Raw genomic sequence first — 71182 nt, 5'->3', positions numbered from 1 at the left:
GCCAATGGCCAAGGTGGCCTGCACCACAATTGCATTCTAGCATTTTGAGCACCTACAATGGATTCTGGGTTTAGTTTATGATCATTTCTACCTGGTTTTTAAATAGGGGTCAATAATCTTATTACCAGGAAAATTGTCTGACTTCACCCCTCACCACCCGGTTCAAATGTATGTGAACACAATATTTTAGCCAAATTAACACAATATTCTAAACTATAATTGAGCCATTCCAGTTGTAATTAGATGTATATATATGTTTCAGAAACATTACATAAATAAGGCTCCACTTACAATTAAATGATTTAAATGTGGGGATTTGACAAGTAACTTCATTACCATCCATAACTCATCACCAAGATAGACTGTATTTTTTGTTCAAAAGATAAAATATGAGGCTCATACCCTAATATCTTCACATTTGGATATGATTTAAGCAAGTGCATAGCTGAGTTTAGACATCAAATTCAAGCCAGGCAAACACTTCTTTTTCTGGACTGAGGACCATATGGCAAAAAGCTGGACTCTAACATATACTGGTATCCAATACCTTAAACATTTGCATAGCCAAAAGAATTGGTTGGTTAGGATCAATGTATTACTATTGCATGTCATAGCTGTTTCTCAAGCCCACACCTCCTTCTAACTTGTCAGTGAGATCCTCTACTCTGTTCTTGGGGATTTCAGGAGTTAAGTTTTTCACAGTACCTACAGTGTAGCTGAAAATCACCTAATTGAGGAGGTTTCCAGGACTGGGAGGGGGAATTCTCAAGCAAATCCACTCACGCCTTCAAACGTTTTGTTTTTGAAAACGTAATTTTAGCCTAGAATAACTCCACTAAAATAACACAAATTCCAGATTTAATTAGGTAAAAATAATTCCCTTTTCTAACACATATTATAAAGTTCCTTAAGAAGCATCAGTTTACTCCCTTAAAAGGAACTTGAAGTATCAGACACACTACAAATGTTATAGGAGATGAGATTATATTGGTCATTTCAGGATACAAAAGGAAGGTCACCTCCTGGAGCACTTCTTGTTCCCTCGCCTTGCCTGTTTCTGGAAAGTCAGGGGGTTTGTAGCAGAACTGGCTCCAGATCAGAAGAGACTCCAGTCCCTCTTGGATAGAAAAGTCCCACAAGTTTATACATAAATTATGAGGTCTTTGTGACACATGAAAGACAAAAGGACAATGAAGGGGCACTGAACATCCAGCTCCTCCAGGCTATACAAACATCATCTGCATACTTGGAAGATTGGATTTGTTATGAAAATAGCCATCATACCAACTCTACATAAATTACCCCAAACCCACAGATACAACATGGGAAACCTTTTTAAAAATAAATTACAGCTTGTTCTCATTATAGAATTAATTGTATTTTAGATTAGCACTTTATTGCTTTAACAATGTTTAACTGTAGTGATATTGAATGTTGTAAAGGATGTTCTTTCCAAAACAGAAACTTGCTATATAAATAAACATGCCATGTAGTTATTGGGATAATTAGTAGGGCAAATATACTTAAGACAAAATACTGGCCAAAAATGATGTCTAAAAAGTTTCAAGTAATCTCAAAGAAAAAGCATTTAAAGGAGGTCAGTTTACATATTCTTTCATTTAAGTTAGGAATCCTTGAACAGTTTAAAAAAACCCAGAGTTGTCTGTTAACAATACCTATTTTCTCCAATTTTCTTGTATGGGCTGTGTGTGCGTAGATTTTTTAATTTAATTTTATCTTATTTTAATGCTTATTGCAGAATGTAAGTCCATACTAAAGGTCAACCTTAGTCTGAGATGAAAGCAACAGAGAGGATGAAACAAATGCATTTTAGCAAGATTACTAAATCCTAACCTCAAATAGGCTTAAATCATGACTATTCACATATTTATATCTACACAAATTACACCCGTTTAAGCCTTAGGAATTGTATACTATAAACATACCTGAAAGAGGCCCTATCCTTTTACTTGGCAAAATTTCATGCATCAAAAAATCCTTTTAAAAAATCCATATATGATTTTGAGTGGTGAAAGGCAGTAAGTATTAATAAAACCATCTATTCCATGCCAAATAGAGGCATTATGATTCATTCTTATAATTACCATATATTTCTCTGGGCAGCTCCTGACTACAGTAAGTGATAATGGTTTTTCTAAAATGCAGTCAGGCCATAGAAAAGTTCATCTAAGACAAACAGAGTAGTTTCAACACTCTGCATTTCTTTAGGACATACGCTAATTTTATAATAAAAGCAAGGACTTTTGGCTCAGTTTGCATTCACTATAGCCAGTAAAACGTCCTCTTGCCTCAGTGAGAGCACAATTGGACCCTTTCTATAGCTAAGATGATAAATTATCATTCTGCTAAGCAGCATTCAAAACAGTAACTGTGGTCTCGCAAAGCTTGACAGATACTATAAGCAGCTCAAAGAAAACAGTAACAGCTGTATTAATATATTAACCACTGGTTTGCAAGGGTAAATGGAAGCCTTAATTTCATCATTGCGTGTACTACATACATGGTATAGTGGAGAACTTTTTGCTAAATTTGTACTCATTATGCGTTCGTGGCTGTAAATTAATTCAAATTAGTATGTTATGATTATCCAACAGATCACTTGTTCTGGCACTTCAGCATTAGCAAAACTGACTTACAAAAACGTGATGTATTTCATCACAGCTGAACCTTCTACATCTCACGCTAAAAATTGCAGTGTCTGAAGCTAGAACAATGTAAAGCAGCTAAGGCAGCAATAAAAACTGCCGTGCACATATAGGACTTCCCCTCAGAAATATCAAATACACAGTCTACACCTGACAAATATCATGTGACAAATAAAAAGCTCTCCTCTGGAAATGTTAATGGATATAGCATCTGATCCTTCAAGAAACTGGCTTTTCCATTGCTTTCAGTGGGATTACTCATGTAACAGGTGTTCAGCCCAGGAGTTCAAGTACTGATGATGGTACTCAAGTATGATTTCTGGCTGATTAAGGGCATAGTTTGATTTTCCTTATACCAAATATGATGTGAAGATGTAGATACTTACACAATAAAATGATAGATAAAACACTTCCATCCACTGGGCCTCTCCAGGAAGTTGTAGACATCTCCCTGCGTACTAGTTTTAGTTAAGTAACGGCTACAGAAACACTTTGTCGTACAGGCCCTGCGGACTTCACCTTCTGCCAAGGCTGCAGCTTTTGTGCTTTCCTCAGGGTTGCAGGGAATCCCAGCTCCATTATTCCCTGGAGTCTCTGGATCCAGCGCCACAGAAGAATACTGCATATTGCTTAAGCTCCCCCTGGCTCCCAGCAATGCTGCAGGTTCCCTATTTCCATTCAGACTGCTCAGTTGGGAAGTGGAGCCTTGAACCTGTTCACAGCGGTTATACATGGGGTGCCCAACGGTTTCTCCGCTATCACAGGACATTCTGTAACAACACACAGGTATTACTAATGCTGATCAATATTTAAAATCACAATGAAGGTACTGTATGTCCTCCCTGCTGAGGGTGTTCTCCAGCAGCTGATGAGTTTCTGCTGTTATCACGGAGCTTCTCTGTGACACAAGTGTGAGCTGTCAGCCTGTCACCTGCTGTCACTCACAGTCTCTGAAATTAAATCAGAGAAACATATTACACAACAGCACATGCTAGATGCCAGAAGTAACAGAAGGCTGGGAAAGGAAAGAGGTTGAGTTCTGGAGGAAGAAAGAAAATTAAGATTCACAGTTACATTTGTTAAGAAGGAAGCTTAAAACTATTTGAATAGTGCAACACAAGTATAGCAGCAAAATTACCTTGGGAGTTGACCTTATGGCATTATTTTAAGCTGAGCAGTTCTTGAAGTGTCCTGAGTAGAAGTGGACCTGTGAAAATTTCCTAGAATTTATAAACTGGCTGTTACCTGAAACACACCTGATAGAAGTTTTGAACTTAACACCTACACTTCAAGAGATCTTATCTAGAGCATCAGCATTACAGAAAGTTTTTAGGACTTGAATAAATTCTTTCAGTCACCTCACAGGATCTGATCTTGCAGCCCATGGTACTCATGAACAATTCTTCTCAAGTGTAGAAATGATGATGCCGTTAACAATAACTGCAACTGAGAGGTTAATATTGTTATAAGGGAAAAGATCAAAGACTCCTGGCCTGATTCTTGATTTTCTTCAAACCATTTAATGTTTGCTGCTAACTTTAGTACTCTCAAGCAAGTACCTACAGAACACAGAATAGAAAATAAGGCTCTTATAGATCAATATGTATTTCATGGGCCAGACTTACATTGCTGCTATACACAAATACTTAGCAGCAATGTTAATCATTTTGTGAGACTGAGAGCAGCGGTCTTCCTGAAGTGTAATTGTTTTCTACTGCCTCATTTCTTTCACACCACCATGAAAAGGTTCCTTATTTAAAATGCTTAGCTAAAATAGAAATATGAAAAAATTGCGAAAATATAAGAATATTAAAAGTACCATGAGATGTACTTTAACTTCAAAGCACTGCTGATGTCAATGTTAAAATTATGTCTCTAATGTCATATCGTAATGTACTGTGTTATCTGCAGTATAAATCCCACGTGCTTAGGAGTTGCAGCTGACTGCTCTTCAGAAGAGGGGGAGAGATTCACACCCACATTTTGAGTTACTTTAGCCTCAGCAGAATCAAGTAATTTAGAGAGAGAACGTCAGTTACAGCGTGCTCATTTCTGAACACTGGTCATGGTAAGGTGAACTGATGCATTTCTACATTAGTCCTATAGCATATAGAGAAATACTTGTTTTCCCTCATCCTTTCTCTGAACAACAAAAAGCTGGAGGGACCGAACATTAAAGTTAAAACACAAAGCCCTTCATCTAGGTCTAACTTTAACAAGAACATAAGAAACACCTATGAGAAGTACACTCCCTCCACACCATTCATTTTACGGTGCTGAGGCTATCTAGACAAGTGCTTGTAGCAAAGGCTGGTTACCCAGCAGCTGCAAACAAAGCCACCCGAAACACATTTGCTAGCCCGCTTGATCAAAACAGGGCATCCCACACAGTCAGACACAAAACACAGAAAACCCTGAACCTACTTTCTCTTGTTGCATGTCCTTCTATTCCTTCTCCTTGTTGCTCCCTCAGCTCCATGCAACAGACTCCCTGGGTAGGTGCGGGGAGAGAAGCTGGTGCCTGACTGCCCCAGCTTATCAAGTCCCACCCTGCGGAAGGCAGGAGCCCTCCCTTCTATCTGCCTTATATGGCTGCCCTTGCAAAGGCAGAGAAAGAACTAGGAACAGTTTTGACAACTTCAGAGAGAAATTGCTTCTGCTTCTTCCTGTTCTCAAACCAGCAATCACAAGCAACAGCTTAATTTTGCTGGATCATCCTCCTTCCCCTCCCAGCTCTTTTCTTATCTGCATACACTTAATTGCAACGGGTTAAAAGTGGCATTTCCTTACTGCACATCTTTAAAGAAACTGAATTAGGTGTTGCTTGTAGCTAGCTGGATGCTCTGCAGCAGGCTTTCATATTGAGGAAGCCTAAAGAGGCAGCTTCAATTGTTTGGTTTTTCCCATCAAAGTTTTGGCAAAACCAAAAGCAGCACTTCATTATGTTACATTAAGTAATGGAGTTCTCTACTGTTGTTGCCTTTCTGAACTACAGCTCTTTTGGGTTTTTTTGTTTTATTAATTTGGGAGGAAAAGAATCCCAAACAGAACCATTCCAGCATCAAACTCCTAATTTTATTGCTGAACTTTCTAATCAGGAAGGAGAAAGTGAATACTGCTATTTCTCTCTTTTTCTCCCTTCCGTAATAGATATCAGACTGTTGTCCAGAACGCCAGCATTCTGAACATGAGTTGCTTTTCCACAGTCATGTGGTCAAGAGTGAAACAGAGGTAACCATTTCATCTTCTGTTCCGGCTCTGGGGGAATGTTGCCATTGTACATGGTCTTCAACTTTTATCAAAATTGCTCATGGGGCTAAGACGTCTCATTCCTTGGAAAGATTATCCCAGAAAGTTACTTTCCTGGTTTCCCAGTTATGATTCTGTATCACTGAAAAAAAAAAAATGTTTTTAGTTCCTTTATTTTTCTGATAAACATAGTTTGATCAGTCTTAAGTTTATTCTTCTTTAAAAATCAACCCCTCCAGAACACTGTCCTTGGAAGCTGTGTGAACCAGTTTACACTGTGCCCAGAACTGAATACAGTATTCCAGAAGGTACAGTAGGTGGTCCACGGAGAAGCACTAATACCTGACTGGAGCCACAGAAATCCTTCTCTGGGTTTTTGCTCAAGCTTCTTCCCTGAAATGTTTTCTGAATTAAGTAATACTTTTACGCTTTCTGCTGTATTAACCTTCCCAGACAGTAATTTCCTAAATGCAAAAACTGCTGTCTGTTCTCACCTCTGACCTCCCCTGAATATAATTGTTCAAGCTGTAAATAACTATCCAAAGTATGTCAGGGAAAAAAAATAAATCCAAACAAACAAACAATAATTATCTTGGATATTTTAAGGTTTAAAATAAGTTTCCCTTGAGTGAAAAGCAGTATGCAGATTCACTGCAAATGCAGAAATTCACATAATAGCAGCACTTCTGAAATCACTGCATAGAACCCAGACCATCTGACTCCTATTTCTTGATCAACAGAAAGATGATTAAGATTTGATTAGACCAAACTGTGGAAGACATGAACTCATTCCTTCACACACACCCCAAATGTAGTATATCACTTCTTTGGGCCAAACTCTCAAATTCAACTAGTCAACTAATTAATTTATTACTTCTGTGAAATGCAAATGCATGATTTCAGGAATATTTAACTGCTTAAGTTTTCACTGGTAATATTATATAAGCATATAATGCCCCTCAAAAAAATGTGGCCAAACAAAATTGTGGCTTATATGGCTGGGGTCACTTCTCATCTCATGTTTAATGTTGATGTGCCTGATGCAGTCCACATGCTTACAGAGCATATCTACCCCACACTGTATTTAGCACTTGGCACAGCAAGTGTGTGATAACTCAAAACCAAAAGGCCAGCATGGGGAGGCACAGGGAAATGTCTGGTTTTGAGATGCAGATTTGAACCCCTTCTTGACAAGGAGATACTTCTCAGGAAACCACCCTAAGCACAGGACCAACTCCATTTTCTATTGATATCATCATCACTGTGTCCTCATGAGGCAGTATTTTAGAAGAAAAGTGTTAATCAGTCATGCAAGAAGAATAAAGAAATAATATGAAACCCAAATACTAGAAAAGACTTTGAAAGGTAAATAATAGCCAAGGCTTGTGAAACATTCCCATACTCCTCTGTTCATTTCAAATTTCATTCTCAGGACCTCAGCTTTCTGCACGTGGTGCTCTTGAACATCTGCTTTTTGGGTTTGGGAAGTGAATTCCACTGCCAGAACTGGATACCTAAAAGTTAGACACTGATGAGTGCCATGTACCATTCTGGCTTAGCTACATAATCTTTTCTTAGCAATGATTATGTCAGGGCACAAATTCAGCATGTTGTGTGGCTTGAACTGGTTGTGACCCGGCTGCATGTCAGAGGCAAAATGCCAACCCTTGCTTTCTGCTTGAACTTCCCAGTCTCGTGAGCCAATGGTCTTACAAAGGACTGTACACCAAAGCTTACTGTGGGGAATTAGGGATCTTGGAAAGGGGTATAGACTTGAGCTCCAAATTCATGTAACAGTACTTCCCGTACTGCTCATTTTTGAACTGCAGTTTGAAAATGGGGTAATACCTGTCTTGCAAATACGTTAGATAGTTCAGTTGTCTGTAGAGCACTTTGCAATCCATGTAATGTGCACCATGAATACAAATATTCTTCTTTGCAAGGACATGCTGAACATAAATTATCATGACTTGGGTATATGACTTGGGTATCTGGGTATATATATATTTTTATGTACCATTGGAAGGATGGTACATAAAAAATCAGCAGATTGTGACACTGGGCTTCCATTCACTCCCTAAAGCTTGTCCAGGAAAACATATTGCAGCATTTTACTAAATGGGGAAAGATCTGAAATGCTGAATTGCCTTTTATGCATGTTGGCACTGCTACATTATTTTAGTATTAATATAGATAGTCTCCAAGGCTGACTGCTTGACCCAGAGTAGTATCTAACAATTCTATAAATCTCTCATTTCCAGAATGGAATTGCTATAAGAAATGAAGATGACTCTTTCAGTTAGGCAGTTTTTTCTCTCTGTTCAAACTGAAAATAAAATGTTTTACTGGAAAAATGAAACTGAATATGCAAGTTCTTCAAGTAATCAGTAACAGCTGTGATGTGAATAAAAGGTCAGCCTCTTAGCATGATATATATCAATCATATATGTGTAGATCTTATACTATGAAATACGGTTGTTATGCTGACTGTAATTAAACAAACTCTATGCCTGGTGGAAATATTAATTAATTAATTCATATGATCAGTATAGGGGGAACTACTAGCAACTTCCAGATCAGTTTGGCTGTCTATTCCTACCACACGTGTCCATTTCATTTTTTGAAATTTCATCAACGTTGCAAGCATACGGGCTGAAAGTTTCTCTTTAAAGTCTCTAATTCTGGTTTTGGTTAAAAAGCTACTCAACAAACTTCGACTATAAAGACAGAGAAAAATAGCTAGCTCTCTTAAAGTAAAAATCACTGACAACAGACATATAGCAATCCCCAAGTAAAGCCAACTATATGTTATTCCTCCATTTGCTTATTTGGTTTCATTAATCTTTTGTGTTACCCAACCATCCACTCTATCCAGGCAAACTCTGCCATTTTGTGCAATAAAAATGGAAGAAGTGCTGGTTGCATTGACAGGTACAATAATGCTATTACATGTCCCATACTAAAGCACTGGGAAACATGGTGAAGATGCAGCCCAAACGGAAGGGCAAGAAGGCTACCAGTGTAAAATATTGATTGACAAGAAGAGTTCCTTCATTTGAAGGATGCAGTTTTCAGTCTGGAAACAATAAGAACGCTGTATACACCCGGTGGTATTGCCCACAGACACAGGTCCTCTGCCCATAGGAATGACAAGAGGGGGAAAGCACAACAGCGTGTATATTGAAAACACATTTTGATTAATTCCCTTCCGGAGCACGCTCAAGGGGATTCAGCACCCTGGAGAGTGCCCGGAGATCCCACCCAGCAAGCCTCCCCCTCCCCTCCTAGCCCTCCCCGCTCTGGACATGGCATACGACCACCAGCAGTCACATGAGAGCGAACCTTCACCCTCTTGAACTCCCACAGAAATGTGCAAAGCATCTGATGTGCAGAAGAGCTCCCAGATCACGCCCTTCACAAGCGAGCAAGGTGCATGTATAACATTTCCCCAGTTTGTCCTAGTAAAAGAAAAGAATCCCTGTTTTCAAAACGGTTCTTCAGATTAGGCTGCTTGGGAACTGTGAAAAGTATTCAGTTCCATGACTCTTGAAACATAGTTCAGCTAAGTTTAAAGTGCACTAATTTCTATCAGACTGATGGTTTACCAATAGCCACTGTGGGCTGTGCGCACTATGGAAGTGCATGTTGCTCTCATTTGCACACAGCACTGACCTGTTTGGTTAATAGTTTTATGGTAAAGACAAAGTTGGGCCCAACAAAATTAGATATGATATTCAATGGTTTGGGAGATCCATAGCAGAAAGTAAATAACTGAGATGTCATGGCTTCAGGCATCATTGTTCTCAACCTTACTGGTTAGACAATAATCATACACTGTGATGAAACAATTGTGACAAAGTACAAAACCTTGCTAATTACACTGCCATTTCAGTAGGCTTTTGGAAAGATGGGAATTGTTAAATTGAAATATTGAGAATAAGGAGAAGTTTGTATCTTAGAAAATGCGGGTGCATTTTCTAACTTGGCATTATATGCTGATTGAGAACATTTTGTTTATTGAAAGCAGCATCATAAGGTCCTGAACATGTTTGCCATTTTAGGCACTATGGTAAATCAAACAATTATAATGCATTCCATGAGAGTTATTTTTTACAATGGTGAAGCCAAATTCTGCTGATCTCACGTTATTCTGCCGAGGCAATAGAGAATAGCTTGGTCTGAAGTTTAAGGTGTGCTTAGTCTTTTAAGTTTAGTGCTGTTTACTTAGGTCAGCAGAATTCTTAAGGTAATTACAATAATAGTACATCTTCGTAGAAAGCCATAGTATTTTTAATACCAGGATAAAAAGAATAAGAACACTAAATAAATTTTATAAACTAAAATAAATTGCTACCACATAGGGCAAAGTATCTCTTGATGTGCTTATGTTGCATAAAAGGAAGACAAAATTACTGATTGAAATATTGTACCTATTCTAATTAATGAAGAGGTATCAGATAGCAGTCATGGTGAGACTTCAAATAATAAGAGACAATTTAAATTCTTGTAGAGTGAACCTCAACTGTTACTTGATTCCTATCTTCAATTATATTAAGTGTCCTAGCATTGTTTTATTGGGTTTGTTTAAATCATTAGCAATGCACTGGAGGAGAAGGATACTTATATTGGTATTGAGGTTGTAACAGAATATCATTAAAAGTGGATACTTATAACAGGTATATTTGAAAAGATTGATAAAAATGTAACTGTTTCTTCCAGAGAGACTTTCTACATAAGAGATGTATGTTATAACTGGAGAGTTTGGAAAGATGACGAAGATCGTGATTGCAGGATAAGTGCAGCTGCACATTTTCCATTTACCTGTATGAGTTTAAAAAGTCAGATATTCTGTTAAAAAGATCCCACAAAGCTTTTTTTCTGTAGGCCTTTTTATACAACCTTTAATTGACTACCAAGCTGATATTAAAGAGAAGTAAACAAAACCTGAAACTCTTAATGTTACAGGTCTGCATTACCTTCTCTTTCTGTACCAATCTGGAGTCTGAGGCAGTAACTCTTCTGTAATTATACACCTCATTCCCAAGAAATCTTCTATTTCATCCATCTCTTGTAATTTAAAACAACTGTCTACTACTTTCTCTGGTAGTTCTAAACTCTTTACTTATCCTAGAGTATGTGCAACATGATCAGAAAGACAGGCTTCAGTATTCATAATCTATTCTGCATAGATTTAAAGAGCTCAATCACAGAGACACTGGCCAAGTGTCTTCCCATTGTGTTCCAGGCAATCACATTAACCCAGGCTGACTTAGCTTTAGTACAGGCAGAAAGGTATATAGCTACCTGGTAATATTACCGTGCCACTGCTCCATGAACTCAGAACGTTAACCAGAAGTGGGATTCGATCATAGAAGGAAATTCCTTCTTTCACCAGTAAATTTTTACTTATTGAATGGTCAAAGTGGAATTGAACCTGAGTGGAAAAATTAAAGAGGAACCATAATCTCTTACTGAGAGAGATGACAGAGCCTTTGTAAATGCTGGCTTTTCCACTAAGAAGATGGAAAAGAAATCACAAAAATTGAAAAAGGAGAAGAGTAGTAACATAATCTATGATTTAATTACATAAACACACACTTATCTAACATCACCAATATCTTTCTGCCTATCTGAGTTTCTAAATAACGTCTGTTCTTCTTCCCCTTACACTTTTTTTTTTTTTTTTTTTTTTTGAGATTTCTGGTAAAGCTTACTAGGATGGCAAAACATTAAATAAAAAAAAACCAGCCACAAACATTTATTAATTGAACAGTAACATCTACCAAAAAATAGTGTTTGGCAGGTTTTTCCCTGCTTTTCTTTTATAAGAAATCCACTTGCTCTGTGTGAACTGGATTTTTTTTAGGTACACATCTGTTGGAGAAGCCAAACAAGATGGAATGGAGAAAGAGTCCTGATGGAAGATTTTGATCAAACCTTGGTGGCTGTGGAGATCTTTCTCATCCTAGTGCATTTCCTAGCCTATTCATATAAGTCTGTATTCCTGTAACATCACCAGTTTACAAACATGGTGATGAATCTGCTGAATATGATGAGTTCAACAAAGACACTCTGGATCTGGGGCACTTCAATTTTGTCCACCTTTAAGAAATGTGGGCCTGTGTTTAGCTTGGCTGAGTCAAAGAAATCTAAACAAAGAAATCTGTGATAAGACATAATTTGGTCTGTTTAAACACAGCTGTAGAAAAGAGGCTGCTTTGACAATAAGGATTCTGAAGGAAGCTGTGATTCCTGAGAGCTCTTTATTCTATCAACTAGAACATCCCTTAAATGTTTTTTAAGAAAAAAAACACCACCCTTCTGAAGTAGACAATTTGATATTCACTTTCTCTAGTAAAAGTTAACATAAACAGCAGCGTGTCTGGACAGAGCCTTGGGCAACACGGTCTAGTGCGAGGCGTCCCTGCCCATGGCAGGGAGGCTGGGACTAGATGGTCTTAAGGTCCTTTCCAACCCAAACCGTTCTATGATTCTATGCTATATTAATAATGTAAGCATAAAATACATTACGGGTATGTTGTAACCTGAAGCAAACAGATTAAAAGCCAAGAACTCTTTGAGCATGGCCAGGGGTACAAATGTATGGCTATAAAGAACACTTACTCTTGCATGCAACAGGTTCTAGGAAGCAGAAAAAAGCTGTCACTGAAGAAAACCAGCATTCTCTAGTACAGGTTCACACAGGGCTGAACCTGTTTGCGTTTTGCTAAAGAAATGCAGGGAGATTTGCTTCAGGGGTCGGTGGAGGAGCTAGTCCCTATTTCGGTAGTAGAAAAAGCACTCGGACCGAGAACTTGTATTTTTATTTGTGAGAGGAAGAAACCAACTTCGGCGAAACAGCCAACGCAAAAACCCCGACCCCACCCCTGGGGCCACAGCCCGGGACCGGCCGCGCCCCCTCAGCGCGGGTGCGAACTACAGGCAGTAAGATGGCGGAGGCACGACACAAAGCACGACCGTACAGCACTTTCCGCTCCTCCTCTGCCTTCCGCCCCGCTCTGTGGGGCCATAAGCTCACTGCTGCGGTTTCGTCACGCCCCTGAAGCCTCACTGAGCTCGGGCCCTCCCCTTCCCTCGCCGACCGCTGCCCTGCCCGCTCCCGTCCTCCTTGAGGGCGGGGAACTGCTCCGGTTCGCCTTTCCAGCTGGCGTGGCCCGGGCCGGCTACTGTCGTGCCGGCGGGTTGGCTGGGGGGGGGGGGGTTGCGCGGCAGGCCCGAAGATGGCGGCGGTCGGTGCGGCGGTGCGGGCCGGTTGTTGGGCCATGCTGTCCCGGTGCCGCGGCAGGGTGGCGGTCGCGCCTCGCTTCGGAGCCGCGGCTTATTCTTCCGCGCCTGCAGTGAGCAGCAAGGAAGGGCAGCAGAGGGAAGGTGAGAGCAGCCCAGCACACTCTGCGGTGGCGGTAGGAGTGCAGCCGTACGGGGCGGGGGGCTCCAGGCTGGGGGGTTCCGGGAGCGGGCGGCGAGCTCAGGCCCGTGGTCCTCCTTCCTTCCCGGCTGCAGGCTGCTCTGTTTAAGGCGTTTTGTTTGCAATTTTTTGGAGGTTTTTTGGTTTGGTTTTTTTTCTCCTCTAAAGTCTTTTATGATAAAAGTTAACAGATTTTGGTAGTGCAAATGTTGTGAATAGTCTGAAGACAGAAGTGAGCAAATTAGTGTTTGCTAGACACTGGTAGATTCAAAGAATCATAGAATGGAAGGGACCTTAAAGATCATCTAGTTCCAACCTCCTGCCACAGGCAGGGACACTTTCCACTAGACGAGGTTACTCCAAGCCCCGTCCAACCTGGCCTTGAACACTGCCAGGGATGGGGCAGCCACAGCTTCTCTGGGCAACCTGTGCCAGCGCCTCACCACCCTCACAGGGAAGAATTTCTTCCTAATATCTAATCTAAATCTCCCCCGTATCAGTTTAAAGTCATTCCCCCTTGTCCTGTCCCTACATGTTCTTGTAAAAAGTCCCTCTCCAGATTTCTTGTGGTCCCCCTTTAGGCACTGGAAGCTGCTCTAAGGTTTCCCTGGAGCCTTCTCTTCTCCTGGCTGGAAAACCCCAGCTCTCTTGGCCTGTCTCCATAGGAGAAGTGCTCCAGCCCTTGGAGCATCTTCTTGGCCTCCTCTGGACTTGCTCCAACAGGTCTTGTGTTGGGGGTCCTGGAGGTGGGCAGTCAGGATTACAGTGGTACAATGGACCTGCAGCACATTGCCTGTTTTTTAGGTATTGGAAATAAGAACTTCACAGTTTGTTATGGGATGTGCACTTGCGTTAAACATTTGATGTCATGCCTGGCCTCAAGCTGAGCTGTTCAGGGGGTTCTGAGTGCAAATGGAAACTTGTTTGACAGGGTTGTAGCAGTATTTTTGCCAAGGCTGGGTGGGCATTTGTCATCTGCAGATTCAGGAGCAGGCTAGGTTGCAGAAAGGGCCTGTAAGTGATGTCTGATGTTGGAGGATATGGCAGTGCAGAAGTAAAATGTTTCTTGCCCTGAAATTGTAGATGTTTGTAACAGAAATAATAAGATTGATATGAATGAAGTGTGTCTCTTTGTGAAAGCACAGCAAAAATGGCAGATCAAGGGGTAAAAGAATTCTGTGTATCAGTTATTACAGAGCCCCATGTGTATTCTTCAGTTTACATTTTTATATAGCAAGAAGAGGAGGAACAGAATTGTATCTATGAAATACCTAGACGAGGAAAACAAAATAACTGTGAAATTCACAAGTCTTTCCAAGGCTTATGTGGGGCAGAAGTAAAGTCAAATTAATGGGGCAAAAAGAACCCAAACATCCACTCCTAAATCCCATTCAGTGTTTTTGCTGAATACATACTTTATTGTAATGTAGCAATAATTAAAAAACAAACAAATCCCAAGCTGAAACAGGACACTTAAAAATAATTGTAATCAGATCCACCTTTGCTTGTCTGATTATTATAAAGACCACATTGTTCTGGTGGTGTTTTTTTGGAGGGGGAAGCTGTGAAAGTGTTTAAGAGAGAGTTTAATAGTTTGTATTGAAAATGTTTCTATTTTTTTCAGCTTCAGCAAGGAGAAGAGGCAGGACATCACAGTTCATAAGACCAGTAAGCACTGAAACTGTTTGCAGTTAACTTGGGTGTCTGAAAAAGTTTCCTAAGCTCTATGTCTTAACAGTTTGTACAGAAACTGCTTCTGCAGTCAAAACCTGGTGAAACAATCCACTGTGACTATTCCAGAGCAAGCACCTCACTTCTTGAATCTCCCAGCTGTTTTCAGTCCATGTTCTTATAAAGGCGCAAAACCATTAACAGTAACAAGCTAACAGTTAGCCTGTATTGACACTGTGTACTGCAGATCTTAAAAGTAACTTAAAGTTGCCTTTAAAATAAAACCAGACATTTCAATATTGGTTTTAGTTTGATTTTACAGGACTTGTAGTGGTTGCTTTCTGGCATAATTAAAAAACCCCTGGTTTTGTGCATAAGTGAAATTGTTCTTTAAAAGTAGAATTAAAATTGATACCTGAATGTTTAATCACTGGGAATTTTCTTATTTATTCCACACATAAATTTCAAAAGTAGTGTATTAGGTATTATGATTTTTAAAGGCAAATAGTAAACGTGGACCTGGCACGTAGTAAATGTATGTACTTCTTTCTAAGCATTTCTGAAATAAAATGCAACTGAAGATTGGGAAAGACCTGCTGTCTCTTACAAATTCCTTTACAGACGAACACTAACTTTTGATGTAAAGGTGTCTTGAAATTTCTAGCTGTGGAAATTTATTCCTGAAATAACTGGGGGGGGTGTTGCTCCTGCTTGGTTTCACGAAACAGTGTCTCTCATCAGACTTTTCTAATTTTCAATTTATTAGCATATACCTCCCAGAACTGAGAAGATGGCTGTTGATCAGGACTGGACCAGTGTTTATCCAACAGCAGCTGTGTTTAAATCTGCCTCTGTGCCTCTCCCAATTCGAATGGGTTACCCAGTGAAGAGAGGTGTACCTCCACCAAAAGAAGGCAACTTAGAACTTATGAAGGTAAGACATATGTCATTGATATGTGCCTTTAAATTTATTATTCTTTAAGACTGCACTGCCCTATTTGTATTAGATGCTGTTTTCTATTATTAAATAGGATAATACTCTATTTAATTTCTAAAATAAATGGTAACAAATACAAGTGTACTTAATGAACCAAATCAGGAGAGTTTTTTAGGATTATCATGCCTGTACTTATGTAATGGGGCCAACTTAAGTCCTTTGCTAAATCAGACTGGAGAAGAGTCATCTTATCTGAATATCTTATTAAGGGTATTGTATTGCCTTAACAAAAGTTAAAAGTGTAATCAGATTTCAGTAATGCCCATTTAGTTATAAACAGACAAAAAGTTATTATTTTGGTAACTCTTAATGTATCTGTTTCAGATTCCCAATTTTTTGCATCTTACTCCTCCTGCAATTAAGAAACACTGTGCAGCTCTTAAAGGTGAGTTGTTTTTTATTGTTTACTGTTTTTTACAAACCATCTCTCAGAGTTTTAAGGCAATGCACAAAATGTTACAAAAATGTAACTATGTGTGGTGAAGAAGGTGAGACATGGTCCACCTCTGAAGCTGGTTATTTGTCAGGCTTTGGCTAGTGTTGTATGCTTGTTTGTTGCTGCATTGAGTCCTACAGGTGGTAGGCAGATAGGTCTTAGGAGGTTTTCAGCACACCAGTAAGACTTTAATTTTAGCTTTCCATTAGGCCCTACTTGTAGTGGAGAATTTATAGTTTAGTGGCTCAGTTCTCAGAAGGTTACCTGTTAAACCTATTAAACCAGGGTTCAATCCGTAGCCATTCCAGCATGCATTAAAAAAAATAATCTATTAATAAATGAAACCGCTGAGAGCAAGGTCTGCTGGGGAGATCCAGGATCTAGAGGAGACCAAGAGCATCTCTGCCAGCCAGCAAGCCAATAAGGAGAACCTAATGAGGAGGTTAGCCCAAGGAGAGGCACAAGGGGCAGGTACGAGATAGAGTCATAGAATCATTTAGGTTGGAAAAGACCTTAAAAATCATCAAGTCCAACTGTTAACCTAACACTGCCAAGTCCACCAATAAACCGTGTCTCGAAGTGCCACATCTACACGTCTTTTAAATACCTCCAGGGATGGTGGCTCAACCACTTCTCTGGGCAGCCTGTTCCAGTGCTCGACAACCTTTTTGATGAAGACATTTTTGCTAATATCCAATCTAAATCTCCCTTGGTGCAACTTGAGGCTCTTCCCTCTTGTCCTGTCACTTACTACTTGAGAACAGAGATCGGCATCCACTTTTCTTGCAACCTCCTTTCAGGTGGTTGTTGGAGTGATAAGATCTCCCCTTGGCCTGTATAATAAGAGATGAGAGGCCTGTCCTGAGTTGCGTGTAAGCAAATGCTTACAGCATAGGGAACAGGAAAATTTAGAAGTCACATAAATGCAGAGCAGAAGTTTGTATTATTGAGGTACAGGCAGGGATGACATGGAGGAGGAGCTAACTTGTACCCAAAAGCTCAGATGCAAAGCTTTGCCATGAGATGTGTAGCAAGCTAGTTAAGAGTTGGGATCAGAGGAGAAGCTGAAGAGGATGTCTTGGTGAGCATCTGCCACAGACTGCCTGGTTTAAAAAAGGAAGTGGATGAGCAAGTGAGAAAAGCCTCACAACTGCTTTGGTTTTCATGGGGAACTGCAGCCATGTCCACATCTGCTGGAAGGGTAATGGGATAGGATGGAAGCAATCTAGGAGATTTCTGTAGTGTGTTGCAGATAATTTTTTGATGCAGATGCTGGACAGACTGTCTATGGGAAGGCCTTGTGTTGCACACACCTGCAAATATGGAAAAGCTGATTGGAGATGTCAAGGTTGCTGTCAGCCTTAGTTGCAAAAAGATTGTGGAGTTTAAGATTTTGAGAGAAGTGAGGAAGGCAGGTAGGGTATTGAAGGCAATATCTTGATGCAGACAATTGATGAGTTGGCTAGGAGATGTGCTCTGGTGGATGATTTGTTCAGAAACAAGAAACAACTGGCGAAGTATGTGAAGGTTAGGGGCAGCCTTGGTAACAGTGGTCATAAAACTAGCATTTAAAATCCTGAGAGAAGTGAGCAAGACACAGTGGAACTATAGTCTGGACTTTGGGAGAGTGATTTTAGCTTATTCAGAAATCTGCTTGGCAAATCTCACAGGGGGCTCTCCTGGGGAGCAAACTGACCTATGAGAGCTGGTGGGTGCTTAAGTTCAACCTCTTCAAAAGAGTAAGAATGGTCCATACCATTGTGTGCAGAAAGTTTAGTGAATATGGCAGGACTGCATGGGTGTGCAGGGGACTCCAGAGTGACCTGAGATGCAAAAAGAAAGTACACAGAAAGTGGAAGCAGGGAAAGACTACCCAGGAGGAACAGATTTTTGCCTGACCATCTTTAAAAAGGGCTGGAAAGATGCAGGAAAATGCAGGTCAGTCAGCATCGCCATATTCCCTGGAAGGCTATGAAGCAAACCTTCCTGGAAGCCATTTCCCAGCACACAAAAACATGCTTTGTAACAACCTGGGTAACAGTAGAGAGCACAAATTCAGCATGTGTTCTGATAATAACAAACTGGGGAGGAACAAATGATACACTGAAGAGCAGAGCCGCCATTCAGAGGGATGTCAACAGGCAAGAAAAAAACCCACTGCAGGGACCCTCATGAAGTTAAAGGCAACTGCAGAGACCTCCGTCTGGGATGGAATGACAGTATAAGCATGGGAAGGGGGCAGACAGCTAGAAAGAAGCATTGCGGAAGAGGCCTTGTGGGCATTTTAAAGTTCAGCATGAGTCACTAGTGTGCCCTTGTGGCAAGGAAAGCTAACTACGTACTGGATTTTGTTAACAAGAGTGTAGCCTCCACATTGAGAAAATTCTTTTTCGTCTGTGGAGTATTGCATCCAGTTCTGAGATCCCCAGTAGAAGAAGGATATGGACCTGGTAGAGCAGGGCCACACAAATGACCAGAGGCATGGGACACCTCGCCTGTGAAGAAAGGCTGAGAAAGCTGTGGTTTTTCAGCCTGGAGAAAAGAAGGCTCCAAGAGAACCTTATTGTTGCCTTTCAGTGTATAAAGGGGGCTTATAAGAAAGATGGGGAGGGACTTTTTACCAAGGCCTGTGGTGACAGGACAAAGGGCAATGATTTTAAGCTGGAAGAGGGTAGATATTTAGACTGGACATAAGAAAGGCATTTTTTACAGTGATGGTGGTGAGACATTGGAAGACCTTACCCAGAGAAGCTGTGGATGCCCCATCATTGGATGTATTCAAGGCCAGGTTGGACAGGGCTTTGAGCAGCCTGATATAGTGAAAGATGTCCTTGGCTGTGGTAGTGGGGTTGGACATAGTGATCTTGAAAGTCCCTTCCAACCCTAGCCATTCTGTGATTCTGTTTGGCAATTGCGAGACTGCATCTGGAGTACTGTGTCGTATTTGGGGGAACAAAGACAGACATTGAAATACTGGAGCAAGTCTAGCAGAGACCCTGCCATTATCTAAATGAGTATGGTTTCTATAAATGGAACTTTTTAAAACATGCATTGCAATAAATTTGAAAAAACCTCAAACAAACGAACAGGTATTACTTGGAGTGTTTTCTCTTTATTATACAGATTTCTGCACTGAATGGCCAAGTGCTTTGGACAGTGACGAGAAATGTGAACAGCATTTTCCTATTGAAATTGAAACAATAGATTATGTTTCTTCAGGGACATCTATTCGTAATCCCAAAGCAAGAGTGGTGACTTTAAGAGTAAGTAGTATTTTTGGTAAACAGCCATTTTTATTCCCCCCCCCCCCCCCCCCCCGAAAACTCAGGTGCAAGTATGATGTTGTAAGGAAATGAGGGAAATGGTTTACTGAATGTCTGAATAAAAAGCAGTGGATTTCCTTAAGCATGTTAGAACTGAGGTTGTAAGGTTATGGATGTGTGTTTATAAATGAAGACTAAGCTCTGATATAAACAAAATATTGCAGCTTCTGAAGTATCTATTTATAGATGAGTGTGTAAATGTCTTTGTACCTCAGTGTCTTGCTTAGACTCATTCCTAATTTATAGACTCCAGAAGTGCGTAGGTATTGAAAGGTGGGTCATATGAATGTGGCGCTATTAGTAAGTATTGAGTTGGCAAGCCTCCAGGCATCAGTATGTATGCAGTAGGAGAGGCAGCCTTCTAATCATAGAATCATGGGATACTTGAGGTTGTAAGGGAGCTCAGGAGTTTTCTAGTCTGACCTTCCGCTCAAAGTAAGGTAGGTATGAGATCAGACCAGGTTACCTGGGACTTTATCCAGTTGCGTCTTGAAAACCTTCAAGGCTGGAGATGGTAAAACCTCTCCGGACAACCTGATCCAGTGCTTGCCTGTCCTCATGGTAGTAAAGTTAGGATATGCTGTGGAGTTGAATGTGTTTTTGAGATGAGATTTGAGCCTACCTTAAGAGCAGCAGCAGTAGTGTGGTCAGTGATAGTTGTGTTCTTACTCTGTCAGTATAGAAGTTCAAATACTGCATGATGCCACATGCTCGTAACACTGATACAACGTCTAATCATGGTGACTTTGAACTGTAATAGTTCATTTTGTCTGTAGGAGTCTTCACTTTCCCTTTATGTTGTGAAACCTTTGGGGCTGAAATTTAATTTAGTCTGTCATTGACTTAAATAGGTATTTCACACCACTGTTAGCAGTAACTTCACCATCCCCTTGTAGTCATTGCATGCTAGACTTCAGCCTTTCTAGTTTTGTCTCCTAATTCAGATCCATGGTCAGGAGCAAGTTTTCACAAATTTGTATGCAAATTAGTAAGAGACTACTATTAGGTCCTCATGTTTTTAATATGCCTTAGCAACTCTCACTTAATAGAAACTCATGTTTCCAATATCATGTATGTTTAGACTGTTAAGGTTCTCGACCTTCTTATTTGCTATCGTGTAAACAGATAGGTAAAACCAGCTTGTTTTACTTTTCATACTTGCTAGTGCACATAGAAACTAGCTTCAGACTAACTTAGTGGGGTTTTTTTTTGGTTTTGTTGCCCTTTTTTTTTTTTTTTTCTTTTTCAAATAAATAGTAGTTCTTTGTATATCTTGTATTTGTAGGTTTCCTGGTATTGGAACAGAAGACAAGCCATTCACATTATTGTTTGATTAACTTTGTATTGTTAACTGTGTGCATCTTTGCAAACTTCTAATTAACTCCTAATAATGATTTTGAGGATTCTCATTTGATGTCTCTTGAACTGATGTCTGTCTTCCTCTTTTGGATGCTTGTAATAAAGATCTTTGGTATATCTTAGTATTAACTTTACTGATCTGTATTTTGGAAAAAAAAAAAACCCAACCCTAAAAAAGATTTATTATTTCCATATGAAGTACATATAAATATGAAATACAGCTTAAAACTAAACTGACAGCTCTTTTTTTGCTCTGAAGAAAAGTTTGAGTAGAAATATTCTCCCCCAGCCACTCTGGCGTTTGGATGAAAAGAAATCTATTGTTTGAATATTCATATTATACTTGCCTTGTGTTAATATTTCTGATATGATACAATCAGAAGAAATTCTGCAAATGCATATTTAATAGCTCTTGATCAAAGATGTGTCTGACTATCTCAAAATATTTTCAGGGTGCAAAGATTGGATTTATCCAAGCAATTAAAGGTGTTTTCTCTTGTACTTGAAGGTTAAACTTTCTAACTTGAATTTGGATGACCATGCAAAGAAGAAGCTCATTAAACTTGTAGGAGAGCGGTACTGTAAGGATACAGATATCCTCACAATTATAACAGACAGGTATGGTTACACAAAAGAAAGAACATGCCGGTAGCAATGGTCACAGTATAGAAGGGGCTGGGTGTCTTCCAGTAATACCAGTTATTCTTGGAAAATTATTACACTTTTAAGGCTAAAATATGGCTTAAACGTACCAGTGCTCCTGTTAACTGTTAAAATTGTAATGGACAAATTACACAAGGTCAAACCTAATATTTGTTACATATTGTTAGTTATTGACGCTCTGTATTTTGAAGTCTCAAATGTTATTTTAAAGTAGTTGTCATGTTTCCCAACAGAACCAGTAGGTTTTAACAATGATCTGAAGTTTCAGGCAAGAAAAATTACATTGGTGACCAGGTATTTCTCAGTGTTTAGATATTCTAGATATAAACAAATCACTGTAGTTATTTACAGTTATGTGCAGACGGCTGCATTGGAGAAACATGTTTCATATGTTGAATTCTGAAGTGTTTAAGAGAATACATATGTATTCCTAAATTCACACTACACCTTCATTCACAGCTGCTCTCAGGAAGAATATTTTGGTAGTCTTTTCTGTTTGCATGTTTTTATTAGAATTCTTCTTCCCCTCTTGAATTTCCTGTCCTTCAGTATGACGTACTGTTTTATTCTACACAAAATCAATACAAAATGGATAATATTGTGCACAGCTTTTCTGACTAGACTTGGAAATCTGTATAGTTTACAGGGCCACTTGTGCTACCAACCAGTTTCATTTCCCTAGCACAACTTATTTTGTGGCTGAAAGGAGCTTACCCTCTAGAGCATCTGTGAATGGCCTCATGCTGTGTTCCAGAAGAAATTCTTAACATGCCTGTTGATATTTCACTTTATTTTTAGTATATTCTGAAGCCCAACCTCTGAGTGGTATCTATATCTTCAATATAGGATTTTCCAGGCTGGTATTTAGATTGCTTTTAAATGCAAGTCAAAAGCTGGAGTGCTTTTTGAACTGTATTTGTTAGAATAGTCATAGTCCATAGTCATTCAGATGAGTGATTTTTAGAGTGTCTTAGATGTAATCTCACATGATGCAGTTTGTTGTGTATCAAAAGGTAGGGGGGAAGGGAGGAGTAAAGGAGCTTGCAGGAAGAGATGAGTGTGAGAAATAGACAGGAGGTTATGGTTGGTCAGCATGAGGAAGAGATTACTTGTCATCAAATTCTTAGCAGAAGGTTTTGATGACTAATTTTAAGAAAAACACTGGTTTTGCAGGACTGTGTCTTATCCCAACAGAATTTACTGGTGATCTTGTTTTGACTTACAGCTACATTGATGGGAACTTTTCTTCTTAAATTGTTGGCTAGGTCTGTTCTGAACTGTATTTCATAGCTGTTTTCACCAGTCATACTCCTTCCTTCAGATCTGGAGGAAAAAAATAAATCCTGTTTTAAGGGAGTTCAGACTTAACATATGTTAGATTCCACTTTGGCACAGAGGGTAAAGAAGTTTTTAACATTTCCTGAAGATCTGTAAATTCTTGCATTTTGTTAAGCTTCTCTGCTGACCTGCAGATGCCTGTTCCTCTTTGTTCTTAATACTCATGCCTTCATGATGTTATTCTCTATTATGTGTAATTCAGAAATGCATGTGAATCAAACACAAACTTCCCTAAGCTTCCCTACATTCAAACTTAGAAATTTTAATGTTAACATTTCATTCAAAAGTGGCTTGATTTCAAAAAGACCAGCTTTGTTTTTGAACTTCCAGGTGTCCGCTAAGAAGACAGAACTATGATTATGGCATACACCTCCTCACAGTTTTGTACCATGAATCCTGGGTAAGCAGTTGTGAATAACTCTTGCTCTTTAATGCACATGCATGCTCTCTCATAAGTTATAAAAAGTTCCATGACTGTGTGTAGCTTAAATTATCTTAGATTCTTTTCCTCTTCCACCTTACTTTTTTTCAAATTTAACCAAGCTAAGTTGCTTATGTTTGAATCTCAATTCTCCAGTCAGCTTAGGGTGCATTTCTTCTAACTTCACAAATGCTATCCTGTTTGTATACATAGTTTGCCTATTTTCAGAAGTTCTGTAGTTTTTGACCTTAATATGAGATTCTTTCCCAATACTTTGTTTCTCACAACAACGAGCCTAAAACTGACCCTGAGCCTAACGGCAAATGCCCTAATTCTCAGGATTCCTAAATATAGCCAGCATGCTGGGCTGCCTATGCACAATATTCAAATATGAATTAAGTGCATCCAGAGAAATGGTATACTCTGTGATTGTCACCTGTTATCTGTGTGCTTTCAGACCATGTTTGAGGATGAAAACAAGTCTATTCCAAAGAAGCAGAGGGGTATGTTACCAGCTTTAGAGCTATGAAAGCCAACAGACAGAACAGTATTTACATTTTGCCTGATTCCAAACTCTTACCTGTTAATTAGAATCTGTCTTGGGCTGCAGTAAATCATGGCTGTAACTTGGAAGTATTCTGCTTTGTTTAAATGTAATACTTTATTAGTCACATTAGATATATATAATATAATAAATATATATAATAAAGTAGTACTTTTTTAGGCACACATAGAGACAGACAATGAAAGCCTTCATCATCAGTATATTTCCATAGAAGTACACTTTTAACTAAATTGTAGCTGATTAGGTACTAAAATTCAGACTTCCTGTTTTCAGTTGTTCTATAGTATTTCAGTTAAATCTCCATATTTAGCATTTTTATGAATTTTAGTGTTCTTGGTTTTGATTTTTGCAGTGATGACATAAAAAGCATCAGGAGGATGAGCTATATTTCTATTTCACTGGAAGTTGCTTTGAAGAGTACATTTTGTAATTGTAGAACGCATCAAATTAAATTCAGGTTGTACTAACATCTTAAAAGATACATTTACTTGAGATTTCAAGTGCTTTGTTCACGTGGATATTTTTCTCCTGAAGAGCATTACATTGCATTACAAAATCTTAAAGTAATGCCAGATCAGTTTCCAGTATTAAGCAATGACAAGAGAGCTAGACACTGCTCGCTTTATTAATTCCAGATGAACACCACATCTGTCCTTTGCTCTGGCATTACTTAGTGATGGAAGGCAGGGCTATGTGATATTGCTATGTTCGTGTTCAGTGTGTATTGAATATGCACAAGTCTCTTGCTCTTTTGTTACCTTTCATCTTCCATGTTAATATTTGATGAGTTCATCAATCACTTGTAATGGTCTTTGATTCCCATGAAAACTTAATGGTCTCCTGAGACATTGTAAGTTTCCGCCACATGGGTCGTGTACATTCGACTTCATCTGGATCTACGGATGTGTTCCTGGAATCCGGCTTACAATAGATCATCTCTATAATGGCTGATTCCCTCAGGGACTGGATGCCTTTCTCTATCGTGGTCCAGTTGGCTGAGCGATTCGTAATATCATCTTTGTAGGGAAACCTTTCCTTCACAGCTGCCAGGAGCCGCCTCCAAAGACTGAGGGCTCGCTTCTCTCTTGCAATCGCTTTGTCAATTCCTCCTTCCTTAGCAAGTGATCCCAGCTGCTTGGCTTCCCTACCTTCTAGTTCATGACCGTCGGCCCCATTGTCCCAGCACCGGAGCAACCAGGTGACAATGTGCTCCCCTGGAAGACGGGTGAAATCTTTTCGCATATTCCGTAGTTCGGTTGAGGTCCAGGGTCGAGAAGTGACCTCTTCTTCCTCTTCCTCTGACCCACGTAGTAGTAACTCTTGTTCAGGTGCTGTTGCATATAGTAATGGCACTGGGTCTTCATCTTTCTTCGCTTCGCGGGTTGCTCTTTGTGCCTTTCGTCTGCTTTTGCTTACAGGGGCAACAGACATTGTCACAAACTGGACATTTGGTTTAGCTGCAGTGTTTGTCACTGTGGTTGGAGTGGCTGCAGTGTCTGCCACTAGGATTGGAGTGGTTGCAATGTCTATTGCTGGGGTTGGTGCAGCTGTTGTGCTTGGGAGTTGAGTAACACCAACAGCTGCATTATCTGTTGCTGTCGGGGTTTGAGTAGCTACTGTGCTTGTCACTGGGGTTGGTGTAGCTGCAGTGCTTGGAGTAGCCATATTGTCTGTTGCTGTCAGGGTTTGAATAGCTACTGTGCATGTCACTGGGGTTGGTGTAGCTGTGGTGCTTGGAGTAGCTATATTGTCTGTTGCTGTCGGGGTTTGAGTAGCTACTGTGCTTGTCACTGGGGTTGGTGTGGCTGTGGTGCTTGGAGTAGCCACATTGTCTGTTGCTGTCGGGGTTTGAGTAGCTGTTGTGCTTGTCACTGGGGTTGGTGTAACTGCTGTATTTGAAGTTGGAGTAGTTGCGTTGTCTGTTGTGGTCAGGGTTTGAGTAGCTGTTGTGCTTGTCACTGGGGTTGATGTAGCTGCTGTACTTGGAGTAGCTGTGTTGACTGTTGTGGTCAGGGTCTGAGTAGCTGCTGTGCTTGTAGTTGGCATAGCTGCGTTGTCTGTTGCTTTGCCATCAGATCCAGAGACATTTTTTTCCCTTTGAAGGTGCTGGATAGTGTTGAGCAGGGCTCTGTAGGCATAGGCCAAGCCCCAGCATGTTGCCAAAATTTGTCCCTCTCTGGTATAACCAGGACGACAGCACACCTCGTTTAAGTGTTTTACTAGTTTTTCCGGATGTTGCACTTGTTCAGTGGTGACGTTCCAAAGCACTGGAGGGGCCCACTGGCCTAGGTACTTGCCCATACTATCCCACACACCCTGCCACTCATAACTGTCCAGCCTCAGGGAAAATCTCCTGGTGGTCCTCCTATATCGTCGTCTAACCCTAGACCAGATTCGAACCTGATACTGCTGAATTTTTGACATTAAACGAAATAGGATGTTCCTACGACGGGATGGCCGTGGGTAAAACACACTCCGTATGTTTGCCAACATGCTGATCCCCAGCACAATCAGCAGGCAGGTTTCAAGGGTACTCAAAGGCCATCTAAAACCTTCAGAACTCTCAATTGCTGTTGCAAATAGGCTGGTGGGGGAACGGGGGGTGAAAGAGAATGCTTCCTTCGTAAGTTTACCCCCCGAGGAGAAAAAAAAAGATATGCAATTGCTAAAATATTTCATTATATACCTCCCAATGTATAGTGGTGATGGCCACGCTGGAAGCACAAACCAGACCAGTTTCATGATCAATGAGTCTATTGTATTACAAGTCATTACCATGAAGTACAGTGAAACAAGAACCTTAGCCCAGGCCCCCCAGCCGATAAACGCTAAAACAGCAAATAGTGGCTGTAAGTAAGGTACAACATGCTGAAACTCTGAGATCAAGCGCAACACGTCTGAGAGCCAAATAATCACCATTGTGACGAGTAGTAACAATGAATGCTTATCACAAATATGATTAAACACACTCTGGTCAGATCTGTCGTTATCTCAACCTTTCGAGCCCCACGTTGGGCGCCAAAAAGAACTGTCGTGGTTTGAGCCCAGCCGGTAACTCAGAACCACACAGCCGCTCGCTCACTCCCCCCCCCCCCCTTCTTCCTCCCCCCGCTCCCGGAGGGATGGGGAGGAGAATGGGAAGAATGTAACTCCCACGGGTTGAGATAAGAGCAGTCCTGCAACTAAGGTATAACACAAAACCACTACTGCTACCACCAATGATAATAATGATTAGTGAAATAACAAGGGGAGAGGATACAATTGCTCACCACCCGCCGACCGATACCCAGCCCGACCCGAGCAGTGATCTGGGCCTTCCGGGTAACTCCCCCCGGTTTATATACTGGGCATGACGTGCTGTGGTATGGAATACCCCTTTGGCTAGTTTGGGTCAGGTGTCCTGTCTCTGCTTCCTCCCGGCTTCCCCTCCTCCCTGGCAAAGCATGAGACTGAGAAAGTCCTTGGTTGGAATAAACATTACTTAGCAACAACTAAAAACATCAGTGTTATCAGCGTTGTTCCCAGACTGAAAGTTAAAAAACACAGCACTGCACCAGCTACTAAGCAGGAGAAAAATGACTGCTATAGCTGAACCCAGGACAGACATGACTTTTTAATTTTGTCTGACATGTTTTGTTTTGTGTGGTTTTTGTTTGCTTGTTTGGGTTTTTTTCCCATGATCAGTGGTAATGCCTTTTAATAACTTGCTGAAAGATAGTTTGATACATATTGTGAGCCATAAGCAAACAATGTATGGTTTATTTTAATTTGTACAAACTTTAATACTGGAGGGGGATGGATGGGAAATGGCCTTCCATGTAGGCAGTAGCATCAATGCTGTTTACAGAACTGATTGAAAGATTTGATGACTTTCCCAGCAGAGTAATGCCACACTGTTTTAATGCATGTGCATGATGGAATTCAAGAAAAAGATGAGGGCAGCGTTACATTCTTGCTATGTGAAAGCAAAGCTGACTGCATGTAAATTTTGCCCTCGGTCCTGAAAACTTTGCCTGCTGTTTCTCTTAAATATGGCATAACTCTATAATTTATGTTAATAATGGATTACTGAATTTCGTGAACCAGCAAAGATGTGAATATATAGAAGGAAAAATTGTATGCAGATACAAATTGGGAAATGTAGTTTCAAGTGTAACTATATTTTAATTGCTAGTGATGCATAATTTTATTAGTTACAAACTGGAGCATCCAAGTAGTTTAGGAATCTGAAACCTTTTTAAAAGAATGACAGTTCATTGTGGTTTTGTTGGGTATGTAGTGAACTATGAAGCTGTACGGAAAACTGGCAGCATATTGGTTGATTGATAGTATCTGCTTGGTAAGACAGCATGCTGTTTCTTGAGATGAATCTGAACAATGGGAGCAGTATTAATTAGGGGTCTACATATTGTGGTCTTGGTTCAAAATACTTGAATTACAGGTTGGCTAATGGGCTGCTAAAATCTAATAGAGAGCTCAATTTAGTTGAAGTTTTTATTAAGTACAGAGATGCATAAGAAGTGAGAAGCGTACCAGAGTGATGCATTTGGCACCTTAGCTTTCATAAATGCAGATAGATACCAGGCCCATGAGTTCAGTTATCGTTAAAAAATTCATATATTAAAACCTAAGAATGTACATTTATTTTCTTATTTTAAAATACTTGGAGATCTTTTGCATTTTTCATCCTGTTTAATAGTTTTCAGATTATAAATCAAATATTTGTGTTCTATTTGGGTTTAGAATGTGTTCAGTAGATATCTGACATGTGCAGTCTGGTAAGAATTGAACTTACCCTCTTTGGACTTTTTCTGTGATTCCTTTCAAATTACCCTTTAGGATTGTGCATGGATTGATTTAATCAATGAAAGGGTCAGATATTCTAGGTAGATTGTTAAACAGCAGCTCAATCGCTTGCATTTCTGCAGCCTTTAAACGGTGGTACTTCTTGAATGCTGGAACATCTTCTAAACCTGAATGTATTTTTACGTATTAAGTGGTTTTTAAAGAGTAAGAGTTTGCTGCCCTCAAGTGGTTAAAAAGATCATGAACAGATTTCTTTACACTCCTCAGAGTAATAGTTTATCACTAAAAAGTAAAAGTTCTGTTACAAGTTGAAAGCAGAAAGGAGAAACAAGTGGAGCAGGAAGTTAATTTCCCAATAAGGAAAATCATTCATAGTGATTATAAAAGGGACAAAAAGTTGCAAGTTGCAGCCACTTTTTTTGCTCCGATTCCACATGATTTTCAACATACACAAATGGAAGTCAGTGGAGAGTGGAGGATATTATTTTACATTACACAGCTGAGATCTTGAAAGATTAGTGAAAAGTCGCCCTTGCATTTTCTATTCTCCAGTGTGTTTCTTAAAGTAAAAGGTCTAATCTAACATACCAGGAATAACAGTGGAGTAATGCTGTACACGCACTTCTGAACTTTTGCTTTTTCTAGTAGTGTGGTTACGGGAGTCTGATGAAAAAGATTCAAGACTTAAAAAAACAGTAAGGAAGAAGGAATATAGAAGTAGGGATAAGTGGAAAGTGGCTACTGAATATGTACAGTAATAGCCAAGGGTGTGCTGGGTGCATCTCTTTGCACTGTGTTTGCATTGTAGACGTTAATAGTACTTGAAATGAAAGGACAGGGAAGTTGAAGCAGAAAGGGGAGGGAAGGAAAAAAACTGGAAGAATGGATAGAGTGGCACTAGAGGCTTTAGTAAAATTTATCTGTGAACCCCAAAGCTGTGTAGTTAGAAGGAATTTGAGGGAAGTGTCCCATATTTCTTTTGCATTCCTTTTTCAGTAGAGTATTCAACTGCACGGCATTGCTGGGGTGGGGAATCTGTGTATGCATGCAGCTCAATGAATATTTTTACATATCCATTGGTCATAATCCTAAAATACATTCTGTAGCTTTTCTCTAGACCAGTTAACACTTAAATTGTGTTGTCTTTTTTTCATCTATAGTCATTTTAAACAATTACGAGTAAGCATATTTCTTTTCACTTCAGGTTGTGCCAGTAGAACTTTGTAACAGTAGAATTTTGTAGTTTTCACCATAGCAGTTTACCTTGTAATTCAGCCTAAAATATGTGAAAGGATACGAGTCCACTTCTGAAACCTAAGCAGGTCTCTGGCTGCTTAGGTTTCAAAAGTATACTTTAACTTCATGTTCTGAACATTCAGGATGTTACAACACATGGGTTGCAGGGTTAAAATGGGAGGTGGAGGGAGAAAATCTGAAGTCTTGCTGAAACAACTCTCCCTGGGCAGAAGAAAATTCAAAGTTCATTGAATGAAAAGGAGGGCTGTAGCCTAGTGATTAGAGCATGTACCTGGGAGAGACAGATGTAGATCTCTGGGCACCTTTTAGTGTAACTGAAGAATGCTTAGTGTAAATCTCCTGACTTTGAGATTTTAGAATAATGAAGTGTGATATAATTATCCCCGTCCTACAATAGTGTTCTTTCTCAGCATGTCATTATATATGGTTTAAATAACACAAACTGAGGCTGAAGTAAGGGTGGTCTGTAAATGTTGTAATATAAACTTTGTTTTGAAGTATGTATTACATTTCATTTTGCACTCAGCAGTGCTCAAAATCTAACAGCCTGAGGCTTCATCATTAATGTGAATCAGAAAAGATAAAGCTAAGTGGCATAGTAGATGATAAATTTAATAAACATTCTCTGGTGATCTGAATTCAGACGTATAAAATCAAAGGAAAGAGTTTTGCTGACAGGGAATCTGCATTGTAGTGAAAAAAGGTTAAGCTTTTTTTGCTCCTGTTGCCTGGAACCACAAAGGATAAAACATTGAAGCAAAAGGTTGATTTCAAAATTGTCTTTAGCATTTCAGACTGTAGTAGGCTTTGTGCAGTACCTTATGTTTAAGCCCTGTGTTGCTTGAGAAACAAGACTCCTTTTTGAAGCATAAATATAATTTTTACAGGTGTTTAATTTTCAGTCTAAATGTCGGACTGAAATGAAGTCTTATCGGGCATAACAAAATGCCCCGTAAGATCAGAATCTTACAAACTGAGTTAGATAAATACCTTACTACAAATGACTGTCAGAAGCCTGGATTTTCTAGAAAATACATGCAGCCACTTCAGCCAGAGAAGTGGGGTGTTGTCCTTCATTTATAAAAAGGCAACCTAGATGATGTTGACTGCTGAGGGCAATTAAGTTGGTGACAGAACCACAGATTAAGCCTGTGAGTATGATTAAGTATGAGAGCATCTCTTACTTCCAATACTATTTTTTGAGGCAAAGCTCGCTCTTCTCTATCTATTCTCCTTTCTGTTTTGCATTTGTTCCTTACTGGAATGTTTAGTTGTCACAGTATTTCTTGTGACTCCCGGATGCTCTAGAGGCTTTATTTGCCCTGTGCCATTGCTGTATTTATTCCAGGCTGTATAGAGTTTGAAACCTGACTTGCAACTTAAAGGACTTTCCTTCTCCTGAAAAAAAAATCCCACTGAAATATTTGATTTTGCTAAACATAAACAGCATTAATTTTTGAAGTGTTCAAACCATTGACAAGAAAATTGACTCACGAGTCATGTTTTTAATTGCCTTGAAGATTTTTGTGTGCCACATACAAATTCTAGTTAAAATATTTTTTCCCCAAAGAAACAGCAGAGAACTGATTTATACTGTGTCAGCACTTCAGATTAAGCACTATAAAGGCTTGTAAACCTCAAAAAATAACTGGCTTAACCTGTAGCATAGAAGGTTTTATTTGAAACAAATCGATATGTGGTTTATGACATTAAAAAAAAAAAAGGATAATATTTGCATTAGGAAGTGTAAAAAAAAAAAAAATCTTCCAGGCCTCTTTAGTAATAGGTTTAGTTCCTTTGAATATATATGAAAAGTTTTCTGGTGATTTTTTTGTGGGTTTTTCCCCCCACCCTCCAGTTCTTACTGAAAGTTTTGGTAAGAGAAACAGTTGAAATTATCAGCTAAGTGTATCTTCAGCCAGGTTGGTTAATACTGAGATTCTGCCTAATGTGTGATAGAACGAAGCAATCATTTTTAGTGCATTCAATGAAGAAAAATACATTCTTGATTTCTAACCTTGTACACTAAGTGGGGGTTTTAGAAAAATGTCACACAGTGGCAAACTTGTATTTCCGTTTTCACAGGCACATTCTCATTTGTAACACACTTTGTGTAGTGTTCGCTAACATTTTAAATTTGCAGGGACAAAATGACTAACAAAACTTTGAGTGACGAAGACCTCATTTTTGAAGTTTCTTACATTGTCTCATTAGTTTTCTTCATAACACTTTAAATAAAGACTACAACAGTTGTAACATTTCCACTATTCAGTTCATAGGTGCTCGTCTACCTACAGTACTTTTTCAAATGAATATATAATTCCAGATTCACTTTTTCTCTTGTAATAAATCTAGTTGGAAAGGTATTTAAGTTTTGCTCAATACAGTCAGTTTGCAAATATCTGGTTTCTGTTCAGTTTCCTGTTTGTGATGTATGTCTGGACCTGTGTACAGTAGGATAACTTTTCATTTTGAGGCACGGCCACCAACATTGCAGCAATGGATACTGGCTTCTTGTAGCAGGGCTGAGGAATGGATTTTGAAATCTCCCCCTACTGTCAAATCCCTTCCTGCCTCCCTTTTCCCCAGAAGTCAGATTTTATTTTAAGATCAATTTTGACACACCATTCTACTGGGAATGATTCCAAGAAAGAAATACTGAAGAGTTTCTTTGACCTCCTTTAAAACCTTACTCTGTATCGCTCCAAAGAGAGAGGGGAAATCTTAATCTGTTTATCAGCATGCATCTCCAAAATCCTGTAAGTTAATGTGTGCAGAGAAGGATTTTCCTGAAGAGATAAATGTAATGTCATAACTGTAATTAGTTTTTATCTCTACTATAAAGGTGTTTAAAAGCCTCACAGTAATCTTTTGTTTGAACTTCAAACATGAGTTTGGTCCAGGGAGTGACCAGGGGCAATACCCATATTCCCCTTACTCTTGAGAAACCCTATCCCTGTGAGAGAAGCTTTTGCTTTAAAATCCTTTTGGAGTTTAGGAAAAAAATGTCTTGGATAGCCATTATGCACATAAACAAGGGATATGTAAACCAGGATGATGTAGTTAATTTAAAACTATCTAAATCTCCACATTGAATTGCAGTATTATTCAAACTTAGGAATACTTTGCTATACCTACTTGTTCCACTACTGTTTCAGCAAAACATGCTGTCCTTTATTTTTTTCCCCTCTAAAAATTGAATAAGGTTCTTTCACTTCTGTGTTGTATTGTGTCCAGGCTTTAATGTCAGTCATATGAGCCTTCTAGCAGTGTTAATCACTGTTTCTGACTAAACATTTGGACTTGGAGATTTAAAAGACAAGCGATTCCATTTACCAGGTGCAGCATGCAGCATTTGTTAAAGTATTTTTAAATTCAGATAGAGACACCCAAGCACACAGATGTGTAGGGAAAAAAATAACCTTAAGTCTTAATTAAAGATTATTAAATATTGTGGTTTGACTGCAGCAACCTTGTTACTAGTGGACAGAGTACTTTAAATGAAAAACAACCCCCAAACCCACTCCCATAAAACCCAAGCAAAAAGAAACCCAACCCTCCTGTGATTGCCAGGTCTATTTGGACTCTGCATAGCCTAGCTAAAAATTTACTTTAGAGCCCTTTCTGGCAGGGGATTTTAAAAAATAAAATCCATCTATCCATACAGTGTAAATGATTTACTATAATATTTCCTTGAACTCACTCCCAGATAAATATAATTTTTATTTAGATACGATTTCTACAACAACTGTAAGAAAAACTTGAGCACCAACAATATTTCAAATTGTGATTCTTATATAGTTGAAATAAGGATCCTCTGTTTATATCATTAAAGTACTGAATAATTATAAATATGTAAATAAGTATACAGTCTACAATATATAAAAATACAGATATATCTACAAAGCATATCTATTTGCTAAAGTACAATAAAAATTAAATATACAAAAGTAGTAGCTTATAACATTTGAAATATCTCTTAAGCAGACTGTGAAGCTAGAGGAAGGCCTGCTGAATTGGAGAAACTTTCAGAGATAAAATTTATAAAGAGCAACTGCAGAAGCCACGTATTTACAGGCACTGGGTTGATGTCTTCTGTGTTTAACTTCTCAAAGAATCAACTCAGTTGGAAAAGACCTTTAAGATCATCAAGTCCAACCATCACCCCAGCACTGCCAAGGCCACCACTAAATCATATCACTAAGAGCCTTGTCTGCACTGTTTGTGGGCACTTCCAGGGACGGTGACTCCACCACTGCCCTGGGCAGCCTGTTCCAATGCCTGAGCACCCTCTCGGTGAAGAAATTGTTCCTAATATCCAATCTAAACCACCCTGGTGCAGCTTGAGGCCGTTACCTTTTGTCCTATCACTGGTTACCTGGGAGGAGAGACCGACCCCCACCTCGCTCCATCCTCCTTTCAGGTAGTTGTAAAGAGTGATAAGGTCCCCCTGAGCCTTCTTTTATCTAGATTAAATAACCCCAGTATCCTGTCTACTATTACTAATTAGCTAAAAATTAGCACCTTGCAGATAGAGATTCTTTTGAGGAGCAGTTTGTTTTGCAGGAAGAGGAAATAGATTGATTGGTGGTGCTTTTCCTTATGAGTCACAATTAAAATATTTCCCAAATGATGAAGGATTGCTGTCCCTCATCATCGGTTACTTGGTATGAGCTGTCTTGACTCGCATCTTATAGCCAATGTAAACGTATCAAAATAATATGCTAGGGACATAATAGCTAGGTGGCTACTTCCAAAGCTTGAGCATTTAGGGTCATTTAAAATTATTACTTTTACAAGATTTGTCATTATTCATTATGTCTAGTCTATAAGCTTTTTTTCCTATTCTGACTCAGCTAGAAGATATGTTTGCCAGATACATAAAGAGCTTGGTAAGTGGGAGGAAAGAAACTCATTCTGTACACAGAAGATGTATGGCATACAGGCACCTTTTGAACTTTGTTTGAGGCTTGAGTTACAAGCCCGGTACTTCAGAGGAGGGGAAATATCTTCCACAACGAATGTAATTTTTAAAGTGAATTGGTACAGAGATAAGTTTCCTCCAATTATTGTAGCTTTGTTTCAGTCTTGACTAGTTTTTAAGACAATGTATATTTTCTTTCAGAAAACTGAGATGTGGGAGAGTGAGAAGGCTGAGGAAGACATGGAAGAGTATACTTGGGAAAATAGCCGCTCTCAGAAAAATGCCTTGGATACCCTACTTCGAATAAAAGCCTCAGAGAATGTCAGTAATGTATCTAAGGAAGAGCTTCTTGCATCTGAAGTGGTTAAAAATTACAGAAACTCTGTAATTGCACTTAAAAATGAAGGTGAAACAGAAAATAATATGTCTCAGTATAAGGAATCTGTGAAGAAACTATTGAATATACAAGCATTACCATGAGAGTGGACTCTGCAGGTATACTTGATTGTTACGGAAATATTAAACTACTAGGTTAATATTCCTGTATGATATGGTTATATATTTATCCAGAACCTTAATCAAAAATATGAAACTTTATGAAGAATTAATTTCAATAGTAATCAGATTTTTCATTACCACTGGACTTTCTTGTAAACATGAAATTTTCTTGTCCATGAATCTTGTTCTTTGAATAAAGTATGTTTTGAGTCATATTGGTGACTTAAACATTCTATTCTGTGCTTTCTTAGTTTGGGAGATCCTGGCTCAGACCTCAGCTTAATCACATTCTGACTTCTCACACAACTACTTTTGGCATATAACTTAGAGCAACATGTCAAAAACAATGAAATTACTTAGGCTCCTAGTTCATTAATTAAGAGTCTGAAAGTTAAGAACTCTAAATTTTCTAAATGCTTTTCAAATGTCAGTCATTTTTCTCTGTCTGTACTCCCTACCTGTAAGATGAAGATACTATTGCCTAAGTAGCTTAACTCTTGGAGAGGTGTTGAAGCACGCTGAACAGTGTGAGGTTCTCTCAGCTGTCATCATAAACGCCAAGAAATACCCTAAGTAAAAATACCGGTCTCTAAAATGATGGAAAAAAATAAGGTAGTAAATGGGATGGTAGTGGGAAGGTGAACTAGCAGTTATTATCAGGATGCCAGAGTACATAGGAAAGGAAGACTGATGAGTGTTGCTGAAACTGAGAGCTGTTGATTAGTGAGACAAGTATATATATCTTAAATATGGAATGGACTAAGTCTTGGTACCCTGAGGCCTGATGAGTTGTCTCTTGAATGTACCTAGGCTCTTCAAGGAAAAACACATTTGTAGCACCCAGCTTACTGCTGTGAAGCAGACATAAGTAACTCTACTCTTGCTTTTATTGTACCTTCCTGGCTTACTAGGATTTCAGCTTAGAGAGAAAATCCTCATTTTCTGGAAGGGGCAGAGGGAGGTTTTATTCATCAGACTTGAAGATTCTGCTTACCTATAAAAGAAAGTGTATGGGGCCTTGCCAGCAACTCTTTGAGAGGAAAAAGTGTTAAGAATAAGTACATTGAAAACTGAAGGGAATTGATTTCTGCAGTGTTCTGTGTTGCTCAACTTACTGCTAGAGTTTCTCATTGTTTTGTGTTTACATGCCACCAAAGAGGGTATTTATTCCCATTTCCAAAACATTGTCCATTTTGGAAGTATTCTTAGGCAGAGATTGTTTTCATATGGCAGGAGACTGAGTTAATGCAACTTTTTACTCCTTATGAGAATTTGCATGAGCTGTAGCTAAGACTGAAAATGGTTATCCTGTAACCCCAACTTCACACTTACCAACTGGGTTACTTCATGGTCCTTCCTTCTAGAGCTGTATTAATGTGAACTTTAAGCAGAAGCTTAATACGGGGAGAGTTTTAGCTGTTATCAGCTTGTTCCTTTATTAAGGGATTATGAGGGTAATATTTAAAATTCTTGTTTGAAATAATACATGTGCAATTCCTAATCTTTTTTTTAACAGCCATGAAAACAAAATTACTGAGGAAATAGCTGCAGTTTGACTCAAGGACTGGTATGGATGGTGAAGTTGTGCCTGGCTTTATTCCAAAGGCAGTTTGGTTCTAGTACTGTACACATGAGAAATTTGTTTCCTTACTTAGCTTTGTCAGTGCTTGCATAAGGACTGGCATATTAGCAAGCATATGTAACTAACTTCTATTTTGCAGTGGCATGTCTTGTACCAGACTGTCATGTTTTAAGTAACCCAAAACCCCATAAGCTTGCTTTTCTCCGTAGAGTTGTCCTTAATGTACTCGGCACATACAAGCACCTGATAAAGTCTTCTCTGCAGTAGAGCACAACTCAGTTTTCCTTTGCTTTTCATACACTTTATGTGGACCTAAGGAGAATGCTGTATGAAAGTTGTAGTTAAAGTAACAATTTGACTTTACTAATAGTGGCTGGTAGAAAGAATAGCACAGCAAGGGAAAATATTTTTTCATGTGATTGTATTATCATTTCATTAGCTTCATAGCTAATTCATGGAAAACCTAAAATACACAACCAAGAGTTCCCTCTGAAGTGTTCAAGCCTAGCTTGTGTATGTTCTATAAATGTTTCAGGAAATACAGACAGGATAAAAGGTGGCTATCTCCTGAGTGTCTGACACTTGTAATATCTCTACCAACAACAGATGACACCTACTGGCTAAGAACAATGTTGGGACTAATTCACTGTGTTCCCTAACCATATCCAACAGTTATCATCAGAAATTAATTGTCAAAGATACCAGTTTTCCCATAGTATCTGGCTTCACGACCCTATGGCTGTAGAACACTTAGTCAGCTGGCCTTAGAAATATGCAAGAGTGACCTCCAACCTTGGTTTTCAATGTTGTCTTGTTGTCCTTGCTAAGAAACATGCAAGCAAAATTATAAACATTTATAACTCTACAAGCGCCCAATCCAGCTGCTAGAATCAAAAACAGTATAAAATTCAGAGTTACACTTCTGATTTTTACTAATGGTTTATGTGCTACAGTACAGAACTTGTGTAATGCACTGGACTGGATCAAAGGTATTTTGTATTTTGAGCTCTTATGTTGGATGTTTCTCTTTCTGGTTTTCTGCTTCTGCCTTTAAACTGTGTTTGAGGGTGACAGTATTTCTCTGTAATTATGTAGAATATCTAGAACACTGGGATCTTAACTCCAGTTGGAGTCTTCCCAACTGTAATGATGCATAATATACCATGTGTTTTTATGAACTATACACATTTTTATTTTCCTGTGTATTCTTGCAGACCATCTTACTGGAAATGTGCACTCAAGTTTAAAAATGGTTGAGTTAAGGAGTAATATTTTCAGGCTAAGCAGATGTACAGCACAGTAAGAAGTACATCCTTAGTAATGCTCACTAAGGATTTACTTCATGTACATTATAATGTAAATGCATGACTCTAAGGTGTGTATCCCTCTACATTCCTGCGTGTATGTACATTCTTGGCACGTGAAAGTGCTAACCTTACTATTAAATAGAAATGTAGATAGATGACAAATCAAGAAGCAGGCCAGCTTCCCTTATAAACATTTCAAGCAAGCTAGAGATCTTGTGCTTGGTCAAACTGGAAAAGAACTTGCTTTGTCAGCATTCTGGCTAATTTTTTGCATTTAGAAGCTATTGTAATCACTGGCATAAGATGTCTTTAGTAAACTGTGCTAGGAGTTGTGAATTGAAATGTTCAAAATTCTGAGTCTAAGCGTTGCTAAATAGTTTCTTGAGGTTTTTCCATGTTCTGTCACACTTTTGCCCTTTGAAGATGGGCTTTTGGACACTAAGCATAGTGCCAGATTAGATAAGGCGGCCTATACAGCGACATTAATTCAGTCCTTGACAAGGAGAGTACGTGTTACAACTACTTGTACTTCACCAAGCCCTAGGATCTGAACGTGACAGGCTGCATGTGAAGAGTTGGTAAACCCCTCCAGATAATCTTATGATCGTCCTAACTGGAGTTGACACTTTTTGCCCTGTTTTCAAGGCATTGTAGCATTGCTACAAGCACAAGGGATAAAAGATAGTTGTTTAACAAGGGATGTGCTGTCTGGACAAACCTATTTCTTCTTTTCCCTCATATTTAAAATGTATGTATTTATTTTTGTGTGACTCTCTTGGTCTGTAATAAAATAGTCCTGCTACTGTGCTTTACATAACCCTTTTCCTGCCTATTTTTTTCTCTATAAATCAACAAACCAAGAAGACTCTCCAGAACATGATCTCAGATTTAGTAATTTCATCCTGCCCCAGAATCATCTGTGCATAGGACACATACAAATTTTCACTTCAGTCTCATTTCCTTTTTCTGGTGAGTATTGAGGCTCTAGTTCCATTATATGATTCAGAACATAATACTGCGGGCAAGTATCAAACAGCATCAAAGTGCTATTAAGTACACTGTACAGTCACTAATTGAGATGAAGAAACCATGGACACCAGGGATGTCTCTTGAGTTGCTGTAGATCACACAACTGATGAATGATCAGATAGAAGTTACTTTTGAGAGTAAAAGCAGATGAAAAAAAACACCTGTTTGAAAGCAAATAGTATATTACCTATGACTTCTTCCCATTAAAACATTTGGTTTTGGCATGTTGGAGTATATTTCATCTAGTGAAAGGATTTCTTTGCTAGCCATTTCAGGGTCAGATCCATAAAGGTTACTCTAAGATGATGAACACATCACGAGACATACATTCTTTATTTACGTATCACCACATTAATTCTTTGATACAATATAGAGTACCTTGGTTCCTTTCTCCTAGTTCCTTTCCTTTTGGTGTTAAAAATCTGGAAAAGAATACCTGTCAACTAACTCACTCAGAAGAGCCCTTGGGGTCTCATCATTCTTCGTTGACGTTTTTAAGTTAAACTATGTACTAGATTCAGCCACATGATGAAAGCACATGATTAAGAAAGTACAACCAGATGATAAAAGTCAGCTTGTTCAAATTTCAAGTACATCATGCAGTGGGTACAACTCTAGAGTTTGCATCACTTTACATATAAGCATAGAACTGCCCTTAAAAACAAATCATACCTAATTCTAATTTTTCTAGCTAAAATAGAAGGAATTTCTTTTGTGTTATTTCAACTGATTAAATAACCCCATGCTCTTCAAATGTTCTTATCCTGTGTCACTCCCTCTTCTCTTACATATAAATTAGCATACGTGGTCAATCAAAAACTATGAACAAGGGGTTTTTTAAACTTGAGTTTTCTAAGCTACACTGCTTATCAATGTGGGCTAATATGTAATTTTAGACAGTTCTTTTCCTCTGAAACCAACCTGCTCAACTGTAAGTAGGTATTCATGTGGCCTTACAACCTCATCACTGTAGTCTTTAAACACTGCATGAACCTTACTAGTTTTAAAATCATTTTCTGCCAAACAGATATGACAATCAGTTTTATATTTTATTGTTTCCCTTTAATAACATTTACACTCATCTCGGAAATGGAAACTTCTAAAAGCAAGTGAAGAAAGTGAGAAACTCTGAGACATCAACAAGTTTAAAAGAGGAAGAATAATCCTGGTTACTGTTGAAAATGTTTGCTTTACTAAGCAAACTTCCTGAGTAAGGTAAGGCAAGGAAATACCTTGCTATTTGTTGATCTAGTTGCTTGATTTATATTCAGGAGGAGCAGTTTTATGAATAGAGGATACAGGATGAGGAAACAAAAAAAGGGGGTGGGGGTATTATAAAGCTAACTTATAGAGCTTCCAAAACACTCTGTGTATTCTTGTGCAACGTACATTAAATGACTATCCCTACTTTAAAAGGCTAATGATATAAATTATGAGTAGGCAAGAAAAGGCAAGTCAAGGGGAACAAGACAGATTGATGCTAATTGCAAGGCATGAAGAAATGTTAGCTGCATTTGTGTTTTCCTTAACCTTAGAATGGGTTTGTCAATGCATTGCAGAGTAAGTAACTTCAAAAAAGCAGGTTTCTGGGGTGGGCTTGAAAAACATTTAAAGTGATTGTTATCAGAAGAGTAAAGTGAGAAGTGGGGTAAAAGTAAAGCGTAAAGATTGAATGATCAGATGTTTGGGTATGAGTGAATGGAATTCAGTAGTTTTGGGGACTGGGGTTCTTTTTGGTGCTTATCTTTGAAGAAGTAAAGAGTGATGGCTAAATTGTTTTGCCTCAATACTAGGGATAATGGGAAAAAAGGGAAATCTAGAGCTTGGAGAAAAATTGACAGTTTTTACAGAAACAATGAGATCTGTTTTGCTGATTACACTCGTATTTAGTTTTCTCAGGTTAGTTCAAAGTCAGGGGAAAGAATACATACAGCTCCTGTGAATTTGCCCTTTTAAGTTAGGGAAAGTGTATACTGTTTGTTAGGCATTAGTCTGGGCCAGATGATGAACCAAAATGTGCTCAAACACCTCTGAGCATGCAGTGGAGCTATGAATGTGTACTTACCTAAGGAGACAGGGGAATTGTGTTTCATCTGTTGAGAAATAAATTGCAACTGAAAGATTCAGAAACCATCAGTGAAAATTACCTTTGGTTCTGTAAAAGAGATAAGTTGGTATATATGATTCACTTTTCAAAAGATTTGTTCCAAAACAAGGATAGTGACCGTATTTTACAAATTACCAGTAGCATATTTTATATATTGTCTTGACATTGTTGTTCTTCTCCTTATGGGCTTATACTGACCCCTCCTATTGCTGCAACGCCCTGCTGTGAAAGCAACGGTACAACAGCAAAGGAATATGAGAGAAGAGCAAAGAATCACAGGAATCAACCAGACACCCAAAGCTGCAGCTTCCCATGCAGGTGCCTCATTATCTGAAGTATAATTCCTACCACTGTAGCCTTTGGTTTCATTTAAGTGTTGCTTACTGCTGTTCAGACGAGGAGGAGTGGCCACGTGGGATAGTACCTCAGCAGACTTGGATATCAAAGTTGAATATACAGGCTTCTTGTCTGAGCTGGTGATTGACTTAGTGCTTACTGAAGTGCTTGTCCTCTTAGCGAAATGATCATCTGGTAGAAAAGTTTCTGCCTTGGAATAAGTAGTAACTTCAGTGTTTTGGACTGTCAGGCTTGTGCTGGAGGTGTAAGTGTTTGCTGTTAATCCATGGCTAGCGGTAGAAGATGCAGTTTGGAGCAGAAGAGAACTCGATGTGGCATTATGATGCTGGCATCCTTCCCATTCGGTGGTCTTTGTGCTGTTTTGCCTTTCATATTTACTCGGTGAGGAGTGAGTTTTTGGCTGTTTGGATGTCAGTTTTTCAAAAATAAGAAGATCTGGATCAATCCCTATTAAATCATAAACATTGTTAGTTTATGTGATAAAAGCTCATCTGCACACCCACAAAAGGAGCACATAATACCCATCAACACCTTTTGGACTGGGGGTGTCACTGCCTAGGGTTGTGGGACATCTTACGGGATGCAAGGGAAATGCATTTTGGAATTGCACAGGCCTTACTATGGAATGCTTAGCAAATGAACCAAAAGTGAGGAAAGGGAGGGATGTAAGCTAACACGGAGTAGCGGAGTCTCAGCAAGCTGTCTATGTGTGCACATGTATGTGTGACAGTCTGCCCCAGCAACTGGAGGGTGGCTGCACCCTCGGGGGCTCATCCTTGGGAGACGGGGGTCCAAACTGGACAGACTGAGCACCTGAGCCAAGCTGCTGGGGGAGATCGCATTGTGTGTATATGTGTGTATATATTTTTTCACCAGCAGATCTCCATCCTGTGCAGCCAGAAAACGCAGGATGAGGCTCTTGGTGCTCCCTGTGTTCATGTGTCTGCTTTATGTGTTTGTCTGTGTTACTTTGGTATGTGAGCCCTTTGGTATGTGCCTAATAGGAATAAATTTTCAGGCTTCCTACTGGTTGGATGTGGGGACATGGAACAGTGGCAGCCTCACCTCTCAGTCTTTCAGATCTGGTATGGCATTTTGCCCAAGCATAATACTGATTAGGTACTCAGAGCATGAATCTTGAGAGCAGGGTGTATCTTCAAGGTCCTTTCTCATATATGGAATGGAAGAAAGGGGGGAAGTATTCTCAGAAGTAGGTATATTAATGAAAAAGGAAAAAAAGTCTTTTGCTTTTTTAGCAATGGATGTTACTTCAGAAGATCTAGCACAGCAACTGACCTCGTATAATTTTAAGATTTCCTATAGTTGCTATGTTTTCAGCCTTTTTAAATGAAATGCTTAATTACCTGTTGTGATGTTGTACAAAATGACATTGATTTTAGCCTTTAGTATGCAACTTTCCAAAGCTGGGCAAGATATGTGCAGGCAATTCATATTCTCATTAATAGCTCCATGGTAGAAAATTGCTAGATTGCAGGAAACTATAATACAAAAAAATAAGCTTATCAGCATAATTACAATTGCATGTTATTATGTTGTTTAGCATCAGAAGATCATTAATGCTGGGCAGCTCCATAGTACTTTAAATGTGTGATTCTCTCATTATCATCCAAAGTAATTAAGCATCCAGTCAGAAAAGTAAAACTACTTATAATTATACGGTTATTTTACATCTGGAGAAAACGAATAGAATAGCCATCTGAATTATATATGTGTCTGATTAAACAAGCTTTAGCTTGTATTCTTCCTACCAGTTGCTTTCCTTCACATCTCAGATGCAGTGAGTGGAGCATTTCCAAAAGTAAAGTTACCAAGGAAGACACTCCTAAAACATACTCCTACAGTGTATGAATGGAGTGTGATACAGAGAAAGTAAAGTCTTGGGCTTAAGACATGCAATGATTTTTCTAATTTTTATTCTGAGTCTTGAGTTTACAAGGCTAGGGTAAAGGGGTTGCCAGCTGAATAACTATTATTATTTATTGATGTAACTTTGTCGTTCATATTAATGTTATACCTGGGTTGCACCAGAAACATGGTGTAAACACAGAACAAAAAAGTGCTAGCTCCAAGAAAATAAATATTCTTGTATTTCAAAGAAGGACAAATTGTGTGTTTCCCTTTTCCCCCTGACTATGTCCTAGTCTAGAACCATACTCTATGGAGAAGAGCCCTGTTGGAATCACTGTCATTGATTTTTCTCTACAGGAGTAGGTGGTGTTGGATACTGAAGAGTTATTGTTTTAATGTCGGCATTAAAACATAAGCTTTGTAACAGAGATCTAAACTTTCAAAGCAGACCCTGGGATTTTCATGAAAATCTTCAAAAAAAATCATATTATCACATTCTTTTCTAAGGAACTGAAGATGGGGCAACAGTTACAATGTGCCTCTGCTTTTCTGCCTCAAAAAATACCTTTTTTTTTTTTTTTGCATTATTTCATCTTCAAATAAAGAAAGGTTTATATAAAAATTACCAAAAATGCTTTTCCTCATATGTTGTGATGTATATCAATGTATGCCACGATCTTGGTAATAAACACTCACCATTCCTCAGAAGGCAGCAGGTTCTGCTGCACTGCTGGGGTGAGACTTCTTCATAAATCTTCAGCACCTGGGCTCCCCTCTTCTGCGATTCCTGCAGGTCGATCAGAAGACCTGGGAAGCGTCGGATCCAGCAGTTCTTGTAAAAGGTAGTGGGTGAGCAGAGAGAGTCTGATTCCACAGCCAAACCCAGAACCAACAGCACTTCTGCTACTGCCACCAGCAGAACCATTTCTTCAATGTAATGAGGCTTATTCAGTGCTCTTTCTCCTCTATGGATGCACTAAAGTTTGGACCAGCCTCTTAAGAGACAATCTCTTGAGCGATGAGGTTACTGCAAATTCTGCCAGGGACATAAGCCAAGGGATGTTTCTTCCAAACAATTCCCATGGTGCTGTTCAGGCAGCTGCTAGAAGGAAACAGCCATTTCATGAGCTACACACAATTGTAACAGTTACTATTGTTGTTCTCTAAATTATTTGGAGACAGTTTTTGAGAGACAAAAGGCACAGGTTGTGTTTAGTTCTTCAGAGAATTTGTTTCTTTGGTCTCCAGTTTGTGTCTCTGGTCCTTCTAAGAGCAAACTAGGCAGACAGCCTTACCATCGGTGAATAATGGTATGCTCAGCATATTGTTTCACCTCATCTCTGAAAGTATGCAGTACACTCGAGAGCAGGAAGGTCTGCCACTTTGTTCAGGCACACTATTACACTCAACACAGAAGACACAGCTCAGTTTAGTGTCTTAACTTCTTCTGAATTAGCTGGTGGCCGCAAATACAGTTTCCTTCTTCACTAGCAAACTGAACTATCTAATTCTGTTGGCCAGTCAGAGGTGGAAATTTGTTCCCTTTCCCTACTCTGTTTTGGTTGCAAGAATAATACAATTTTATTTGCAAAGATCTGGGAATAGATGAGTATGACTGCAGAAGGCTATAATATATATTAATCTCTAGACCAGATGGGTAATCGAAGTCCTGCCTCTAATAAGTTTGAATATTGAAAGATAAGAATATTGAGCAGTCTGTATGGATGTTTCTACTTATGTTTAAGCTTGGAAAAGGCCTGTGAAAGAAAGATAATACAGTTGGCATATAGGGAGGAATTTTTGTAGCACCTGGTCTGCAACCTGAAACTCCACAGTGTTTTGTTTCTTAAGAGGATCCAGACTTATCCCTGATTCCCACTTCTGTATGCGTTTCATACAGAAAGGCTTTAAAATATTACAGTGCATGAGTTGATTTAAATTCAATGGATTCTATAATGAGGTTGAGAGAATTAGGTAGAAATATAGTTGTCTACAAAAAAACTGAGTGTTGAATATATAAAAAATGATTTAGACTGCATTATTTTCCTTTAAGATTAGAATCAAGGAATTTTCCCAGTTCTACATGAAGTATAGATCAGTTACATGGAGAGGGGGAGCCTCAAACTCATTTTAATTCTTTAGTCGTTATAGCTGGTGTTTGTTTTGCTAAACAAGGCCCCCAGTTTGGAAATGAGCCAACATGTATACAATTTTTGTTCCTTACATAGCTCCTTAGAAGGTAATAAAGCTCAGAGCAGGTTAACTCCTGTTGATCCAATAGCAAGATCAATTTATTCAGTGAAACTACTGGCTATAATTAGGAGGATTCCAAATAACTGTTTTTATGCAGACTGCATGTGTGTTGTGGGGAATGCATGAATTAAATTGTAACGAAGAGCATAAGTGGGCAATTCTTTAAGCCTCTGTCCTGAAAACCAGCCCTTGGTACTTGCGTTGTTTTATTTAGTTTTGGTAGTTTGATGTGCTCTGTTTTTATTTTCATCTCTGTGAAAATCATGACTTACAACCTTAAATATGTTTCAATACACCTAATAGTTTGCATTCAGTGGGCCTGCACAGGGATGTTTTCAGACATTTATCTACCATTGCCAAAAGCACTACTGACAATGTATTTTTCTAAAACCTCTGTTTCAGCTTTCCAAATATTCTGAGGCGTCAACTGATATGGGACACACTCAGAATTTTGAAAGATAGGCCTGTATTTTGGCATTACTGACAGCATTTAGTAGGAATTTTGGATGTATTTATTTTATTCTGTATGACTTGCATGCAAAAATCTTGGTTCCTGATTGATTTTGTCACTCCTACTCTTCCCATATCTCCAAGAACAGAACTATAGAAGATTCTCAGTAACTGAGGGAAGCATTTAACAAGGAGATTAAACTGATACAAAACAGTATTTATACTGCGTGCATGAGCTTTAATGGTATATGTATTTGTAGTTCCATAAGGATTACGCTGTCTCGGTTCCTCTGTTTTTGTATATTTAATGCCTTGCAAAGTGTGTAGCTGACAAATGTGTTCACTTCTTCATTTTCAGGAAAACAAGTAATAATAAAGGGCTAGCCCTGTGACCTACTTCAGTTACCTGGACCTGAAATACCATACAATTTCTTTGATTTCAGTGGGGTTCTGCCCAGACATTAGGATGAAGTGTGAGACTGGATGTTAACATGCCTGAGCATCTAAGCATCTTTCAGAACATTCAATAAGTTTTTCTTTGGCACGTTTTGAATAAAGTAACAAATTCTCAAGTACCTGTTACTTACACTGAGGCAGTCACCAAACACAGTAAAGTGAGAGTACTTACTCTGCACAGTATTTAATTATGTCTTTTCAAAACCAGGCTTGGGTAACCAGTCCTGTTGTGTACAGATCTATCTGTTTTCAATGTATATTTAAAATCTCTTTTTCTTTGTTTGCCACTGTTTGCCACTAGACGCTGCTAGTCTTAGTACCTTCATGTTTTTATTCTCTTCTGCTGCGTGCTTCAACCAAGCAGCCTTTTTCCTTTTCATTACTTGTCATTCTTTCTCCCTTCTCTGTTTCTGAATAAACTGTAAGAGCAGAAATAGCTGCAGGGAAACTTTTCATTTAATGAAATATAAAGAGATTGAAATAACTAAATAAATGGTTGCTTTAGGCAATTTCATTTTAAAACTGGAAAGTTCTGTCAAATCTCAGCCTTCTGCCAGCTTCCCCATAATTTCACTTCGACTTTCCTATGGGAAATGCATACATATAGTTCAATGCTAAAGTTTTAAATCACAATCATTTGCAAGAAGGAAATACTCAAGTCTTACCTGGAAACCAGTGACCGACTGTTCCATGTGCTCTGCAAGGAGGGATCAAGAGACTGTTACTGTTAGTGAGGAGTCTATGGCCAGTACCAGACCAGCACTTCATGTTATTTAGTAGTCTTTTCATCTGTCTTCTCAAACTTCTTCCTGGAAAACAAAAAGGCAGTTGCCCATTTTCTGTGAGAACATGGGTGTCTTTGCAGACCTTTCAGTAAAAGAGATATAAATGTCACAAAAGAGGAGAATGATCTTTTTAATGATTCTTATAAACAGAAACAGTACCTGAAGTTTTCCACCTGGGCCGACAGTGATAATGGCACAATCCAAGAGCTTCCCAGCACAAAGGATTCATCATAGGCATTAACTCTTTTTTTGCCAAATATAATCAGACTCTTTTTCACTATAAAGTAACAGATATGTATTGATATTTGGAACTATATTTAGCTTATATGAAATATATTGTTCTAGTACTCAGAATATGTAAAAACCAGAAAAACAGTCTACATACAGGAAAGCATTCCCAAAAAGGATGGAAAATGCCAAGGCTTTGATTCTGTTGTCAGATCAGCACATCTGAAACTACACTGTATGCTGGCTTTGTTCATGGGTTATCTGTTGTCCATGCTGGTTGTGTCCCACGCTTCTCTACTGACTCTACTGAAGTCCCCTCTCAGCCCTAATGGGGGAGAAAACTCCATGTCCTGGGTCAAGCTGAAGCTAGTTGAACAGTGGTGGGAGACAGTGGTGTTTGTTAGTTGCTATGTCCCAGACTAGTGCCTGTCTTTGATAGTTTCTCCTTTGTTCTGCTCTATCAGTGGTGGTTAAGCCAATATGACCAAAGAGGGACACATCCCTCATGTAAATACAGACTGGACAAGAAAGTTGGGCCTCTTGCCTGCATCTTCCCTTTCCCAAGTAGGCTATAGGAGAGAAGTGAGAAATACCCCAAGGCCCAGAAGTGTCAATGCAAAGTTCCTTGGTGCTGCCATGATGATGCAGAAGTACACAGCAAATGATTGCTGCTAGCACAGACCCAGCCTGTCTTGACATGGGAAGAGACCAGCACTGACTGTGTAAAGCACTTCTCTGCTACAGTTAAAATCAAACATATTAGCTTAAATCATCTGTGGTTTAGGTTGTCTGTGACAGAGCAGTTGAAAGATGACAACTACCAGCTGTGAAGTGAGACCAGTTTCCCAGATGAGACGAGAACCTGCCTATGTCCTCCTTTGAACATTGGTAAGCTTATTAAATGAAATGTGCAGCATAATCCCATGCAACGTCAACAGGAATAAACTAAGTCAGTGGAGCTCTGTGCCTGAATTGTGCTCCAAGTGAGTAAATTTGATTGCATGCCTGTGTTGAAATAATTTTTATCTTGTTTTTCGTAGACATGTCCATATGTTTTCCCTTTATTACAGCAGTGTTGAAGTCAAAATTTTACCTAAACTAAGTATTATGATATGAATGAATCACGAAATCATGAAATCATGTAATAATGAAATGTATTTTCAAAAAAATCAAAGCAAATCATTTTAAAATTATTGAAATAATATGCTCACTTTGTTTCTTCTTTAAAATTTCCTTGAAATCAAAACGTTCTTGCAAAACATCCTAAGTCCAACAAAACAGCATTTTTTGAGAGAACTGTTTTTTAAAAAACAGCTATTAGTGGTCAGATTTTGTTTTGGAGCAATGTATCAAATTTTTAATGAATCTGACCTTCTTCAATGTTTGGGACAATTTGGTCCAAGACTCTGGTTTCAGACCCATCCCAGTAACAAAAAGAGGTGAAATATTACACTTTCTGTTCCTGGGACTTTGTGCAAACCATTTTTTAAACCCTTGTTTTAAAGTGGCTGCCAGACCCCAAGATCCTCTTGGAGCTTGGCTTCAGACTAATTCTGGTAAAACCTCTGCACAAATGCTGGAATCTGTGTGTTCAAACAATGAGCAACAGAAGTCTGAGCCAGATTAGATTTATACAAATATAAATCTACTGGCATATATATAAACTTGAGCCAAGGTTTATGACAAAAGGCACAATGTTTAGCAAACACCAATGAATGAATGCTGATTTATGACAGAACTTGAAAAGAGGCAAAGGGGATGGAGTTTCAATATTGTGATGAATCTTATATAGCTGGATACTTAGTAAAACTCTGCCACGTGGATTACCATTCGTCTTACCTAGTTATTATGTACTAAAATTCAGCTCTGCTGTCTGCACCAGGATTTAGAGATATATGCTGTTTTAAAAGCACCCAGTTTACTCTCATCTAAACAGCGCTACACAAGAAAATCCTGGCTGGGGATGCACGATGCAATTGCAAAGAATAAACTTCCCTAACAGGAGGTTCAGCAGCAGGCAGAGCCCTCCAGCAGCCCGACCCCCGTTCAGGTTTTGTTAGGGAACACTTATTTCACTGAGAGAGTTTCAAGGAAATTCCTTACTGGGTCTTTGGCATAAAAACCAGAACAGATTGAACGCCATTGTAACGATTTACACACTTATGCCTCCGTTCTGCTGTCTGGTGAAAGAACTTTCTCATGATCCACAGAGAATGCCCACTAACACACAGACTACTGGAACAGCCTTTTGCTGTCCAGACAGAGCTCAGTAGCACACACTTTAGTATTAATCACTCATAAATAAAATTTGACTGAAGCAAGGATAAGTTGAAAGTACTAGGTAATAAATAATCAGTATTCAAAAAAAAAAATACCACTCCAAATATTTTTTTCAGTAGTGTTACAACATACATTTGTTGCAAGGAATAAATATTAAATACTACCTCAAAGGCAGGAAAATTAAACAGAAAATAAGAAAGAATAAAGCCTAAACAAGTGTGATTACAAATGAGTGGTTGGTTGGTTTTTTTCATTAATAGTATTGCTAATTGGGTAAGAAGTGCATTGGGTAAAAAGTGCTTTCTTTGGCTGCTAATCTGAAAAAAGAAATTAGCTTTATTTATCAGCTCATCCTTCACAAATGATAGAGATTTCAGTTGAAACAAAGCTATGCTCCAGGCAGTTCCTCTCAGAAAGGCCAAGAGCCTTTAGAACACTGATATTTTTAATGCTGAAATACTGCAGGATATTTCCTATGTTCCACAGATGCTTACTTTGTATCCTGTGACAAGGAAAATACTAAACAATGGCAGCAGTTGGTGAATCCTTTCCAAAAGACTAATTCCTCTCTTGAGTAATTCCACTATCACTCAATGCACAGTTCCCTGGCAGTACAGTACAAATCCCTGGCATCTCAAAGGGAAGAATGTGGCACTTTATTTTTTATATTAGATAGCATGTATATTTTAAATATCCCAGTTTGGTTCCAGTTCACATTTCAGACTAGCAAGCCCGAAAGGAATTCAATTTGTCCTTTGGGTTTTTTTCCCTTGTATGTGGTCCTTTCCTTAGAGCATTCAGGTTGGTGTTACTTTCTGGTTCTTATGTATTATTCAATGTCGCTGTGTTGAATCAAGAGGTTTGCCTAAACCAAACACAAAACCACTGCAGTCTTCCTTTAGACGCTGTACTGGTGCTTAAGGGTTTGGTTCTCTGCTGCAGACTTTTTTCATGATCTTGGGTTTGACCCTCAAAGAAATTCAGGCTACATTTCATGTTTATGTAAACCAGGTTTCCTGCCAAGAAAAACATTTGTCATTCTGATTCCCCATCACTGGGACTTCTTTTACCCTGCTTTGCTGTGCCTTCTGACTTTACCAGTCTGGAGACCCATCCAGCTTACCACACAAAGCCACTGAGTGGTTCACAGAGGAAAAACAAGTGGCCATGGTTTTCTACTTGAAGTGAACCTAAAGTGTAAGCAGCTTTCAGTCTTAGCACACAGCGCAGGCTTGCAGCAGCCCAATACACATCCCCTGCCAGTCAGAAAGCATGAGCCAAGTTCCACACAAAACAGAAAGAGTGCTACTTCTGCGTAGTTATCTATAGCTTTGCTTTTCCTAGCAGTAGCTCCTCCTGGTTCTCTGTGTTTCCTTGCTTTAGCTATGCTGGAAAATCAGAGGGCTATAGAACGGTATGCCCAGGCAGAGAAAGGGTCAGAAACTTCAGTTTTCCATATCATGGTTGAATGGTCTCTTACAATGTAGCTGCTGTATAAAAGAGCTTCTTCCATTTCCAAGTCTTTCTGAAAGAAAAGAGAGTGATCTCTCTTCAGCCTTGGAAATAATTCAGGCATTAACTACAAGAAAACTGTTCAGGCACCAAGCACAGGAAAAAGTGTCTAGACTGTGAATCCCAAGCAGAAGTGTCCATCTCTGCTCTAGAGCAAGAGAGGGCTTATTGACACCCTCTGTTGTCTTCCCACTCCATTTGCTGGCACTTGAGAATCCTCTCCTTGAGACAAATTTGTCTCTCAGGCACTGTAAAGAGAGACCTGAACTATGTAAAACAGCTTGAAGATTTTGCCCCACAAGGCAAACTATAAAAGCTAGGTATTGAAAAGCTGAGCACAGTTACCCTTGTGTTCCTCTCTGTGTAAATGTCTTATTCATTTATTACACACTCATTTAATATCTACCATGATGCAAACTTGTTTTCATGTTCTTTCATGCTTCAGCATGTTCTTAAAGAGTGACAGATGGCCTTTCAAAGGCCATCTATATTTGTTTCAAAGATCATGCAAGTCTTTTATGGCTCTTCACTAGAGAATTCAACTTTGTAGCTCTACGACTAGAGTTCCATTTTTAACTCCAGAAAACACATTTCTGACTCTCTTAAGATCAACCAAGATGATTGCTGATGAAACAGTAAGACCTTTTCTTCAATTCCAGTATAATAATATGTACTATTGATCTTAGCATAAAACAGTATAGCTTTGGATTGGGAAAGAGATGGAATTATCTCTACAAAAATGGAACAAAAAGGTAGTCCTTGCCTTGGTGCATTCGCAGGATAAGTACTATATAAGCAGACCATACAAACCGACTGATTAGCATAGTAAAAACCCCAAGGGAACTACCCTGCCAGCATGCTCTGACTTAACACAATTGCCCAGTCCTAAGCCTGCATAAAGCACAGATAGCTGACAAGCAGCCCAGTCAAAACAATTGGTTAAAGAAACAATGAACACTCTACAAAGAGTACTGCTGATCCCTTGTGCATATGACAGGTTCTGGTGAAAGCAGTGTTCTCAAAACATTGTTGGCAGGAAGAAAATATGTATTAGTGCATGTCAGAACTGATCCACTCTATTAAAAAAACCTCATGGACTTGAGGTTTGGTGAGGAAGATGGACTTGAAATCCTTGTCAAGTAGACAGGTGCAGGCATACAGACAACAGGAAGGCACACAAGACAACAGAAGAAATATTCCATCTCTCCAGGCTGTGCTGACTACACTTTGAGGGAACAGAACTTGTCGCAACTGACTACATGGAAAAAATCTCTCACCAATTAGGAACTAACTTACCAGTACATCAAACATATGACACTCCAAAACAGATGTCTAAAGATGGCAATCATACCACTGTGTTGGCAATCATACTGTATTCCAGCAAGGGAGCTTAATGGCCACGACAAACATGCGCTGTTTACCTCTGAATGATGACAACTGCTTGAAATGTCTGTGGGAATTAAAGTACAAGAAAGAAATATGGGTTGGACTCCCACTGAAGTGTTAGGGCCCTTAATTAAATATTGAGGGAGAATGAAAGAGGAACAGAAAGCAAGCAAACAGTGAAACTCAGTAGTAGGAAAGAGAAAACGAGAGGTGATAGTGCCATGGCTAGGTACTGAGGCTGCTGAGGAGTGCTCTTTGGAACTGCTTAAAATCCTATACAAAAGGGTTTTGGAACATGAAATGAGCCTTTCAAAAGCAAGATGATGAAAATGCTTTGGAGTGAGGTAGAAAACAAAAATGCACAGAAATCTACTTCACCTCAACAAAAACTTTTATAAAAGTCAGCAGAAAAAAACTTAAACCGCGACAACCCGTAACTCTGAGACTGACATTCATGTCATCTCTGCAGGCCAGAGTTTAGAAGCTGAGGATGAACAAAACAGTCAGAGGATCATTTCACATAGGAAATGCCAAAAAGCAAACAACCCTGTCTCCCTTAAAAAAGAAACAGCCTACGACCACTCTGAAGAGTTTGAATAGTTGTGGGAAATGATCCCTTCTGCGTAGTGGAAATAGGGAGTTGTCTGAAAACAATCGGCAGTAACGGGAGATGAGTCACATTACTGCTAAAGGGAGTTTCTATGGTCCGCAGTACACGAGGTGAAGGAAATAAAGATAAAAAATACACAGGATGGCAGACTTCCTCATGTGTTTCAGCAGCTGTTTGTTTTTAAAAGGGCTGTCATTATGTTTGAAGAATGCAACAAGCAAACAGCAAACCAATCACTTCATCCCTGCCCAAGATGCTCAGTTGTTAATTTGCTCTTTCCTTGTTCATGTCAAACAAACTTGGGGCCCTAGTATGTAGATCAAGCTCATGAATAATGTAACTGTCCTATTCCAGGAATTTAGTTTAAATGGAGAAGACAGAGCAGCCGAACAAGCATATATAGTATCTTTATACACCACGAAGCTGGAACACAAAGGGACTTACGCAAGAGGAATCGGGAAGGTCCTAGCAGAATTATGCATCACACTTGGTGTTCCTAAATCCTACTGCTGCACTGGGCAGGTGACATTTGTTGGTTTTGTTCGGGAATGCCTCCACAGCCTCAGGCCCGTGCCAAGGGCACCGCTCCCTCCTCCTCCCCGGATACACAAATATACGTACACACCCCATTTTTTTCCTCCCGCGTCTGCGGTTCCAGAATATTCCTCCTCTGCAGGGATGCCGAGTACATTTATGGCAAGAGGTTAGAGCTGCGCTCCCGGCACAATTCGGGCAGCGCCGCGGTGGGACACGGGTCTGGGGGGACACACTGTTCTGCCCTCGGGGCCGAGCACTCCGCCCGCCTGGCCGGGTGGAACACCCGTGCCCAGCGCAGGGGCAGCGCTCAACATTGCCTTTTAGGGCTTTTTTCTCCTTTCCTCTCTGGTGGCTTGCGTTTTTTTCTTCCCTTCTCCTCTCCTTGCAGGGACAGAGCGCCCGGTAAGGGCCTGCCCACAGCCCTCCCTCGCCCGCCTCCCCGGCGAGGCCAGGCCCGGCCTAGCTCGGCCCGGCGCGCTCGGCTCCGCCCATCCCGGCGGGCCGGAGGAGGGGCCTGGCCGGAGCTGGCGGCGACCGGGGCGAAGCGCAGGCCGCGGAGGGGGTGAGCGATGTCCCTGGCGGGGCGGCGGCGGCAGGAGGAAGAGGAGGAGGAGGGGGAAGGGGACGAAGGGGAGGAGGTGGTGCAGATCCGGCTGGGGGACAAGTGCTACCCGGTGTGCAAGAGGAAGCTGATCGAGCAGAGTGACTATTTCCGAGCCCTCTACCGCTCGGGCATGCGGGAGGCAGGGCAGGGCCATGGGGAGCAGCTGCTGCGCGGAGGGCTGAGCGCCCTGGGGCTGGAACTGGTGCTGGACTTCATCAACACCTCCTGCCTGGCCAGGCTGGAGCAGGAGGAGGGGGGCGATGAGGAGCCCCCTTTGCTGGAGGAGCTGGTGGAGGCCGCTTCCTACCTGCAGGTCACCCCTTTGCTCCGCCTGCTCCTCTCCCAGGTGAGGCTGGGCAACTGCTTCGAGCTGCACCGCCTGGCTCAGGTGTACGGGCTCCAGGACTTGCACGATGCCTGTCTAGACTTCATGGCCACCCACTACCATCAGGTGCTGCGGAGGCCCGATGCCCGGCCGCACCTCCTCCTGCCCCATGCTCTCCAGCAGCACCTGAAGGAGAGGCGGATGAAGGGCACCGCCACCCTCGTGGCCATCGGGGACTTCATGAGTGCCTCCTCCCTGGGCCCGCCTCTGGGCCGTCACCCTCAGGTGGAAGCCCCCTGGTCTATGCTGAGGTACGATGAGGAAGCGGAGAGGTGGCTGCCCCTGGCCAACAACCTGCCGCCTGATCTGGTGAACGTCCGAGGCTATGGGTCGGCGATGCTGGACAACTACCTGTTCATTGTCGGGGGCTACAGGATCACCAGCCAGGAGATTTCGGCTGCCCATTGTTACAACCCTTGCCTAAATGAATGGACTCAGCTGGCCTCCATGAACCAGAAGAGGTAACCCTTGCTCCCTGAAATACACGTGTGTCCATGTATGTTGTCAAAACAGACCCTATTGAGTCACGTGGTGTTGACTGGACTTGGCGTTATGAGAAGTGATTCAGGCCTCTGTGTGTGCCATGAATCAATGCATCTCTGGCATCATGTGGTGGGAAGGACCACGGTGCTTGCTGATGGCTTGGCAGCATGCTGTTGGACAGGCCTGGCAAACCTGGTCTTTACCATTAGCGGTCAATCCCATCCCCTGCTGTGGCCAGGGAGGGGTGAGGGGGACAGGGCTTGGTTGCATAAGTGCTGGTGGTAAAGGCCTCAGCCATGGGAGAACATGAGGTAGGCTTCAGCAGAGAAGGACTGTGCTACAGCCCACCACCATGTGATCAGTCACCTTGGTCTGAAATGGTGGGGGGCTCCCACTTCTTCTTTAAGTTGTAGTATACACAGAGCCAGCCTCTTCAAACAGCTGTCTCGCTGGTAGTATAAATTCTCTTTGAAATAACAAAGATTAAAAAAAAAAAAGAGATACAATTCTCCTACTATTTTTGTGATATATTTGAACTTCAGTAACGTAAGTGACAAGTTTTGCTAATGGGGATATACAATCTGTCAGAGCCGGAGATGGGTGAAAAAATTTAGCTGGAGCAGTTTTTCGTTGGTTTGTACTTTCATAAAAACCTGACTGTTTCGTAGGCCTCCATTTCAGTGAAATATGCAGCAGAAAAATGTCAGGAAGATTGTGAGAAATTTCTCACTTTGTGAGTGTATTTGGATCTGTGAATCATTCGTTGTTTTGACCATTTTGCTTTTTTCTTTTATCCTTTTGAATTGTTTGTTTGACATTTATGTTTAAGTTAGTGTTCAGAAACACTTGTATAATTTACATTTGGATTAATAATAGAGAGCCATCCCTGAGGGGGACCCAAGAAGAAAGCCCATCTCCCTGGCCAAGTTTGAGGCTGCTCTACCTTCATCATACTGAAGAGTTATCAAAACAAAGCCTTTTACTTGACTGAAACAAAAGGTTTCAGTTATGCAAGTGGAACTTCCCCATTGTTTCCATTTTAGAAAAAGTGTTTAAATCTTGATCTTCGTCTGTGAAAGAACAAGCAAGGAGGCCAGAATTCACTGTAGAATGGAAATTCTATTCTCCATCCAGTAAACTCAAAGAGCATGCAGAGACCCAAACCGTTGGCATAAATGCTTTGTATCTGGGTAGTAAAACTGCAGTCTCTGTTCCAGTCTCTACTTAACTCTTGCCAGCTAAACCCCCTCAAAACAGGGGTTTGACCTAAAATTAGTTCTTTCCCATTTCACCCTTTTTTTTCACTTCCTGTATTGTTACGAGAATTTCACTGAAATGATTACCTCCATAATCAGTCATCTGAATTGATCAGAAACAATGTTTTTCAGTATTTCTGGCTTCTTGGAACAGCATTATGAAAAATTTATTCTGTAAAATAAGTGTTTAGCTTTTAAACACTGCAAACACCTTTTTTTACAGGCACATTTCTTAGAGACTGAGCCTATAAGCAGTCTTCTCCTAGGCGCCTGTGGGAACTGAGATGTTTCAGCTGGCCTCCCTTTGGCAGTCTTGCCTGTGATCACAATTGAGAGCACATTGGCCTCGGTAGAAAAGTATTATGGGGTCAACCCACACAGCATCTCCTATGGAAATTGACTTAAACATAGAAGTCCCACGTTGATCAAGTTATGAGGTTTTGGCGTTGATTTGTGGGATGGGTATATAGCAAGAGAGATGTTACATGTGATGATTCTGCAGTGTGGTTAATGGGGGCTTTCTAAAGAAAAGTGCTTTTTCAAGGCCCTTTTTTCACCTTACAAGCTGGCTGTTCAAACTGTAGATCAGCCTTCTCCTCCCCACACTTTCCCCTTTTTCTAAGATATATAATCCTTACATCTGATATAAACACATGGCTGTTTTCTCCTTATATTACTATTTTCAGCTGCATTGCCATGCCAACTTAATCTTGAAGCCCATCACAGGTGACAGCAAGGTATTCCTTAGCAGAAAATTTCACATTGGCCATTTACTGCAGAAAAGTAGCATACAAATGGATATTTTTTGAACAGTCTTTATTCTTATATTTCATGGTAGTTGTTGCAGGCCAAGAAGAATCCACAATTACATCTGTCCCTAGACTGCAAGGTAGCAGCAAATGAATATGTTCCTCCCTGAATGATAATCAGGGTAAGTTCTTTTTGTGAAAATTCTGCTGACCCCTTCACAAAACATGTTTTTGACTTTTGACATCTTCATGAAGTCTCAACTCTGAAGTTACAATTATTATTTTTTCTGTCTGACACAACATTCCAGCTCTCTGGTGACCCTCTTGATGTTCTGCGGCCAGAATGCAGGAAGGGATGGCCTGTGATGTAGAGCCAAGAGTAGGGAGTTTTTTAGGATCAAGGATTTTGCGTTTAACACAAACAACACTGATGCCTGTCTGCCACACAGATGTGCTGCAATTAGATCTGCAGTTTGCTAGGCATTGTATTTTTAGTTTGTTATGCTGTAGTAAAATAAGCAGAGCAGTTGCCTGGCGTGCTGCTTAGGAATTACAGTCATGTGACTGTCTGCCAAATAAATTTGTGTCAGTTGATATAATTCACCCATGGGTGAATTTTTTATGTACCTTGAGGAAGGGTTCTAGTTCCTATTGAAGGTGGTTTGACTTCAGATAACAGAGTATCTGAATTTGGCCTATATGAATGGATGCATATGTTGGCCTCAAGGGAAGGCTAAGGAGTTACGGAAATAATTGTGCTGATTTGCTGTTAATATAAGAAGCTCTCTGCCCTCAGCAGGGAATTGTAAGTTCTATGATAGTTTAATGTTTAATTATTTCCATTATTGTAGTATAGAATCCCAGGATGTTAGATTCTCCACACATGCATAGATTAAATAGTCCCAAGTTCTAAGTAGAAGACAAAAGCCATGAGATGTATACCGAGTACTTAGCAGTCATTCTGGTATAGGTAATAGCTGTTGGCTTTCTTTCTAGATGTAGAGGTCTTATTTACTGTAGTTTCAAATTTGTTCACAATAGGTAACTCCTGTTTATTATTCTCATGTTGCCCACATGAGCTTGAGAAAATGTTATTCCCTATTTGTGCATACACAAGGGAGATAAAACAATTTGCTCAGGCTCATATAAGAAGCTTGTGGCTGAGCCTGGAATTTGTCATCATCTGAGGGCTAAATCTAGTGCTGGTCACAAATAGGCCAATATAGGTCACAAATAGGTCACAAATAAAAGATTACAGTTTGTAGGTCTTTTAATTCTAGAGGTATTGCTGTACTTTGCATAGTGTCTTCAGACAACAGCCTGAACTTTTTCATGGAAGAAACTTCCTGTAAGAGTTGCCAAAGACCATTTGTGGTCTTTGGGGACAAGAAGGTAACACAGTACATTGGAGACTGTTCAAGTAATGTCCTTGAATACCTTTCCATGCTTTGCTTTAAATTGGTGCTGTCAGTTGAAATTTGCTATTTCAAAAATAATATACTCATAGGATTTCTACTGCATGTGCCAGTTTCAGCGGTATATTCCACTTTCATTTTCCTTCAGAACCTTCCTACTCGTGGCAGGTAAATCTTCCAGGCTTGGAAGACCCTCGTAAACCCGTGGCTGAGATTATATGCATGCAAGTGGAACATGGTTTTTGTGAGCAATCTGTGCCTGAACTGCTGCCACTCTGAGGACTCTTACAGGAACATAGGAGAGGATGCTCCCGGGGAATGGTAGTGGCTTATAAGACCTTCTGTTTCCTCATTTTCTATCTTCTTTTTTTTTTCTTTCACTCACAATTCCTCTGTGTTGGGAGAATTTCCTTTGTAACTGTGCTTTCATGATTCTTTGTTCTAGATGTTTTAACTCTAGAATAAAGAAGTAATCTGATCTATGAGAAATTTTTAAATTAAAATTGATCATTTGGCAGGAAGGAACCACAGGTTAGTTAGTCCAAGCCTCCTGTTCTACAGCAGGACCAAGCTTACCTTGCAAATACTCATCTACTTTGTCCTTGAAACCCTACAGCAGTGTAGATTTCAGCCTCCTTCTTCCGAGGTAACTTGTTCCCATGTTTAGCCACCCCTCTGATCAGGAAGTCCTCTCTAACATCTATGCTAACTTTTTTTTTGTTGTACACTAAATGAATGATGTCTGTCAGTGAACAAGAAGAATGCTTGCCCTTCTCTTTATAGCCACTTTCATAGTGGTTTCCTATAGATATATCTGTGGCTGTTAAGGCAGTCCAGAACAATGTAGGCTTTTTTGCAAATTGTTGAATGTTGTCTTGTATTTAAAAAGCTATGCACTCTGACCATAGATCCTTTGCAGTTGCACGTTATATTTTTCTTCCTTTTAGTGCTTTGCACTTGTCCTTATTGAATGAAGAAGGTATTTTGAGTGTGGTAAAATCTCACAGCTCTCCTTGCTTGTGTTCCTGGGGTTCTGTTCAGAGGAAACGAAGGACATGTCATGTCCCAACAAGAAGGGTATGCACTAGATCCCTCAAGTTTAGATAACTCACTGGTGAGAGTGGAGTTATGTCGCAGTTGAATCTGACAGACTGTTCAGCTCCATTGTTTCCAAGCTGTGGTCCATGGAACAGTTGTTAGTTGTGGAGAGCTGGCTGGTTCCTCAGTGTTTGGTTTCCTTGTTTCCAGCTGCTCCAACACATTAAAAAAGCATAAAAATGCACTAAATATTTCCTAATGTTCACTCTCCATAAAAACACCTGCTGTTATTGGCATGGAAAGGTGAATGACAGAAGTTTTTCATAATACAAAGAGCCATTGTCCAAACTTTCACAGGAAGTGTACTGATGGATACTTACAGCTACTTCTGAGTAAAATGAACTTTGTAGTTAATGTTCTCCATAAATCTAAGATACTTCCACTGAATGTCATCCTTCCAGTGTTAGAAGTGGTTAAATGACTGACACAAATGTGCATGGCCTCCTTCTAGGATAGCTGAAGTAGAAAGTTGTGCTGTACATCTTTGACCAGATAGTTTTCTCTGTACTGCAAGAAACAATTCAGTGATATGAAGGCCATCAAGCAAAAACTGGGTACATCACCCCCATTCAAAGAAAATAGTAAGAGGCTACAAATAGAGGGTAGCTACACAAACATGTGTGAGTTAGGAAATCTGAATTCTTAATGTTGTGACACTACACATGTGTTTAGTTAGTTCATGTCTCTGCGGTAGAACTTTAAGCATGTTTAAAAAGTGGCTATAAGATCTTAGAATAGGAAACGCTATCTGTGTGCACATGAACTCATTTGATAAGCCAAAAGTCTTGCACCATCTTCATTGTAGGCACAGAACTATAGTCTTTCTAACACAATTTAGATTTTAAAGGATTGCTTGGAGAATGCTTTTACATTTTGTGGTTTTGTCCCTTTGTTAATTTATGGATTTTTTTTTTTCCCCACCATAACTTTTAGAACAGGTACATTGCTTTGAAAACCTACATGTTTTGCAAGTATATCCTTGTGTCATACCTGCTATTCATTGCCATGTTATTCTGGATCCTCTAAGATGGAAAACATAATTGCTGTAGAGAGGAGATGAACAGAGTGACCTAAATGTCAGAAAAAAAAAAAAGAATAAAAAGCAATTAATTCTTTCAAAGGCACATTTTAGTTTCCAAAGTTATATCAGGATGACAAGAACAAAATGATTCCATCTGGAAACAAATTCTTTTTCCAAATACATTTAATAAAAAGAAATTGCAGGGCAGTCTGCTGCTAGGCAGGGTTCATTTTGTCCAGACAAAACCCTGCAAAAGTACTTAGCGGTAAGTTTTGAATCTTGGTTTCATGCAGAGTGAAACTCACTTTACTGCTCAGCAGGCCAGTGCAAGTCTAAAGCATCACTTTGCTTTTACAGACATAACACAGTTCCCCATTTGGCTTTATGCTGAGCTGGTGCTCTCCAGTGACTTTCAGACATCTAGTTAATTGGGATACCTCATGGTAAAATGTCAGTTTGGCTCAAGAATAGGGAAGGAACAACCTTTCTAGGCAATGAGACTGTTTCTGAGGAGAGGAAGAGCTCATCTTTTATTAGACCGCAGCTGGAAGGAATACCTGAGCATGTGAGCCCTCTGTTTTCGTCCTCCGGTTTCTTCCTAGAGATTTGCTTCTTTAATACCCATAAACCATTTGTTTCTGCCTGTATTATCTTAAAGCGTAAGATGCAAGGCTTCTTGTACTTCAGTAATTAGAAAGTTACCCTTTGCCATTCATGAAATACAACAGCATTATGGAACAGAATAAGCAATAAGAGAACAGGGAATTGCCTGTCGAGTGCAATGTATTTTGCTCACATTCATGTCCCACATTAATTTACAGATATATCTCACTTCAGTGGGATGGGGATGTGTTTAGTACTTTAATACTGAATAGGGTACAGGAAATTCTGTCTTCCTTCTTTTGTAGAACATGATTCAATGTGTTTCTGTTTCATTACACATTCAATGTGTTCAAAATTTTTGTTTATTAAGGTTATTAAAGGGTTTCTATATTACAGACCAAGAAGAGAACATAGGTATTCATGAACTCTTGTTTGAAATTTCTGCAATTTTGACTTAACTATTATCCTTGACTGTGTGTATATATAAAACTTTTTTCTCTACTAAAAATACTTTACTAAAAGCCTAGTAAAAATGAGACATCTACTGAACACATTAGTTAACTAAACATTTAGATTTCAAACTGTGACAGTTTGAAATCCAAAATAAAATATTTGCCAGTCTGAGCATCAATGTTACTAACATCCAGAACGTCCCTGGTTACTGTCCCAAGTTATTACTGTGTAATTACAGAACTTTGGCTTTGCACAGAAAAGTTCAGATGCATTCAACTGAAGTGATGGTACAAGCTATAAGTGACGATGAGTACATTAGAGCCTGGATAGGAAGAACTTTCTTATATTCTCTACATCTATGCAACCTATTTCAGTGCTGCAATCTTTTCTTTCAGGTCCAATTTTAAGCTCTTGGCTGTAAATGGAAAACTGTATGCCATTGGTGGTCAGTCCCTTTCCAACGTGGAGTGCTATAACCCAGAAAACGACTGGTGGAATTTTGTAGCGTCCATGCCAAACCCTCTTGCAGAATTCTCAGCCTGCGAATGTAAGGGCAAGATCTACGTTATTGGAGGATACACTACACGAGGTAGAAAGTTTGCTTTTACTTTGGGGTGTTTTTTCAACCTGATTGCTTCTAAGGCCCAGATAATTTTCTTTTCTTTCTCAGAAAATCTTTTGAACTGGTACAGAAAGCTGTATAATACTCATTAAAGCATATTGAAATAAATCACTGGTAGAAAATAACCAACAAATGAAACAAAAAAAAATAGCTCTGTCATAGAGGAATCGGGGTTTGGGGTTTCTTTTTTTTCAGGCCTTACATGCACCTAGGGCTCTGTTATTTTGAGGGAACAGATTGATGGGTACTTTAGCACCCAGCTTTGCCCTCCTTTTTTTTAGATTTTGATCACACGGTAGAAAGAGAGGTCTCAAAAGATACACTTTGTTTGCTTTTTACATGCTTGTTTTAAACTGTCAGAAGGAAAAATATAAAGAAAATATTTGCCTGGGATAGTATTTCTCATGTATTAATAGATGTCATGGTCCCTTCAGTATAGCATTTCAGTGTTTCACAGGCACACTCAAGCTATAGGTAAGATTTTCAGTGCAGACATAACTTAATTGAATAATTAATCAAAAGCTTAAGCACGAACCAACATTTTTAACTTCTTTCCTTCCTTTACCCTGTTTTCTGAGAATACTGTACAAGAGAAGGATTTGAAATTGCATCCTCTCTTGACGATTACTTTATCCAGTGGAAAAACAAGCATCTTAAAAAGAGCTTCCATTGGTTGATTCTTTGAGCACATAGTGCCATTCTTTGGGAGGAATACAATTTTCTCAGAGTTTTAGAGGGAGGGTTTTTTTTCATGTCAAATGTTCAGTATTTAACAGATTTCCTAATTTTTAATTCCTATCTCTAGGCCTTTGCCCCTTCATTTGATCACAGTAGTTGGTTTTTTTCCAAGTGGAGAATAAAATTAGAAGAGAGATCAGTGTTTACAAAGAGTACTGCAAGCAATGCTGAACTGACATTAGAACAAGCTGTCCTTTCTAGTGTCTGAGCAGATTTTAGCTCTGTTAAGACATTTATAAAAGACACACTTGCACCCCTATGGTCCTTGTGGTAATGATACCCTTCAAAAGCATTTTGCCTGGTCTATTCTAACCTAGAATATGGTGGCTTCACTGAGGAAAACAAAAAATATTGGCGTACCTATGTCCATCTGGAAGACCATGCTGTGGTGTGCTCTGCAGTCCCAGTCCTCTGGTTGTCCCCACTAAAGGACCTGTTTGGGTTCATTGTGGTCCCTGATGTCTTGCACTAGGACTGAAAGATGTCTGGCACGCAACACTTGCTGTGCTGAAAAGTCAGATGAGGGGAAGCATCATTTGAGACAAGGGAGCAGTGAACAAAGAGAAGGGACTGAAAGGGGGTAATGGCAAGACTTGTCTTTAGAGACTGGAGTTAGGTTTTGTCATTTTTATCTCGAGAAAGAAGAAATAAAAGCTATGATTTGGTTAATAGTACTACAAGATTATGGGAGTAGCAGCTTTTCTCCTATGTCACCTGCACTTCGCAAGTTCTTTTCCTGGTGCTTGGGCTGTTCTTTTTTCAGGCTGCCTACTCCTGGTATCATGGATAAGATCAGCATGTTGCTGATGCAAATCCTATTCCATTAAAATTTATTAACAGAGCATTTGTAGTCAGGATTGCTGCCCTGTGTCAAGTTCCTTCTTCAATACTTCATACCTGTGGTTTTAACTGAAGGAGGATGAACCTCTTCCTTCTTCCACACCTTGTGGGATTGCCACTGACCTTCAGGCCTCTGTCTTTTCCTAGATATTTTCCTAGGTCTTTTCCTAAAAGCTGCTTTAATGGAAACAGGATAGTAAAACAGTATAAAGTTGTGAGCATGGATAACTAGCACATTTAGGATTACGTTTAAATCCAACACCAGCCAGGACAACAAACGCCTGTGCTTGTTAAAAATAAGGTTGCTTTCCTGAACAAGGGTCTAGAATCAGTTTTTGTGTGACACTGCCTTAGGACAGCTATCAGACTTAGAAACCAGAATTGCTGCAATTACACTGGTGATTCAGCTTCCAAGTTATGCAGATGTCAGAGAGTGTTAAGGCTTAACTATCTGAGAGACACTGAGGTTCATGTGCTATTTCACTACATGCAGTACATGAAGCACATGCAACAATACATAAATTTTTATTTTATTTTTAGTATTTCTGCATACACCTCAGTTTTGGTAGGTTTTGTAGGCTATTTTTTTGTAACTGTAGAGTTTTCTCCTGACACTGCACTTTCCAGAAGATGGTAGGATCTGGAATTTTGCACTGTAAATTAAAATGGCACTTCTTGAATAAAGACCCTCCTTCCAGTTTTCAGCTCACTTGTGAACCTAAATCCTAATACAAACTCCGTGTCAGGTGCTATAATGTTCATGTTTTGTATTGGTTGGTTGTTTCAGTGGATATAAAAGATTGAGGCTCTGGACAAAGCAAATGAGGGCTGTGTCGTAATGGGCTTCCATTTCCTATGGGTCCTCACAGGTGATAGCACTTTTTAGCTGAGAACATTACTGCTGTAGACAGACATAGAAAGTTGATTGGGATTTCACCCCCTGCAATGAGTCAGAGAATGATACATTGTTTGTAGACAAAGATCATCTATATGTAGAGCTTTGATCAGCAATTTCATGGAGCATTGCCATGATTATTTTTCCCCTCTTCTTTTCCCCTATGTAAAGTGAATTAGGTTTTCAAGAAGGCAAAGTAAAGCAATAAACAATTACTGAAAATGGTCAGAGTGCAAGCAAATGCTATATCAGCACCTCCCTAATCATTCTGCTAATGCACTTCATTCATGACAATCCAGTTATATTTGTGGCTATTTATATTGATGCCCTTACATAACTTGCCAGTATGTCACTGTCTGCTGTTCCACTTGGGAGCTCATCTGGAGATCGTCATGCAGGATAGACTTGTGATATGGAGCAGATTTTATTAAAAGACCAGTCTGGAGTCTGCAAACCTGTTGCCGTTTGTCACTTGAGTTTGGATTTAAGCTCAGGTCTCCAGAGATTGAAACTGAATTTACTAGCTGACAAGTCCTGTGTGTTCTGTGTTAATTTAGTGAAGCCTTGGACACATCCAAGGTCTCCACTGCACCATAAATCAGGGTGGTATTGTAACAGTTTCATAGAATAACAGCATTGCAAACTCGTGGATCCACCAGGTTGTAACTGAAGTATAGATACAGCTTCAGCTTTTTTCTGTGCCTCTGTCTGATGCTGGAGCACAGAGTTCCTGGTTCTTAAATTATTTTGACATGTGGTTCGTCTCTTCATAACGTACTGAACATTTGCCCTTCACTCATACATGCCACTTGCTGGCATGTAGCTAGCTTTATGAATTTATTCCATAAAACTTTGGTTTATGGAATGAAATGCAAAGTATTAAAGTTAAGCTTGGATGATAAATCAATACTTGACAGCCGTTAAAGAAGCATGCTGTCTTTGTGATAATTTGGTTCATCTGTGATCACTGTTGGAGAGCAGACTATTGCTCCAGTTCTCTCTTCGTAAAAAATGCTAACATATGAATTGGAGATGAAATTAAAAGCCTAAGTTAAAAGGTAAGGATTATTCTGCTAAAATCTGCATCCCCAGACCATTCACATCACGTAATGTGCCAGAAGTAGCTTAATTTTTCCCTCGGCAAAGGAACAGAACATTCAGACTTTATTGTCAAGGGCAAAGAGTTGCAGTTCTCAATAATCAATATTTCTTCCCTAGTCTGCTAAGCTTTTGCACTGTAAAACATTAGCAATCTGTAATAATGGCTGATAGAGTTTGTAGGGAGGAAGAATCCTCCTCCATGAGAACCTTCTGTAATATTTATTTATTTGTAAATATCTTTCCTCTGTTTCAGATAGAAATATGAACATTTTGCAGTACTGTCCCACTTCTGATTCCTGGACCAACTTTGAACTTTGTGATGTCCATGTTCGCAAACAACAGATGCTCTCTGTTGAAGAAACTATATATCTGGTAGGGGGTTGTATTCATGAACTTGGACCAAACCAAAAATCCAGTCAAAGTGAGGATGCATTAACTGTGCAGTCTTACAACATTGCTACCAAAGAATGGCTCTACCTCAAAGAGAACACATCAAAATCGGGTCTTAACTTGACTTGCGCTCTCCACAATGATGGAGTCTATATATTGAGTAGGGATATTACTCTATCTACAAGCTTGGAGCACCGTGTTTTTCTGAAGTATAATATATTTACGGACAGTTGGGAGACACTAAGACGCTTTCCAGCCTTTGGACAAAACATGCTGATCTGTTCTATGTATTTGCCTGATGTTCGAGAAGTGTAACAGCATCAGGTTTTTCTTTTCAGCTCATTAATCATTCTTGAAAGAAATACTGGTCCCTCTAGGTAACTCCATTTTCAGAATGTAATATGGTTGCATAACATAGACATAAAATAGAGTCTGTTTAAAAAAGTTGCAAAATTCAGTATTAAGAGAACTGCTTCCAGAAAAGGTTTTAAGATTTCAGTTTAAATATTTTATTGTCTTGGATTGAAATTTCACCAGGTATTGTTTGCAATTTAAACATGAAATTACTGTGTGGGTAACTGATAAAGGAATTCCAAAGGCAAAATTGATCAGTCTAGTTTTATTCTCCATCTTAATAAGCAGTGTAGAAGATGAGCAAGAAGTATACATGATAAAAGTGGAAATAATTCAATAAATAAGTATAATAAAAATCACAAAGGGAATGATTTCTTTTAAAAATACAGTTTTTACTTGAAGTATGTTCTGTCAAATGCAAAATGTTTAAAATTGTTTATTCTGTGACATTTTTCTCTCTTCTCTGCTAGCAGTTGAAATCCTCAAAGGTGGTGGCAGTTGAGGTGTCATCAAGAAATAAGAATTTCATCTGAATTATTTGTAATGAAATACTTTGCCAGGGACTGGGAGGAATTGCCTGGAGGCTTACGGTTGCTGGTTGGATACTGGAAGCTGGCAGCATTTATTCAAATGAAGAAGTTTGCTCATCTTCAGAAAGGTTTTAAGTTTTAGCTACATCATATTTTATAGTACTGTGTGTTAAAGATCAAGTTATAGTTTGCAACAAGCTATATGCTAGGAGAATGTGTGTGAGCACGTGCAGTGGTGATTCTGCATGAGGCACATCCTGCTTTATAACTGTCATCCAGGACATCTATCACGTGGTGTGGAAGGGCTGATGCATGTAAATGACTTTCTGCAAACACCACCCAAGGCAGGTGAACATGACTGTTGGCTCTTTCTTGTGTTATCAGGAGCTTGACAGAGATTACTCCAAGTTTGCCACCCAAAGTTGTTAGTCTCTACAAAGAACACTGTAAGATAGTCACCATGAATATTCCTTTGTGGAGATTCAGGAATAGAAACTCTGTCAGCTTGTCCCACTTCCTGCTTATTGCCTGAGAGAATTATAGCCATAGATTGGCCCTTTTTCTTCTTGTAGCTGACAAGTTCATAAGCACCTTCTGAAGGCACCTGCCCAGGTACAGAATTTGTGTCCTCATGACAAGAAAAGGAGGTGATCTTAGTCACCATGGGAAGGTTTCACTGTGGCTGCCTTTAGGGAGGAGATAACCAGGTTAGGCATGTGCTGAACACATTGCAGGGATGCTGGTTATGCACCAACTGTTTCTCCACATGAGAAGGCAAGAGATTTAATGTACCTGAACAGGTTCCTAATATGTGGAGATGTCTTTTTTCTTTCTTCGTTGGAATTCAGGCATCTGAATCTTCTTTTGAAGATAGGTGCCTGCTGTACAGAGGAGGTAGCAGCAATGGTTCCCTCAAAGTCCTTTTAACTCCCTGCTTTTCCATGGTTTTAAATTAAATCAGTGCTGACTAAAAGAGCTATCAGACTTGAATTACCTTGCCAATTGCCACTCACACATTCTGTGCTTCCGATCATGCATAGCAACCCAAACAGAAATTCCCAGGAAGCTCATCCAGAATGAGGACTTTGAATTTGAACACTTTTAGGATACAGGTAGACATGAAGCAAGGTATTTTGGATGTCCAAAGTTCACCTTTTGTGTGGAATTTTTGAAGCCTGGTGGAGCGTGTTATGCTTCAGCCCAAGCTAGTGTCTACCATTATGCTATGTGCATGAGTTTCATTAGTTAAGTCCATGTCTGTGTTAGTCTTTATTCCTTTAAAAACACAAAAGTTTGAGCAGCTGCTGTGTTTTGACCGCAGTATCACATCAAACAACAGCTCTTCTGCAATGAGGAAATAGGAACACTTCTGAAAGAAAGAAGAATCTTTCAGAAGTGTTTTAGAATAAATAGAAGCAGCGTGTCATTGTCAGCTGATAAATTATTTCAGTCACATTATATTACTTGCTTTCCTTCAATTTGTTTGAGTTCCAGATTCAGGACCTTACAGTCATGTGTAAGTCAACTCAGATCAATAGTGGTGGAGGAAGTCACATCTGAGTTGCGACATTCTCTTGCCTAGCAAATTAACTGTGAAAACCCATCACTCCAAGATTTGCAGTGTGATGTATCTAATCAAGTCCTTTCAAAACCATTCATTTCTTAGTGCAGTCATAATTCCCAAAGCTATGACATCATCTTTTAGGTGCGATTACTCTTTTTCACAAGAGACCTTTCCTCACTGGGTTTATGTACGCGTTGTTTTCAGCTTCCAGTGATTAGTGAAAATGTGGACAACCTACTCAAATGTATAAGAGAGAGATGGCTCAGACCATAAATACAGTCAGACCCTTTTGTCAATCCACAGTGCAAGTTCCTCGTATACTGACATCTAATGGTGCTATAATCATGAATCAAAACTGGTGTTGAATTTAGTGGTAGCACTAGACTGTAATAACCTAAATGGACTGTATTACTACAGTCTGAAATAAATATATATATTTTTTTAAACAAATTTCATTACAGAGAAGTATGCCATGTGGGTGGCCCCCATTCCTCAGGAAAGAAACCAAACACTATAATGAATGTCTTATGCCCTTTTTATTTTCTTTCTATGACTTTAATGTTTCACATAAGATACTGTTGGGCAGCTTCTGGCCTTTGGGGAAAGAAAAACTCTTTGAGAGCCACTAACAGAGAATAATTAAAAAGCTGCTTTTTAGCCAATGGAACTGTTGTTCAGTGATTCAGTGTGCTCTCTTTCCTTTGGTGATGGGAGGAAGAAGGTCCTTAATTTAAGGACAAATAAGCTTGTTTTGAATGACAATGTTATAAGCATAGACCAAGGGGCCTTGTAGTCTGATCAGCTGGAAATCCCTGTGCTATCCTGGTGTTGCTGCCGTGGGCTTGGAGAGATCACTCCACCTTGCATCTGCGTCCACAAATGTAACATGTAAGTAGGAATGTTCGTCTCGTGTGGTTTGTCTCTTGTGGTAGTGTAGTGTTTGCAGTGTCTTGAGCGTGTGAAGATGTACATGTATTCTCACAGTTGTAACTGTTTACTTGGTTATTCCAACTGCTTCACGACAAATGGCAGGATAGAAGGCAGCTAGTATCTCATTGTGGTCCCTGCTTAATTACCTTTAATTTGAACTGATGGCTATTTCTACTTCATCTAAGTTTCTAAGTCTTCGTGTTCTCATGTCTGTATCCAAAATCATTTGGATCTAAATTCAAAACTGCTTCCTTCCTGCTTTGTCTGGGTTATCCAGTGCTTACATATGTACTATTCATCTTCTGTCTCGTGGACTGATTCCACTTGATACTGATCAGCAAAAGCTGACTATGGTAGAGGATGATCCCAAGTCAGAAGAAAGAATAACAGCCTCCAAAGTCCTGAGGGAGGAGTAAATGGAAAACTCTGGGAACTTAGTCCTTTCTCATAAAATAGAGAGGCATTTAAGAAGATTACTCACATCAAGGCTAAGAGAGAACATAATAGTTTCTTCCTTTCTGGGAATGGTTTGTGGTTTTCAATGTGAAGTAAGAGTTGTGTGGGGCTTAACATTAATCTCCCTGGCCTGTTTCCATAGGCTTCCCTTTCTGCCCTGTCGGTTGACCTTTCTTGGATTTAGTATCTGTGTTTTCCATTCTTTGAGGATTCTGTCTTTCTATATCAGTGTCCAGCCTGTTTTGCTGTAATTGTATGGTAGCAATTTCTTGGTCTTTTCTATTTGTTAGTCTGCTTTTCACACTGGTCTGTGATCATCAATCACCATGATGAAAAAGTTATTTTATA

The 71182-nt window shown here is 39.5% G+C and overlaps 4 protein-coding genes across 5 annotated transcripts in view; 2 read left to right on the top strand and 2 right to left on the bottom strand.

Moving 5' to 3' along the window:
* The window catches only part of LOC115605583 (potassium voltage-gated channel subfamily KQT member 1-like), a 482515-nt gene extending 477356 nt beyond the window's left edge, over positions 1 to 5159 (bottom strand). The window contains exons 1-2 of the mRNA XM_030480260.1: positions 5091 to 5159; positions 3053 to 3616 (exon numbers count right to left, since the gene is read on the bottom strand). Coding sequence (XP_030336120.1) covers positions 3053 to 3435 — 383 coding nt within the window. The 5' untranslated portion in view covers positions 3436 to 3616; positions 5091 to 5159. The remainder of the gene's footprint in view (positions 1 to 3052; positions 3617 to 5090) is intronic.
* Positions 5160 to 12827: 7668 nt separating this feature from the next.
* On the top strand, positions 12828 to 39302 carry MRPS35 (mitochondrial ribosomal protein S35). 2 transcript variants are annotated; one of them, XM_030480034.1, is made up of 8 exons: positions 12828 to 13304; positions 14966 to 15009; positions 15779 to 15946; positions 16334 to 16394; positions 19569 to 19708; positions 21636 to 21745; positions 23459 to 23528; positions 35303 to 39302. In XM_030480034.1, exons 1-8 carry the CDS (start codon positions 13157 to 13159, stop codon positions 35579 to 35581), a joined length of 1020 nt encoding a protein of 339 aa, XP_030335894.1. In that variant the 5' UTR covers positions 12828 to 13156; the 3' UTR covers positions 35582 to 39302. The 2 variants fall into 2 exon arrangements, with proteins under 2 accessions (XP_030335894.1, XP_030335895.1); XM_030480035.1 differs by lacking the exons at positions 21636 to 21745; positions 23459 to 23528 and having other exon boundaries at positions 12880 to 13304.
* A 2446-nt stretch (positions 39303 to 41748) lies between these two features.
* Positions 41749 to 44884, bottom strand: MANSC4 (MANSC domain containing 4). The gene is made up of 3 exons (XM_030479920.1): positions 44547 to 44884; positions 43346 to 43480; positions 41749 to 42428 (listed from the first exon to the last, which is right to left on the bottom strand). Exons 1-3 carry the CDS (start codon positions 44773 to 44775, stop codon positions 41749 to 41751), a joined length of 1044 nt encoding a protein of 347 aa, XP_030335780.1. The 5' UTR covers positions 44776 to 44884.
* Positions 44885 to 54863: 9979 nt separating this feature from the next.
* Positions 54864 to 67713, top strand: KLHL42 (kelch like family member 42). Its single transcript, XM_030480570.1, has 3 exons — positions 54864 to 55797; positions 62810 to 63003; positions 66864 to 67713. The coding sequence occupies exons 1-3, from the start codon at positions 54917 to 54919 to the stop codon at positions 67313 to 67315; spliced, it is 1527 nt and encodes a 508-aa protein (XP_030336430.1). The 5' UTR covers positions 54864 to 54916; the 3' UTR covers positions 67316 to 67713.
* The last annotated feature ends 3469 nt before the right edge of the window (positions 67714 to 71182 follow it).

The sequence above is a fragment of the Strigops habroptila genome, chromosome 3 (genome assembly GCF_004027225.2).
Source record: "Strigops habroptila isolate Jane chromosome 3, bStrHab1.2.pri, whole genome shotgun sequence".
In the NCBI taxonomy this organism is placed as follows: Eukaryota; Metazoa; Chordata; class Aves; order Psittaciformes; family Psittacidae; genus Strigops; species Strigops habroptila.
This window is presented reverse-complemented; position numbering and strand designations above follow the sequence as displayed.

Excerpts from the sequence above, each read along its gene's own strand:
- MRPS35 (XM_030480034.1), top strand. The coding sequence starts at position 13,157 with ATGGCGGCGGTCGGTGCGGCGGTGCGGGCCGGTTGTTGGGCCATGCTG. Across the intron at positions 19,709-21,635 it reads CAAGAGTGGTGACTTTAAGA|GTTAAACTTTCTAACTTGAA; the intron begins GTAAGTAGTATT and ends TTGTACTTGAAG. Across the intron at positions 23,529-35,302 it reads TTTTGTACCATGAATCCTGG|AAAACTGAGATGTGGGAGAG; the intron begins GTAAGCAGTTGT and ends ATTTTCTTTCAG.
- KLHL42 (XM_030480570.1), top strand. The coding sequence starts at position 54,917 with ATGTCCCTGGCGGGGCGGCGGCGGCAGGAGGAAGAGGAGGAGGAGGGG. Across the intron at positions 55,798-62,809 it reads GCCTCCATGAACCAGAAGAG|GTCCAATTTTAAGCTCTTGG; the intron begins GTAACCCTTGCT and ends CTTTTCTTTCAG. Across the intron at positions 63,004-66,863 it reads TGGAGGATACACTACACGAG|ATAGAAATATGAACATTTTG; the intron begins GTAGAAAGTTTG and ends CCTCTGTTTCAG.
- MANSC4 (XM_030479920.1), bottom strand. The coding sequence starts at position 44,775 with ATGGTTCTGCTGGTGGCAGTAGCAGAAGTGCTGTTGGTTCTGGGTTTG. Across the intron at positions 43,481-44,546 it reads CTGCTGCCTTCTGAGGAATG|TTTCCTGCAATCTAGCAATT; the intron begins GTGAGTGTTTAT and ends TTTGTATTATAG. Across the intron at positions 42,429-43,345 it reads TTTGTACAACATCACAACAG|GGATTGATCCAGATCTTCTT; the intron begins GTAATTAAGCAT and ends ATGATTTAATAG.